Source organism: Cupressus sempervirens, chromosome 9 (assembly GCF_028749045.1).
Source record: "Cupressus sempervirens isolate cs-2001-9-10 chromosome 9, ASM2874904v1, whole genome shotgun sequence".
Taxonomy (NCBI): domain Eukaryota; kingdom Viridiplantae; phylum Streptophyta; class Pinopsida; order Cupressales; family Cupressaceae; genus Cupressus; species Cupressus sempervirens.
Genome location: NC_143126.1, coordinates 141,588,441 through 141,660,529, shown reverse-complemented (window position 1 = coordinate 141,660,529; position 72,089 = coordinate 141,588,441). Strand labels below are relative to the sequence as shown.

Sequence of the window (72,089 nt, the reverse complement as noted above, 5' to 3'; positions counted from 1 at the left end):
TCTATCATCTATTCTATCCTTCCAAGAGATTCTTCAACATCCTATGACTAAAAAATATATACCAACATCCTATGACTATATTTTCTTTGCAACATGTAATTTTTTGATTTTCAAACAACTCTTCACAAAGGGAAGTTATTATGTTTCAAACCCCTGAAATGGATATTAAGACAACCAAGAAGATCCTTAACAGATTCCACTAACTCCATTCAGTGATATCATGTAGCTAAAGTGGTTTTTCATTCTAATAAAGTACAATTTTTTTGTTCCAAACAAGAAGTAATGATATTTGACAATAACTCAATGATCTTATATACAAGTTTAACATCAACAGTGATTCCTTGCCATATAAAAAAAACTTTAAAATCACCAACACCTTATGCATCCTATAAATTCATAGAGGGTATTTTCATCATTTGACATCCATTCTAACTGATTATCAGTTGGTTTGATTGGTTACAAAGTTAATTTCAAGGTTTTCCAAAAAATTGCTAAAAATGCCAAAAAGTTGTCAGCAATTTTCATTACAAAATGCAATTTTTGCACTAACTCTTCCTAGAAATTAACCAAGTGGTTTTTGGTAACACATAGGACCTATCTAAGGTGTAATGACTCTAAAAACACTTATTGAGTCAACTTGGGTTTATAGGTGCCCTCAAGTTCCTTGACCTTACAAACAAGGATTACCTTATTACCAAAAGAAAATAACATGTTCAAAATGAGGTGTATGATCACCTCTTTACCTTGAGTCTCCATCACTAGATGAGATGACATATCTAGTTGCCACAGTCAAAGATTGTTGCCCTATGGCACTTAGTGACTCTTAGGGACGATCGGGTTCAGCGTGCCTAAGAATGTTTGAGTGCTCAATGGGATAGAAAGAGATTGAGGCTAGTCTTTACCTAGCCACCCAAAGCTAACAAAATAAATAGTTTGATCCCATGACAAAAGGTGAAAGAGATTTGGCAGTCGGTAACTTTGTACTAGCCAACACTACAAGTTTCAACATCACCCGAGATGGCATCACAAAATCAAAATGGAATAAGATCTCCAAAAAGTAAGAGAGGTTATTGTAGGTCTCTAAAACATAGTCCTATAGCACCTAGAATTAGATCCATTTCTCACACGAGCTCTGAGATATGCCCCATCAAAGATTGTTTCCCTATGGCATTTAATGACTCTTAGGGATGATTCAGTTTGGCATGCCCATGAATGTTTGAGTGCTCAATAGGATAGGAGGAGCTTGGGAATAGTTTTTACCTAGCCACTTGAAGCTAATAGAATAGAAATTTTAATCCCACAACCAACAGTGAGGAAGATTCAGCTATTGGCAACTTTGTACTAGCCAACACTATAAGTTTCAACATCACTGGAGATGGCATCACAAAATCAAAATGGAATAAGATTTCCTACAAGTGAGAGAGGTTATTGTAGGCCTCTACAACATGGTCCTATATTACCTAGAATCACATCCATACCTTCCATGCACTCTGACATATGCCCCATCAAAGATCACTACCCTGTGGCATTTAGTGAACCTTTGGGATGATTTGGTTTGGTGTGCTTGAGAATGCTTGAGCACTCAATGAGATAGGAAGAGATTTGGGCTAGTGTTTACCCAACCAATCGGAGATAAAAAAATAGATAGTTTGATCCCATGATGAAAGGTGAGAGATTTGGCAGTTGGCAACTTTGTACTAGCCAACACTATAATTTTCATCATCAGCTGAGATGGAATCACAAAATCAAAATGGAATAAGTTCTTCAAAAAGAGAGAGAGGTTATTATAGGTCTCTACAACATGATCCTATAACACCTAGAATCATATCCATACCTCACATGAGCTCTGAGATATGGCCCATCAAAGATCATTGCCTTATGGTATTTAGTCACTCTTAGGGACGTTTCTATTTAGCATGCTCGAGAAAATTCAAGAACTCAATGGGATAGGACAAGCTTGGGGCTAGGGTTTACCTAGCCACCCAAAGCTAATAGAATAGACAGCTCAATCCCATGATCAATGATGAGGGAGATCTGGTAGTTGGCAACTTTGTACTAGCCAACACTACAAGTTTTGGCATCACCCAAGATGAGATCACAAAATTAAAATAGAATAAGACCTCCAAAAAGCAAGATAGGTTATTATAGGTCTCTGCAACATAGTCATATAGCACCTAGAATTGCATCTATATCACACAAGCTTCATGATATGCCCCATCAAAGAATGATGCCTTATGGCACTTAGTGACTCCTAGGGACGATTTGGTTGGGCATGCTAAATAATGTTTGATTACCCAATGGGATGGGAGGAGCTTGGGGCTAGGGTTTACCCAACTATCTGGAGCTAACAAAATAGATAGTTTGATCCCACAAAAAATGGTGAGGGAGATTTGGTAGTTGAAAACTTTGTACTGGCAAACACTACAAGTTTCAGCATCACTCGAGATGGTATCACAAAATCAAAATAGAATAAGATCTTCAAAAAATGAGAGAGTTTATTGTAGGCCTCCACCACATGGTCCTACAGAACCCAAAATTGCATACATACCTTGCACAAGCTCTAAGATATGCCTTGTCAAAGATCATTGATCTATGGCATTTAGTGACTCTTAGCAATGTTTCAATTTGGCATGCTTGAGAGTGTATGAGAACTCAACAAGAGGGGATGAGCTTGGGGCTAGGGTTTACCTATCCACACAAAGCTAACAAAATAGATAGTTTGATCCCACAATGAATAGTGAGGGAGATTCAGTAGTTGGTAACTTTGTACTAACCAACACTACAAGCTTTAGCATCACCCGAGATGGGGTCGCAAAATAAAAATAGATTAATATCTAAAAAGTGAGAGAGTTTATTGTAGGTCTCTACAACACAATTCTATAGCACTTGGAATTGCATCTATACCTTGCACAAGCTCTAAGATATGTCCTATCAAAGATCATTGTCCTATGGAACTTAGTGACTCTTAGGGATGATTCAGTTTGGTGTGTTAGATAATGTTTGAGTGCTCAAGGGGATGGGATTATCTTGGGGCTAGGCTTTACCTAGACACTCAAACCTAAAAAAATAGACAATGTGATCCCACGACAAATGGTGAGAGAGATTCGATAGTTGGCAACTTTGTACTAGCCAATACTATAAGTTTCAGCATCACCTAAGATGGGGTCACAAAATAAAAATAGAATAAGATCTATAAAAAGTGAGAGAGGTTATTGTAGGTCTCTATACATTCCTATAGCACCGAGAATTATATCCATAACTCATAGGACTTCAGACATATGCCCTATCAAAGATCATTGCCCTATGGCATTTAGTGACTCTTAGGGACATTTCGATTTAGTGTGCTTGAGAATGTTTCAGCACTCAATGGAATGGGACAAGCTTGGTGCTAGGGTTTACCCATCAACCTAGAGCTAATGGAATAGACAATTTGATCCCACAATGAACAGTGAGAGAGATATGAGCAAGATATCTATGCTTAGGCCACTTTGTGCAAGATATGAGTAAAAGTTGTTAATTAGGAAAATTTGGGTCTTTTTGATTTTTTGGTCAAGATAGCCCAGGATTAGGTGTTTTTAGTTGTTTTTTAATAGTTTGGAACCTTTTCCAAGTCCTAGAAGTGAAATCTAGTGAACTTTGCAAAAGTTGCACTTTTTGTGCAAAATTGCAAAAGTTGTAATAGTTGCTTAAAAATGCAAATCTGATTGGAAACCTTCTAAACTTCAAAAATATGTTTCCCATGCTCATATTCCTGAGCATGGATATTTATAACTTTCCAAACTTCCATTTGCAACATTTTTGCAAAATTTGCTCAAGCAACTTTTTGAGCAACATTGCAACTTTTGAGCAATTTTTGCTCTTTACATATTTAGATCAAATGGGTCCATCTAGGACTATTCCAGCACCCTAGTTAAGATTCCTAGGACCTATTAGGTAACTAAATACCTTAGTTTCCTATGAATATTGAAATGAAATGAATAATCAATTGGTTACTAGCTACAAATATTTCAAAGACATTGAAAACAATATATAGTATTCTTTCAAGAAAAATGAGGTACCGATTCTGAAAATAAGATTGAAATGATTCCCATCAGTAGCATGGCCTAGAACTAACTTTTTAATATAGTCACCAATAGTTGGCCTCACTCCCCATGCCTTCTCATTCCTATGAAGGAAAGCATAATATACAAAGGAATATATATAGAGGAATGCAGCTACATCTATTAAATATACAAAGGAAGATATAGAAAATCTACTTAATAGAGAGATTAATCTAAGAGAAAAGGACATTTTAGAAGAAAATGGTTATCTTAGTGCCATCTAGGGTATCCCAATTACTTAGGATGAAGAGACAAAACCAACAATTATTGGGAAAGAGTGCACATGTACACAAACAAAAAAAAATTAGATAGAGAAGTAACAAGTGTTATAGAATTGTCCATGGAGCAATGTGAAGTGAAGCCTCAAATTGGCTCATAAGTAGGCAAAGAATCTGGTCATGCACTTAATTCTATCACCATAGATGTTTCAATTATAAATTCCTATTCATCAATGGTCTTGCATTTATAGGACTTGGGAGGCTAGGATACTAAAGTTGGGCATGATCCCTCAAAGTTCTCATTGAAATATATTAATGATCTTAATAGAACAACAAAAAGCTCATTGCCACCTTTAAATGGAGACTTGAGTTAAAATGGAGATTTTTAGTTCCCAAACATTTCCTAATCAAGTAGATGATTGGTGTAGGAGCACTCATTCTAGACTCATCAAAGAAGGCACCTAAGGATCCTAGATAGTTCACTTATGATAGGTTATGGTGCAGTAGTGCATGGTGGAAGCTTCTAAAAGGAAAGCCACTAGGCAATGAGACAAGCTTGGAATCCTTGAAATTTCCCAAAAAGAGGGTTTAGTATTGGGACACTTATCACAAGTTATCACAACCCAAACAAGGCAAGGAACCTAATCACTAGTTTTGCCTAAGTTCAAAATCACCAAAACAAAAGGATTCTCCAAAAGCCTAATAAGGGAACATACCCCCAAACATGAATGAAAAGAGAAAAATCACCATGTAATGGAATAAAAACACACCTTAGACCTATTAAGGTCTATATACAATAGATAAAGTGATTCTCTTGTGTCCAAAAAACATTGATATACAATTACAGCAATTTGTCATTGAAAAGGCTAGTAGCCCTTCAAACTATAAATTAAACATACTATGGAAAAACCCCACATGAATACACAATTTAAATTGAGATTCAAACACCCTTTTAGGACATATAAAACATATGTAAACCTCACAAATTGGAAGAGACTAGAAGACACTATTGTAACAACATTTGGAAAGTGTTGATAGGCCTAATTAGGCTATAGTTACACTATAGGTACCCTTTAAAATGTGTCAATCTATTAAAAAATTTATTGGAACATGTAGGTATATGTGAAACAAGTCCAAATCCAAAGTTAGAAACCTTGGATCACTCTAGAGAAAAAGTTATAGTGACTATAGTGAAATGTTGAATGGTGCATGTATGGAGCCATACACCTAGGATATGGTAGAAAAAATCATTAAGTTCTTGACCATCTATAAAACCTAAAAAATCATGAAGTAAACTAATAGGGCTTGCATTCCACCAAGGGACATTAAATGCCCATGGAAGAAAGTGCCAAAACAACCAGGCCCTATTTGAAACCCTTGGTTTAATGTTGATTTCTAAGCACCTTCACCAAAACTTGAATAACTTGCAAACTACAAAGGATAAAAAATATGAAACCAAGTGAAAATGAAAGATAACTCACCCCTCTAACTCTTGAGTTCATTGGCACATTTCCTAATGTCTGTGACAATCTATACAATACTCTGAAACATGGAATTTTGTAGGAAAAATATGTTATTTTATTGATTTATTGCCAAAATAAGTACATCATACCTATCACCCTCCTTTAAGGGCTAATATAGGTTTTCCCCAAAGGTTACAAGGTTTTTTTTAACCAACTAGCCATTTGGGGAAGAGTTTTTGAAAGTTCAACAACTTTTTAAGAAGTTGCTCAAAAGTTGTCAAGCAACTTTTTGAGCAACTATGAAAAGAAAGACAATCAAACCAAACTTCCTAAAACAAAATTATTCTAAATAACCCATTCTACCATGGAAACTACTAAAGTCTACAAAAGAAAATGTCAAAAATGCCTTAAAACTTAGAAACTCAATAATTTTTCCTTCAAATACCATGTTATAGCATGTTGACCATACAAAATGATATTAACTTCTCTCATTTTAGGGCTTGGAAAGTCTTTATATCTCCTCCTAAGTCTTTCCCCTTCATCCTTATGGTTTGCATTGGTTTCCTTCAAGTTTTAAAAGGAAAATCCAAAATTTCTTGCAAAATTAGTATTTTGTAAAGATTGCAAAATTGCAATATAGCAACTTTTGGAATTTTTCTTGCTTGCTCTTCTTAACACTTCTAACTTGTTATTTAGGCTATCCCTTAGCAATTCCATGCTATGGACCCTTCCCTAAGCTAATGACTCATCCCTTAGGTTACTCATTTCCCTATGGCAATGTATGCCTTGATTTTTAGGCCAAAATAATGACTCTTCTAAGGACATTAAATGACATCCAATACCCTAACTACCACACCTAGGTCCAATGACCCTTATTCTACTTACAAGGCTCACTTGGAGCATAACACAATGAAAATGAAAATTTGAGGGCCCTATCATTCAAGGTGCCTCTCTCTCTCTCTCTCTCTCTCTCTCTCTCTCTCTCTCTCTCTCTCTCTCTCTCTCTCTCTCTCTCTCTCTTCAATCTAATGAACCAACTAGATATGCTCTACATTTTAATGTCTTGAGTATTGCCTCGTGGTTTGACTCATGAACTTTCCAAAGAGTCTTATTATGTGGTTTTCCATCATATTTTATCAAGTAGACATTTTATGTGGCAACAAGGTTTGAATAATGAAGAATCTTCCTCTTTGTTTGCCAATCCTAAAATAACCACAAGTTAGGGTTCTTCATTGAATATCATCTAAACCATGTGCTAGTTACAACCACCGCACCAATATGGTACTCTAAACCTTCACTATCTATAACTGAGTGATCCAATTTTTGTTTGGCTTGGACACAATGATACAAATAATAATCTATCCCTTCTTCATTGTCTTCAGGTGCAATAACAACAAAAACATGGCCTGTAGTGATAGATGTATAAAATATGGTCACTAATTTAGAAAATACTTAGGTAAAAGTTATAAACTTACATATTCAAATTACAAAGATATAAATATATTACTAGGTTGCACTAGATCAGACAAGCAGTCAAAGTCAATGGACAAATCCATCTCTACCATTTCTAGTGCTTGCGGGGGACAATAGGTGTCAATTGGGTCCAAAACTCATATATCCCATTTGTCCACCCATTTAGGTGACTCACACTCATCTCAATTTTCCTCTGCACATGATGTACAATAGCATGTCTTTTTTTGTGTGTTGATACTCCATGAACCTGCATCATAGCTTCTAAAAGAGTACAAATCACTTGATCCTATTAGTGTGCAATAATCCTCCTATGGTGCAATGTTACTATTATCTAATGACCAAAATAATCTACAAACCATAGACTCACCTTCCTTACTTGGACCCATTGTAGCATTACACCACTGGACAATGGATTTTGTATCTATCTATACTGCTCCATCTTTGTACTTTAGTTCTTCATGAGCTAAGGTTATTTTGATGCATATGCCTATACCATCATGTTGTTCCTTTCCATGACCAACCTCTATGAAATTCCACATATATTGAGTTCTAGACAACTTGTCCATCCTACTCAACTAATAGAACATCTATGCATTCTTGAATTGATATGCCCAATTTTCTGACCAAATAATGTGTTGATGATATGGTATGCCCCTATTAGCCAAATCTCCATAAAATAGTTGAAAACAACCATGTAAAAACTCTATAGAACATGATCGATCATTGCTGATGTAAAAATGGTACTCCCTCAAAATCCTTCTATCATCTTCTATACTTGTAGGTGAATGCATGAATGTTATGTGAACAAATATGGAAACCTATTAAGAAGTATAATACTTTGCTTGCACCTCATTTTGTGGTTGTAGTGTGTAGCTATCTACAAATTCTATGATAGAAACAATGGTATCTAGTGGAAATATATCTTTGCACAACTTGAATTGCAAATCTAGCCATCGCGCTCTATGTGTAGACACCTAAATTTGATTACACCGCTTTGGTAATCCTAATTAATTATCTCTAGAGGCATCATTAATTAAATTCATATTTAATTAAATCCTTTGCCATCCCCTAGCTGATTAATGTATTTAATCATCTATAGTCCTAAATTGATAAATCAAATAACCCATTATTTATCAATTAATCCTATTCTCCTATCTATTTCCAAATAAGAAATTTATTAAATAAGTCTATTCGATAAATAAAGCCCTCAAATCTAATAAACCCCTAACCCTCCATTTAGCCTAATCCACCCCGTCCACCCATACTAACTAAGCTTAGCCACTAACTCACCCACCCTCATGAATGCCATCCACTTGCACATCTCTAACATCCTTAATCTAATCCTAACCCAAGCCTAATCCCCCCCTAACCTTGTCACATTCCCTAAGTGAGTTGAAAATTTTCTTAAGCCAAACCAAAGTCTCCTCCCTCAAAATATCCCAACCATAAAACTTTATCCCAACCACAAAGCCTTCAATTCTCTTACATGCTCTTAAAATCTCTTGCAAGCCATTATGAGGACCATTTAAAGCTTTGAGCCTCCTTTGTTGACTCATCCTTGCCCTTTCCTCCATCCACTCACCCTGTAACATGTGTCACCTCCCCATTGGTGCTAAACTAGCACACTCTTTGTGCTCCCTTTTGAGTGCATCTTGACACTCCCTCACCATCTTTCCATCCTTGCATCCTAGCCCTCCATCTCTCAAGCCTCTTGCCTATAAATTGAACCTCCTCCCTTCACTAAAAGGAATCCATCCTCCATGCAAAGTTATAATCCTATTTTGAGAGCTCATAAACTACCAAAATACCATTATAATGGCAAAATCACTCCATGAATCCATTATTTAAACCTTGCCTCATTCACTCCATCCATCCATCTAAGCTTGAGCTATACTTGTGAGCACAAATACCTTAAATCGGGGACAAATCTATCACATCATTGTGTTACACCATTTTGAGCTTACCATTCTTGGTTTGCCTCCATTTGTGGTGATAATAAATCGGTCCTATCATAAGTTTTTTCCATGTTTGGTTTTGTTAATGCTTTCCTTAATAGCTAGTATTCAATATTGCACTGCTAAACTAGGGTGATACACTATGTGTATGCCTTGCATACTTGTAAATAACCTTTTCACAAAAAATCTTCATAAACTCATACACTAGAATCTTTTCAATGACTAAATCACATATTTTACCCCATTTCACATTTTTTAGGGCATATGTCACTGTCTTATATTTTCTATAATCTACTATTTCATTTCCAATTGCATGCGTACTATCCATATGTTCACAAGTTGATAAAAGTTGCAAAGAACCACAAAATAAGCATGTAACATCCAAGCATGATATCTTGTAAAAATTTTGTTCATCCCCTATTTCACATTAAATATTGGATACAAATTCTCTTGAAGATCTAGGTGGCTCATTCATGTCACAATCCTAAAAAAAACTTAGAATGCAAAAATACAAATATATGCCTAAAAACATCAAAATTGTTAGAAAATCCAATATGTATCCTACAACAAGAAGTTGTGTGTGTGTGTGTGATTTATCTTCACATAAAAAGGTTTACCCATCTCAAAAAATCTTTGACTTATTCAAATTTGAGGATACATACCAATAAATATTGTAAAAAATTGTGTTTGAGTTGAGTCCAAAAAATGTTTCACATGTTGGTCACAATTTTGCCTACCAATCCTCCTCCTTACAACATCTCTTTGATTAGGGGAAACACATGTGTTATTTGTCCAAAAATATTCAATCAATGATTTCAAAGCTTCACTAATTTATTTATCCTTTCCTAGTAGTCTATCGCAAAATGTCTATAACTCATTTTTTGTTGGATCTTCCAATCTTTCATGCCTTAGCATGGCTCTCTTTAGAGTAACTCTACCACTTTTTAATGTTTTTCTTGTCTTTTGCATGAGTCGATCTTTCTTCATTTGGATACTTACTATTATCGATGTAAGTGCTCATCTTGTGATATTACTATCTTTGGTGTGTGATTTAGAACCCACTTTTTCATAAGCACTGGTTAGATTCTTTACAATTTTTTTTTTCATTTGAATCATCCATCATTCTTAGCCCAAGAATCTTCATGACAGGCCTAAATTTCAAATTTCTCATCATTTCAACAAATAATTGGCATTGACCTATAATATTTAATTCTTCAAAGAATAATCTCCACATATGATTAACTTTTCTTTGACAAGTACGCTTGCTAATCTTGTTAGGCATTGATTTAGAAATTTTTGTATCAATATCACTCAAATATTTTGGTCTTCTATGATCAATTCTATAAGGTGTTATAATCTCTTCCATTCCTTCAATATTTTGAACATCAACATAAGGTTGAGTGTTTTTCATACCTTGAACTAAAGATCATGTGCTTTGGAATTAAGATGCAAAAGAAGGAATATCACCTACTTGATATGTTGATGTTGTGCCCTCAACATGACATGATGGAGTGTGTACATCGTTAGATCTCCAAATTAGCATCTCTTCAACATGAGATGATGATATGACTCTAACATTGGAAGATGGTGTAGCTTCACACTTCAATTGTCTTCTCAAGCATAACAATCTCATTCACTCTCTTTGTCTTTCCAATTCTTCCTCTTTGTTTCTTTGAATTGGTGGTTCTTATTCCTCTTCAAAGTCAATTATTCATTATTGATTTGTAATATTCTTTGTTCATGTAGTAGTTTCATTTTATCTCTTTTAATTTCCAAATCTTTCTTCCTCTCTTCCATTGTTTGACTTTTTGGTTTCTTCCTTGGCATGATGATAATTTCTATATGTCAAATTATTGAAACATCTAAATTACTTAGAATTTTTAAATTACAAATCATTCAAATACATATACAAATTACAATTATTTCAATTAATACACAATATATGTTAAACAACTTATCAAATATCTAACCATTTTCAAATAACAATTCATTCAAACATACAAATTTCAATGAATTCATTATATATTAAACATGTCAAATTATAATCAAATTTGTCTCTATATAATAGCAAAGAATATTTAAAAAGGATTGCACTAACCTTTTCTATAGAAATAATATTCAAAAAGCCTTCAAATAGTGTATCCAATGATTGAATTTGGTGTTTTCTAGCTTTAAATAGAATGAAAGAATGTTAAAAAAGCATTGAAATAGTGTTTGCTAACTTCAAACTCATGTTTTCTGTTGGAACAATAGAATTTAAAATAGATAAAAAGTAGAATATGGATCAGTAGGGACCCAAACTTTTATTATGACCATTTTTTGGTGTTTTCACATAGTGCATATGCATTATAACGTGTACACACTTGTTAGTGAACAAATTGTATTTTGAAAAAATGTATGCAATTCTGACCCTGAACACCCAAGTGAAAGGACAAACTAACACCAACAATTGGATAGGTTTTCACAGGGTTGATAACCTTCCTCTAAATTTTACCAAGTATAGCTCCCCATATGAAATATTCAATGAATCAAATGTGAATGCTTTTAGTAGAAAGCATAAAAGGATATCAAACATCTACCCATAAATATAGTGTAGATGCAAAAATCTATACTACAGCATGAAAAGAAAGCAAAGAATAGCAGATGATGCAAAGTTCATTTGCTAGTCACTGCATTATGTGATGAAGATGAAATAGTCTCATTTATCTCCCTGAGAGAATTAAAATCAAAACCTTGCATAATATTTGGAATGTCAAGGTAATAAAGAAACAATGACAACAGACTGCAATTTTAGAGAAAACTAGAATTGAATCAAAGTCCAAATTCAATGGAAGGAAAAATACATTATCACCAAAGTATAATATGTTTAACCTTCAGCCTCCCTTCCCTAACTATAAAAGATTATAAAGCCTCCTTCACACATTACAATCTGGTCATTATTCGAAGGAAACAGAAACTTTCCTACAATATTACTTTAAACACCAAAATTTAATTTTCATTTCAAACACACAGTTCTAAAAAGGAAAAAAATTTCTCCTACTCTACCTTTCCCTGTCTCCCAACAAAATAGAATGGTTTTTGAAAGATCTTCTCCCTACCTAAAGCCTAAAGTATGCAGCTTGGAAGAAGCCTGAATGGAACAGGAAAAAGAATGGGACCCCCTGTAGCACAAAGTCTCAGAGAAATCCAATCTTCCCCCCTATCACTGTATTCACAGCCTCTGTTCTGCTGTAGCCCAAAGTCTCTCAGCCAAAAATTAGAAAATTGGAACCCCTGTTCTCTCTTCCATTCGCTTATTTTAATTTTCTCCTTCTCGTGACTTTTTAGTTTCATAAGTGATTCTTGCAACTATCCCCTCTTTGGTTACTTCTATTCCCATCTTTTCAGTGCTTACGTTCCTTTAAAATTCTTCCTCTCTTAAATACCTTGTATCTTATTTTAATTAAGGGTTACAAAATATATACATTTCTCCTTGGCAAGTGACATGTGGCTGATGACTCATCAAATCTTTTCTTTAAGATTATCAATTCTCTAAGTTAGCAATCACTTCCTAAGGTAAAGTGACTTTTGATTTATTTAGACTGATAATCTGGCCATTGTCTATTGCCACATGTTTTGTATTTTGCATTAATTTGGAAGCTCGAATTGACTTAGCCATCATGATCTTGGGTATCAAATAATGTGGATGTGTTTGAGCATTTGTATTTGAGAAAGACACAACCTCCTCTTATAGAAGATTCAAACTATCTGCACCAGCTATTATAATGATTGTGTTTGGGCTCGAGGAGGAATATTGTATGCTTTTTATTGACCATTGTGTCAAACAGTTTGCCTACATCCGTTGAGCATTTGATCAAAATGATTGCAAGGGATTTCAAACATCATTAGCTCATCCTTCTTTTGCTCATGCCACGGGTTGAGGTATCTTTCCACAGGTCTTCTATATGTCATTCACTAAAGTGACTATGAGAAGGGTGTCATCTTACAACCCTCTCTTGAGCATGCGTAGCTTTGGAGCTATTTGGACACACTTCTATCTCCATCTTAAGCAACTGATTGTGCTGACAGCTTTGGATTTATACACATGTGTAGGCATGAGTAAAGAATTACTTGGAAATGTTTCTTTAATAGTGTAATGGTGACAGATGCATCAGATTCTATAATGGAATCCTCACCCTGTACTTCACATTGAACACGTATCCTTAATATTTTTGTAGTTCATACCTGATCATCTTCAACTTGAAGTTCATCTTCATGCCCAACACTATATCCAATAATTGCCACACGTATTGAGTCTAAGACCATATGGGTTTGTCTTTCTAAAAAAGTTTAGTTGAAATTGTATGGGACTTATCACGATCACCATGAAGAGTATTATGGTCTCATAATTCTGGTTCAAGATGTGACTCTGGAATATAATGTAGACATCCATTTTAATTGTGGAGTTGTCAATGGCAAGCCAAAATGATGCAGTCCTAGCATCCTTTTCTCTTTACTCCCGCAGTGGAGAATGCATAGATCATAGTTTCGATTGAGATGATGAGTCACAGATGTCCAATATCATGAAAATATTTTGTTCTTTAGAAAGGCATCTTAATATTGCATCTTTATGCTCGTACGACTCTTTCAAGATCAGAGCTTGCACCATGCCTATTGAAGATTATGTTCTTGGCACCTGTTTACATCCATTCTTCATTCATGGTATTGGCATGATTTAAGATTCGATATGACATTGTCTAACTGAATTCTCAGTCCCTCCACTCATTGGCACTTAGCTAACCATTCTGCCCTTATATATATGTTGATACCTATCAATTCAGTAGTCTGGAGCAATCGATGAGGAAAGATTTGAATTAGGGGCCAGCATTTATGTGCTTGGTGATAGCTTTAATCATAACTCGCATTGATATAGATATTTGCCAATTATCATTACAATCAAACACCATAGTGTTCTATCAAACAATTTGCAGGTACTATTAACATTGAAAGTGGTTTGGGTTGGCTCATGTTTTCCTCCTCCTTGTTCGCTTGTCAATGTTTTTAATAGATTATGGTTGATTTGAATAGCTCGTCGACACACATCCAATGTAGCTTCAAAGTAATCATAGGTTAAAATTTCCATTTAACCATATAGCTTTCAAATTCATCATAAATCACATGCATTGCACTTTTTTCAAATCTCCATCCCAATTTTAAGTTGAAGATGTCCACAAATGGAGACTTCTCTATTTGAAGAAGTAATGCTCTATAATTTTCTTGAATTGAATTTGAACTTAGCTATCTAAGTTTTAGCCCAAATTTTATGGACCCTGGTCTTTGAACCTTTCAAACCATATATTACTTTTGAGTTAGTATGGACCAGAACTCTCTTGAAATTTTGAACTTGATCCAAAAAGAAAACTTATGTTCATGTTTAGAGTTAAATCCCCAAAATGAAGTCTGATTGCCTTTCATCTTTTCCCTTTTTATGAATGGATCATCCTTAATCAAATGTCTCCACATTTACAATTTGACAATGATGTCACCAAACACTTGAACTAAATCCTAAACTTGTGACTTCAAACAAATTGAACCAACTCTAAACCACTGAAGAGAACTCTGAAGCTCCACTATGATGATATTTTATTCTCTAGCTGAGGAATGTCTCAAAACTATGACCCCTGAACTTCTACTCTGAACTTTGAAAATTGGTTCTAAAATTGTTACTTGGAGCTAGATTTTGTAAACTTGAACCTTTGAAGCTTTTTGTTAAGTCATTTGATCTTGAATTAAATGGTCCTTATGCCTTTTCTCTAAAACATCAATCTTGAAGACATTGAATCTGAATCGTGTCTCTAAATCTGCATTTTGAGCCTATAATCTGAACTTCACTTATTTTGAACCTACAGGACGGGTCAATTGAACCATCGAACCACTTCAAACTACTTTGAACTGAGGTTCAAAGTGGTTCAAAAACATGAATTACAAATTTTAAAATTTTTACCACATCGGGTACTAATAGGGGCTCTAACTGCAGGACTAATTTTGATGCAAAAGCAGAGAACTCTAGCAATCTCTGGGAGAAGAACAATGCCTTATCCATGGGCAAGTAGAGTCAACAAGAAGAGAAGATTGAGAGCTTCTTGCAAAGAGGGAAGAGGGGAGCAGGGCAAAACCAGTGAACAAAATCGACAACCAACACCTAAACTACCAGTAGGCATGAGGCTTGTACATTATTCAACTACACTATGCACAAAAAAACTTATTTACAATTATTTACAAAGGTAGGAAGAGACCTATCATAAGAAATGGAAGAGAGAAAGGAATCATGTGAAACCATTTATCGGTTGAAAGAAATAAGAGCCTTTCTGAATCAACACAGTGTACCCCAATAGAACAACTCCAAACCATTGCTTGATGATGACTCCTTCAATGCCAAACTTTAGGCTGAAAGCACATATCAAGATGTTAACCAACCATTCTTTCCCAAACAACCACAACTCATCATAGCATTCTTTTTCATCCAAGGATTGATCTTCAACATATGACATGCTAGATTTCATTTCGAGCTCTTGCATTGGGTTACTAATATCGTGGTCAACTTGCAGGCAGAGGAACACCTCATCTAGCATATAGTTAATTCCCAAGTATATGTTCTCTTCAGCTCTCTCAAGAATCAGATTGTCATCAAGCATGCAATGCATAATATCTTTTATCTTTCCCAAAGTGCCATCACATTTTCTAGGACTACTTCCACAATCCAAATCAGAAAAACCATGCATAAATGAATGAAAAGAAAATTTATCAATGAATGTTTCATTCTCATTCTGACTTGAATCAATACCTGAGTGGTCATCAAAGGGACAATCCAGCTGGGGTGAAGATAGAAATCTACCCATGATTTCCTCTTCTTCATTGGAAAAAATGCCTTTCGGCATTCCGGATCCTTCCATGTGCTAATCATAGATTTTTTAACATGAGAGATCATCTTTATCTCCCATAAAAGTACAAGATTCAATCTCAGACTGCATGTTATTCTAAACATTCTTACAAGGGAAACTCTCCAAAGAAAGATCACTTTCATTAATTTCATTAATAGTGAAAGATTGATATTCTCGAAGCATGTTGTTGTCAAATTTTTCACACACAAGAACTTCTAAAATGAGATCACTTTCAAATCTGAAACTTTCAAAACATGGAGAAACAAAAGATTCAAGAGCACTTTTATTCAGGTTTCCCTGAGTATCAACATGATCAACAAGAATGGAAGAGTTGTGAGGATTGAAGTAAGATGGTGTTACCAAGGAATCTTCTTCTTTCACCATCAGCCTTTCTTTATCTTTGTTATCACTGCTGCCATGGTTTTTACTTTCAGCTTGAATGTCTTTATCTACCCATTTCTGGTTGTCTTCAAGATGAACTATGGCTGTAGCTTCCTCACTTTGTTGAGATATGTCTATACTTCTAGAATTTACTAGACAACCTTCTCCTTTCTCCTTCATGGTATATAGAAGATCACAGGGTACAAAGGGAGGATTGTCTTTGATTTTAACATCTTCAATATATTCAAAAGGTAGGTATAACACATTTACATTGCCCCAAACAATCTCACCATCAGCATCTTGGAATTGATTCCTTACTGCTATCACATCTTCCATATTTTTGCTATGGCACATAGGAGGGAAATCAGATTTATTACTCTCTTCTTAGGTATCAAAAGATGAGCTATCCTTATGATATGGCAAGGATTTTGCACGAGTCTCTATATTCATAGGAACAGACTGAAAAGAGATACCTTCCTCTTTTTGAATGTATTTAAAATTTTCTCCAGAGGAAAATGAAGATGGCAATCCAAAATATTTACCTCGTTCTCAAAATTTATTAGAGATGGTGTGGAGACGGGAATCATATGCGGTTGAAAGGTGTCTAGACATTCATCATTCTCCTAACTTTCAACTACTTCTTCTTTTTCACATGCATCTCCTTCTTCTTCTAGATCTTGCACTTGAGGTTTCTTCTGGATGAGAATTGCACCATAAAAAGACTTTAACTAGTCCACTTGTTTCACCAGTTCTTCATTAACCTCTCTAATAGGATCATTTTGGAATGGTGGGATGAAGATAAAGACTTTTGAGTTATCTTCATCTCTTGTTGGAACCCATCCCTAAAAGATTTCTTGATATGTAAGGAAGATTTTTCGACATTCTTCCTCAATAGAGCTGCCAACCTCCATCTTTGGGGAGGTACCTTCAGATTTCTGAGAAAAGAAAACACTGAAACTGTGATTCTTTCCCCAACGGAGTCACCAAAAATTTGTTAGTGAACAGATTGTCCTTTGAGAAAATGTATGCAATTTTGACCCTGAATGCCCAAGTGAAGGGACAAACTAACACCAACAATTGGATAGGTTATCACGGGGTTGATAACCTTCCTCTAAATTTTACTGGGTACAGCTCCCCATATGAAATATTCAATGAATCAAATGTGAATGCTTTTACCAGAAAGCATAAAAGGATATCAAACATCTACCCATAAATATAGTGTAGATGCGAAAATCTATACTATAGCATGAAAAGAAAGCAAAGAACAGTAGATGATGCAAAGTTCATTTGCTGGTCATTGCATTATGTGATAAAGATGAAACAGTGCCATTTATCTCCCTGAGAGAATTAAAATTAGAAACTTGTAGAATATTTGGAATGTCAAGGTAATAAAGAAACAATGACAACATACTACAATTTCAGAGAAAACTAGAATTGACTCAAAGTCCAAATTTAGTGGAAGGAAAAATACATTATCACCAAAGTATAATATGTTTAACCTTTAGCCTCCCTTCCCTGACTATAAAAGATTACAAAGCCTCCTTTACGCATTAGAATCTGGTCATTATTTGAAGGAAATAGAAACTTTTCCTACAATATTACTTTAAACACCAAAATTTAATTTTCATTTCAAACACACAGTTCTGAAAAGAAAGAAAAATTCTCCTACTCTACCTTTCTCTATCTCCCAAGGAAATAGAATGGTTTTTGCAAGATCTCCTCCCTGCTTGAAGCTCAAATTTTGTAGCCTGGAATAAGCCCAAATGGAATAGGAAAAAGAATGGGACCCCTTGTAGCACAAAGTCTTAGAGAAATCCAATATTCCCCCCCCCCCCCCCCCCCCCCCCCCTATCACTATATTCATAGCCTTTGTTTTGTTGTAGCCCAAAGTCTCTCAGCCAAAACTCAGAAAATTGGAACCCCTGTTCTCTCTGCCACTAGCTTATTTAAACTTTCTCCTTCCCATGACTTTTCAGTTTCATAATTGATTCTTGCAACTATCCCCTCTTTGGTTGCTTCTATTCCCATCTTTTCAGTCCTTATGTTCCTTTAAAATTCTCCCTCTCTTTACCTTGTATCTTATTTTAATTAAGGATTACAAAAGATATACACTGCTCCTTGGCAAGTGACATGTGGCTGATGACTCATCAAATATTTTCTTTAAGATTATCAATTCTCTGAGTTAACAATCACTTCCTAAGGTAAAGTTACTTTTGGTTTATTTATACTGATAATCTGCCCACTGTCTATTACCACGTGTTTTGTATTTTGCATTAATTTGGAAGCTCGAATTGACTCAGCCATCATGATCTCAGGTATCAAATACTGTGGATGTGTTTGAGCATTTGTATTTGAGAAAGACACAACCTCCTCTTATAGAAGATTCAAACTATCTGCACCAGCTATTATAATGATTGTGTTTGGGCTCGATGAGGAATATTGTATGCTTTGTATTGACCATTGTGTCAAAAATTTTGCCTACATCCTTTGAGCATTTGATCAAAATGATTGCAAGGGATTTCAAACATCATTAGCTCACCCTTCTTTTGCTCATGTCGCAGGTTGGGGTATCTTTGCATAGGTCTTCTATATGTCATTCACTAAAGTGACTGTGAGAAGGGTGTCGTCTTACAACCCTCTCTTGAGCATGCATAGATTTGGAGCTATTTGGACACACTTCTATCTCCATCTTAAGCAACTGATTGTGCTGATAGCTTTGGATTTATACACATGTGTAGGCATGAGTAAAGAATGACTTGGAAATGTTTCTTTAATAGTGTAATAGTGACAGATGCATTAGATTCTATTATGGAATCCTCACCCTGTACTTAACATTGAGCATGTATCCTTTATATTTTTCTAGTTCATACTCAATTATCTTCAACTTGAAGGTCATCTTCATGCCCAACGCTATATCCAATGATTGCCACACGTATTGAGTCTGAGACCATATGGGTTTGTCTTTCTTAGAAAGTTTAGTTGAAATTGTATGGGACTTATCACAATCACCACGAAGAGTATTATGGTCTCGTAATTATGGTTCGAGATGTGACTCTAGAATAAAATCCAAAAATCCATTTTAATTATGGAGTTTTTAATGGCAAGCCAAAATGATGCAGTCTTGGTATCCTTTACTCTTTACTCCCGCAGTGGACAATGCATAGATCATAGTTTTGATTGAGATGATGAGTCGCAGATGTCCAGTATCATGAAAATATTTTGTTCTTTGGAAAGGCATCTTAATATTGCATCTTTATGCTCGTACGACTCTTTCAAGATCAGAGCTTGCACCATGCCTATTGAGGATTATGTTCTTGGCACCTGTTTACATCCATTATTCATTCATGGTATTGGCGTGATTTAAGATTTGATATGACATTCTCTAACCAAATTCTCAGTCCCTCCACGCATTGGCACTTAGATAATCATTTTTCCCTTATATATATGTTGATACCTATCAATTTAGTAGTCTGGAGCAATTGATGAGGAATGATTTGAATTAGGGGCCAGCATTTATGTGCTTGGTGATAGCTTTAATCATAACTCACATTGATATAGATATTTGCCAATTTTCATTACAATCAAACACCATAGTGTTCTATCAAACAATCTGCATGTAATGTTAACATTGAAAGTGGTTCGGGCTGGCTCATTTTTTCCTCCTCCTTGTTTGCCTGTCAATGTTTTTAATAGATTATGGTTGATTCGAATAGCTCGCTGACACACATCCAAGGTAGCTTCAAAGTAATCATAGGTTAAAATTTCCATTTAACCATATAGCTTTCAAATTCATCATAAATCACATGCATTGCACTTTTTTCAGATCTGCATCCCAATTTTAAGTTGAAGATGTCCACAAATGGAGACTTTTCTATTTGAAGAAGTAATGCTCTATAATTTTCTTGAATTGAATTTGAACTTAGCTATCTAAGCTTTAGCCCAAATTTTATGGACCCTAGTCTTTGAACCTTTCAAACCATATATTACTTTTGAGTTAGTATGGACCAGAACTCTCTTGAACTTCTAAACTTGATCCAAAAAGAAAACATCTCTTCATGTTTAGAGTTAAATCCGCAAAATGAAGTCTAATTGCCTTTCATCTTTTCCCTTTTTATGAATGGATCATCTTAATCAAATGTCTCCACATTTACAATTTGACAATGATGTCACCAAACACCCAAACTAAATCCTGAACTTATGACTCCAAACAAATTGAACCAGCCTTGAACCACTGAAGAGAAGTTTGAAGCTCCACTATGATGATATTCTATTCTCTAGCTGAGGAATGTCTCCAAACTATGACCCCTAAACTTCTGCTCTAAACTTTTTAAATTGGTTCTGAAATTGGAACTTGGAGCTGGATTTTGTAAACTTGAACCTTTGAAGCTTTTTGTGAAGTCATTTAATCCTAAATTAAATGGTCCTTATGGCTTTTCTCTAAAACATCAATCTTGAAGACATTGAATCTGAATCGTGTCTCTAAGTCTACATTTTGAGACTAGAATCTGAACTTCACTTATTTTGAACCTGCAGGATGGGTCAATTGAACCATCAAACCACTTCGAACTACTTTGAACTGAGGTTCAAAGTGGTTCAAAAACATGAATTACAAATTTTAAATTTTTTACCACATCGGGTACTAATAGCACTATAAAGCATGTACACACTATAGTGCATATGCACTATGTAAAAAATAATCTCTCCCTATCCCACCATCCCCCATCACCTACTCTCTCACTCTCTCTCTCTCCTCTCCCATCCCCTACTCTCTCTCTCTCACTCTCTCTCCTCTTTCATCCCCTACTCTCTCTCTTAGGCTACTCTCTGTATCTATCTCCCTCTCCCACTACCTACTCTCTCTCTCTCACTCTCTCTCCCATCCCCTACTCTCACTCTCTCTCTTCTCCCATCCCCTACTCTCTCCCACTCTCTCTCCTCTCCAATCTCCTAATCTCTCTCTCTCTCTCTCTCTCTCTCTCTCTCTCTCTCTCTCTCTCTCTCTTTCTATCTATATATCTCCCTCTCCCACCACCTACTCTCTCTCACTCTCTTTCTTTCATCCCCTACTCTCTCTTGCTCTCCCTCTCCCACTGCCTACTCTCTCTCTATCACTCTCTCTCTCCCATCCCCTACTATCTCCCTCTCACTCTCTATCCTCTACCATCTCCTTCTCTCTCTCTCTCTTAGGCTACTCTCTCTATCCCCCTCTCCCACCACCTACTCTCTCTCCTATCCCTTACTATCTCTCTCGCTCTCCCACTCCCTACTCTCTCACTCTCTCTCTCCAATCCCCTACTCTCTCTCGCTCTCCCACTCCCACTGCCTACTCTCTCTATCACTCTCTCTCTCATTCTCCCACTCCCTACTGTCTCTCAATCTCTCTCTCCCATCCCCCACTCTTTCACTCTCTCATCTCTCATCCCCTACTCTTTCTCATAGACACACACTCCCATTCCCCTTCTCTCTCACTCTCCCTTTTCCACTCCCTCTCCCACCGCCTACTCTCTCTCTCCCATCCCCTACTCTCTCTCTCTCTTACACGCTCTCATCCCCCTCTCTCTCCCTCTACCACTACCTACTCTCTCTCTCATCCCCTACTCTCTCTCTCACTCTCCCTCTCCCAATCCATCTCCCACAGCCTAATCTCTCTCACTCTCTCTTTCCCATACCCTACTCTCTCTCCCTCTCCCATCACCTACACTCTCTCTCTCCCATCCCCTACTCTCTCTAGCTACTCTCTCTCTCTCTCCCCTCTCCTCTCCCATCCCTTACTCTCTCTCTCATAGAAATACACTCCCATCCCCCTAACTCTCTCTCCCTCTTCCACTCTGTCTCCCACTACCTACTCTCTCTCTCTCTCACTCTCTCTCTCTCCCATTCCCTACTCTCACTCTTACACACAAGCCCATCCCCCCTCTATCTCCCTCTCCCATAACTACTCTCTCTCTTTATCTATCTCCCTCTCCCACTTCCTCTCCCATTTCCTACTCCCTCTCTCTCACTCTCTCTCCCATCCCCTACTCTCTCTTGCTCTCCCTCTCCCACTCCCTCTCCTACCACCTACTTTCTCTCTCCCATCCTGTACTCTCTCTCACTCTCCCTCTCCCACTCCCTCTCTCATTGCTTACTCTCGCTCACTTGTTCTCCCTTTCCCACTCCCTCTCCCACTGCCTACTCTCTATCTCACTCTCTCTCTCTCATCCCCTACTCTCTCTTTCACTCTCTCTCTCTCACTCTCACTCTCTCCCTCTCTACTCTCTCTCTCCCATCTCATACTCTCTCTGCCACCCCCTACTCTCTCTCACACTCTCTCCCATCCTCTAATCTCTCTTACACACACTCCCACTCCCTTTCTCTCTCTCTCCCTCTCCCACAAACTACTCTCTCTCTTCCATCCCCTACTCTCTCTTAGGCTACTCTCTCTCTCCCCTCTCCCATCCCCTACTCTCTCTTTTTCACACACACACACTCCCATCCCCCCCCTCTCTCTCTCTCTCCCATCCCCTACTCTCTCTATCACACACACAAACTCCCATCACCCCTCTCTCTCTTTCTCCTCCCCCATCCCCTACTCTCTCACACACACACACTCCCATCCTCTCTCTCTCTCTCTCACTCTCCCTCTCCCACTCCCTCTCCCACTGCCGACTTTCTCTCTCTCCCTCTCTACTCTCTCTCTCCCATCCCCCACTCTCACTCTCTCTCTCCCTCTCTCACCCTACTCTCTATGCCACCCCCTACTCTCTCTCACACTTTTCCTCTTTTTTCCATCACCTACTCTCTCTTGCTCTCTCTCTCTCCCCTCTCTCATCCCATACTTTCTCTCTCACACACACACACACACTCCCATCCCCCCTCTCCTCTATCTCTTTCTCTCTCTCTCCCATTCCCTATCCCACCACCTACTCTCTCTCACTCTCTCTCCCCATTCCCTACTCTCTATCTCTCATTCTCCCACCCCCTACTCTCTTTCTCTCACTCACTCTCTCTCCCATCCCCTCTCTCTCTCTCTTGCTCTCCCTCTCCCACTGCCTACTCTCTCTCTCGCATCCCCTACTTTCTCTCTCCCATCCCCTACTCTCTCTATCTCTCTCTTGGATCCCCTCTCTCTTGTTCTCCCTCTCCCACTCCCTCTCTCTCTCCCCATTCCCTACTCTCTCTCCCACCCCTACTCTCTCTCTCACTCTCTCTCTACTCTCTCTCCCATCCCCTACTCTCTCACCCTCTCTCCCATACCCTACTCTCTCTCTCTCTCTCTTTGCCACCCCCTACTCTCTCTCAATCACATTCTCTCTCTCCCATCCCCTACTCTCTCTCACAAATACACACACACACACACACACTCAATCCCTCTCTCTTTTTCTCTCCTATCCCTTACTCTCTCTCTTTCTCTCCCATCCCCCACTCTCTCTTTCTCTCTCTCTATCCCTCTCTCTCTATCCCACCTTCTCTAATCCCCTACTCTCTCTCTCTCTCTTTCTCTCTCTCTCTCTCTCTCTCTCTCTCTCTCTCTCTCTCTCTCTCTCTCTCTCTCCCACCTCCTACTCTCTTCCCATCTTCTAATCTCTCTCATTTTGTACCCTCTCTACCTCTCTCCTTCCCTCTCTATTGAAATTTTGGTCTTAATATTAAGACCAAAATTTTTAAAAGATTTAAATAGTGCACATGCACTATTTAAAGCTTTGTATTTTACCAAGCCTAAGGCTTGGTTTTTCCTTATGAATCCAACCTAAAGGTTTGGAGTCTTTAAACTGATCTAAGACATGTTTTGCTGCAAACATACAAAAAATGATTGATTTTTCTTGTGTGCTCTTCTTCAAGTTTCCTCATGGTTGAGCATTGATAAAATTAGGTTAAATGACATTGTAGGTCTCTATGTTTGCTATATAACCATATAATTTATTTTTTATTTGAACCATTTCAAGCCTTTCAACTGTAATTTCTTTTGAATGTATGTCCATTTTTTGTCAAAAATGAGCATGTACTAATTGGGCTATAGATTTTAGCTCGTTCATTGAATTTCGAAACAACTTAGTTTTTTAGAAACTATACTCCATTCTACACACTTTGAAAAAATGATGTTTTGTTTTTAGATTAGTTTTCAATGATTTCTAGGGGGAGCATCAAGATATTTCACATTTTTGAAATGTGTCCAATTAAAAAAATCATAATAAAAAAATATACATTATAAAGTTGTATGACTAAAATGTGGGAACACTTCTATGAGTCATTAGATCCAAGATTTCTCAAGAATGAGGTCTTGAATGGTAGCTCATAGCTCTCTATTCATGGAGTGCAAGGGTTTGTAATGGAGGTCCTTAGTTTGACCTAGTTTTGTGCCCATGCAAGTACAGCATGAAACAAGAGATCCAAGGACCAAAATATGCATACAAATGAAAATGCAAACTAATCTAAATGATAACAATGCAAAGAAATGCAAGAAAAGAAACCTAATCCATGAAAACAAGATATAATCTATCAATGCAAAATCTAAACTAATAATGCAAGAAAGGAAATGTAATAGTAATGTAATACTAATATATGAAAACAAATATGGATCTAAGATAATATGCAAATTCAAGGATGGATCATCATGATGGAAGCCATGTATGCATGAGAGAAGAAGACAAGAAGATAGAAGTGTTGGAAATAATCAAGACTAACTAGGTTACTGAGAGGGGAGGGGTGAATCAATAACCTCAAAAACTTTAAATCAATTCAATACTTGATCCATTCATCATTCATTCATCTAATATACTATATGCATGAGAAAGATAAACATTTATAACACATGAACATAGAATTTTGGTGACCCAGAAACCTTCCAAATAGAAAGTAAAATTGGGGTGGGGATGATACCCACAAAACTTTGTTACTGCAGTATGAAGTTAGCTTGTAAGGGCTTAAATTGATCACTTCTAATGATCTACCCTATTAAGAGCAATTTGGAGTACTAGATCCACCTTGTTAGAGGATTTACAAACATACAATGAAGTATGCACTCTATTAGGAGATTTATACAAAGATTGTTAAGTCTACCTTGTTAAATCATTCACAAAACTGATTCACCTATTAGAATGAAATAGTGGATCTACTTACAACTTGATTTCTAATTAGATCCTTGAAGTACAGATCACCTCTTGTGACTAATGAATCTTTACTGCTCCTTGTAGACCTTACTGAATACTTTTCTTTGTTGTTGATTCTCTTTTATTGCATGTCCATTCCTTAAAACATCTTCATATCTTACAAATGACATAATACATTACATATATATCATTCCAATAATTACAATTGCAAGGTCGGCCAAAACACAAGTGAACAAAATATTACTGAGTCGGCCAAACAGTAGAAAACTTGAGTTCTTCAAGCTGACTCGATAACCTTCTGATACTCGACATCCACTACATTACTCAACATTGTCATGCACTCAGTAGAAGTAGAAGCTTGGTCCATACTAATCACAAAATGTAGCTTGGAACTCGATAACCATTGGAGACTCGGTAGATATACTATCACTCGATAAAAATTGAATCGTTCATTTACCTTGCTTTCACTCGATAAACACTAAACTTCCATCACTTGGTAAAAACTGGCTTCCATCACAGAAACTACTGACTTGGTAGACACTATGAAGCTTGGTAAACATTGTATGCTTGGTAGATACTACTAGGTTGCACACTCACTCAGTAGCTTCAGGAATGCTTGGTATGAACTGCTTAAGTGATAAATCTAAAAAGTAACCATTGAATGCTCAGTATACACTATAGATTGAGTGATGAACTCAGTAATTATTCAGAATTGAATAATTTTTGTCACTAATGAAAAATAAAATATAATGCCAACAATCTCCCCCTTTGGCATTAGTGACAAAAAAAACTTATGAGCCAAACATTGTGTACACTGACATACTGGATTTGATTTTTCAAAATTGATCTTTGTAAACCTGTTGTATATAGATTTCTTACATGTCTTTACATATCTCCCCCATACATATGGCATGGTATATACATAGCTTATCACTTTACATATATCAATATATTCTCTCTTATTTTTTCCATTGTCTCTTACTCCCTCTTTGACTTTTACTATCTCTTACTCACAATAATCTCCCCCTTTTTGACAATAATGCCAAAGGTAATCATACTTATACAGAGACACCAAAATGTGAGAAAAACTCAAAATGTACCTTAAGAATGAGAGCCAATGTCTTATCCTAGTTCTCTTGCAAAATTTTGCTAGTGGAGAGAGCCACTCGAACTTCTGCAAAAAGTTCAATCATATGATCTGCTACAGAAAAATTGTTATCATGGATCAATGTTTTTGAATAAGAAATGTGCTTTCACATTGTTTCCATGATAGGAAGGACCATGTTCTAGATGTCTAATAGTGTAGATGGGATCCTTGCTTCCTCTCTCAATAGTTCTACCTACATATCTGACAAGAATCTGATCTTTATGTGATGTGCAGAGCTTGAACTGGGGTCAAGCTACAACTTTTGAGTACTGACCTTCAAATCTTCATCAATTTTACTCAATTTTACCTTTATTTCTTTTGTGTACTCGGTAAAATCACATAGCTTGGTAAAAAGGGATGTTACATTTGTAAAAGAATTTAAAAGATTGCTCAAAATTGAAGATAGTTCAACCTTCTTTGTTGCAATGTGTTGAGTAATGTGCTCAACCACTTTATTATCAAATTTTTTCTCTACCATTTCTATAAGCTTCTCTTGACCAGAAGTGTCCTCATTGAACTTTTGTAAAACCTCTTCTAATTGTAACAAAATATGTTGAGATGAATCCACATCAACACCTATTGCCTCAGTAATTATATTTTTAGCATTTACAATTACAGTGAATTATTTATCTCTCTCATCTCTAAGTTGTTTCTGCCTTGCTCTTTGCTCTAAACACTGACTGACCAGTCTCATTTCATGAACTATGGCAGTATCCAGATCTATCTTAGGTATAATAATTTCCTTGTCCAAGTCTATATCCTCATCAATTGCCTTACCAATAAGCAAAATTTTTAGTGGAGTCTTTGGTTTTACTTTAGTGCTTACAATAGTTGATGAAGTTGGACTAGCAGAAAAAACTTGAATTGAGCTAACTAGAGGAAAACTAAGAGAGGTGCTAACTATATCCAAAATTCATGTGCTTATCAAAAATGAAGTATCAATAGGTAATGTACCAATTGGAATATTTACAACTAAAGTACTAACTAGAACAAAAATTGATGCAGTTGAAGCTATGGATGACAAAACTATAGAAAAAACTAGCAAACTTACTGTACAAGCTACAATAGATGACTCAAGATCTAATAAAGAGGGTTGTAGCTTGGTAGATGAAGTGATTAACACTTCCATTGAAGATACTTGCAACTAGGAGATGACAAGTGATGATTGAGCTATTGATGTGGCAATTGTGCTCACAGTCTCACTTGTAGAAGCTATCTCCATAGTAGATGTAAAAGTCTTTGGTGGAGAGTGAGGAAGGGATGCAATAACTTATATTGCAATTTTTATTGGATCTTCTTCATCCTTGTCTTCCTCTTCAGCTTCATCATCATCCTTTAGTGCATTAGGGTCCTTAACATCAAAAGTGGCACATGGAGCATTATCTCCTTCATCATTATCACCGTCATCATTATCATCTTTGATTTTTACAGGATCATTATTGGGCTTTTGTAGATGATAGATGTTCTTCCACATGTTTGTTGCACTCTTACAACATGCTCAATGTCCTTAATTAAAATCAAACATGTGTAAAATCTAATCATCATTTTACCTTCATTGTCCTTCATTGCTACCTTTATTTCTGCTTTAGTAAGACTTGGTAGAAGATCCTTCAAGGATTGCTCATATATGTCCTTGGCCATTTGGGTGGCTGACTCCCACCTTGGTTGTAATCTCACCAACAGCTCTTTGGAGATTTGAGGGGCAAGCTAATCTGGGGAGTATTTCCATTTTCCCATCTTGTTAAGTACTCGTTCCTCAATCTGCATTTTCTCTGCATCAGTCCTTGTTTCAAATTTCAATGCCTTCAAATTTGTGATGCTAACTCCCTCTTCCATTTATTTTAATCTTTCTTGGAAGGTCAGCTAGGGCTTGTTGAATATTACTTCACCTTTTTTCTTACCTTTTTCTTTCCTTTTGAAAACAACTGTGGAGGCTTTAGGTGGCTTGGTAATGATTACCTTGCCCTTCTTTTTGACTGGCTCTGCCTCCTTCTCTGATTCTTCCTCTATATCTTCTAGTTCCTACTCCTCTTCTTCATCCTCACCATTTCCTTCAGTAATCATTAGGGGCTCGGTAGTAGTTTTTAACTTGGCAACCTTTCTCTTGACTTTATTAATTGCTTGAGGAAGTTTGATTTCAAGCTCAATTCTGGCCTTTGCCTCATCATATGTTCCAAAAATTAGTTTCTTTAGATCTACTAGCTCATTCACCAGTGCTTCAATAATATCCTTGGTTTCATCAATATTCACCTCATAAGGAAGAGGTTTCACTCATGCAACTCGAGGCCTGATTACCTAAATGTATACTTTATCACAATCAACCATAAAGCATAAACCTATTATTCATCCTTTCCTTGAAATCTTCAAAATAATTATCCATGGTGCTATCAAAGTTTACATCCATTTTAGCTACAAACTCATTTATTTGATATAGAATAGGAATATCTTTTCTCCACACAATAGTTCCTTTGGATGGAAAGAATTTTTGTACATAGAAGAAAAGGCATGTCAAAAAAGAACCAAATTTGCAAGGGTTGTTCTTTGAAGTCCTCATGCTGTCCACATTCTTGTTTAGTTGTATTAACAATAATTCTGACAAATCAAATTCCAATTTTTTCTTCACAACTTTGAATGCCAAATCCATAACCTCACAGGGCACACTATTCAAATGACTTGAGCTATAAATCTTGTGAGCAATGATGTGAATCCCAAACCTTAATTCAACATTAGAAATAGTGCTAACCTTCAAACCTCTATCATCCCATTCAGCTAGGGTTTTCTTCTGAAGTTTGTCCCGACCCAGGGTTTTGGTAGTTTTTGCTTTACTTAGAATGGGGAGACCAGTAATCCTATGAATCATCTTCTTGGTGATTAATACTGGCTGCTCTAACCATAGTTGACCATTGTGCGCATGACTGAGGATGTACCTAATCCACTTAATTTGGAAACTTCTTGGCATATGCGAGATATGGGTTAATCCTTTGGTCTCTAGATGCTTATGCTCGAGTTTCAAAGAGCCATCAACACTCATTTCTCCTAGGGCATTGTCCATTTTTGGGTTTTCAATCTCTTGAATAGAACATTTGAAATGAGTACAAATATTGTTGATAAGAAGTACCTTTGGTGGAGTTTGCGATTGAGCTTCATTGGGGTTGAGTGATTCTGCAATTGCTGGAACTAGCTTGAAATTTGGCGCCTTCCACTCCACACCTTTAATTAGCATTTCTAAACTTATTTTTTCCTTGGTGCTATTGCTACTCCTAGATGCCATTGATGCTCGGTAAAAGATAAAAAAAATTTGAACAAATCCTTCACTAGAAAATCACCTAAAATTGCTTGGAATTTGCTTGAGTGCACCTGAAAATCTCTTAGCTCTAAAATCACAGTGAAGAATGAAATCAAATTCTACCTTTTTGACAAAAATTTTTTTATTAATGCTCAGTACAAAAGTAGTTGAGATGACATAGTGCTTGATAGGCTATCATTCATTCACTTGCTTAGTAGAAGATTGCAACTCAGTGATCGAACAAAACTTTTGTTACTCCCGACCTAGCTCGGTTGTGTCTATGACTAACCTTGCTCGGTATGACCTAATTTCTTGTGACCCTTTGTATCTAAAATACTGATTGGATCTTTTGCTTTCTTTCATTTGGAACTGCTCCAGATATAGCTTGATGATACAGTTCCAGATCCTCTTTTATGAATCTAATTGGAAACGGTGGAGTCACCTATTTCTTGAGTGATGTGACCATTATTTGAACTATTCTGCTTGGTAGATTTAGGAATCCATTTTTTCTCATCTATTTCTGAATGTTATCAGCTTTAGCTTTCTTTTTATCTTCAATTCTTGCTATATTCATGCAATTCTTGGCTATATGAGCGAGTTTAGTGCATGTATAACATCTTACTATTGTATCTCTTTTTCTCAAGTGATGCCTTGAGTAGTCTTTGCCAATGTGTCCATATTCTCCACAATAATGACATCTACACCAAGTATTGTAATCCCATCCAAAGATTTCCTTAACAAGTTGTTCAGCTAGATTGAATGATTTGATCTGCATTGGAATGCCTTGGGACCATGCTTCTTGCATTTGTGACATTTACCTTCAAATTTTGGTTTATCCTTGCATTCATTAGCTTTGTGACCATGTTGATTGCAATTGTATCATTTTCCATTGAATTTTGTTTTTCCATTGCTCCAACATTTTTTTGATGTATGACCTAACTTACCATAGTGATTACAAGTAAGTTTTTGATTCCTTTGAGCACATTGTTTTGAAGATTCACCTTCTTCTTTATATCCAAGTCATGCTTTACCCTTTTGTCTATGAAGATTCTCCTCATTTTTTTGGTTTAATTGATTCATATCTTCTTGAGACTTCATCATTCTCTCAATGATTTTATTTTCAGTATTTAGGTCATTTTCCAATCTTTTATTGATTTATCTTTCAGTGATTAAATCAATCCTTAGGCTTTCATTTTCAAATCTTAGATTCATGATTTCTTCATTTGTATTGGATAGTTGATTGATAAGACTTTGATTTTCATTGATCCTTTCATTTGTCTCATTTTTAGATTTTTTTCTTTGTTCCAAGATTTCACATAGCCTGATTGATTGGAGTTCTTGTTCTTTTTTATTTTTTCTTACTTCTTCCCATAGAGAGCCATTCTTTGCTAGGAGTTCCTTGATTGTCTCATTTTCTTCATTTGAGTTGCTTGATGGTAAAAGGTCTTCAATATTTTCTTCAACATACTAATGGTCATTCATTTGTCTTGCAAGTTCTTTCCTTCTCTTCGGGGATTGAGAACGATGCTACTTTGCTTCTTTGAGTTGAGCCATGGCCATTTCTAGATCTAGCTTTTCATTTTCAATTGCTTTGTCAAGTCTGAATATCTCTATTTTTCCTTTAGATCTTTTCTCAAGTTGTCAAACTTTGTCCCGAGAACCACAATCCTTTGGTACCAATTGTTGGAAATAATCAAGACTAACTAGGTTATTGAGAGGGGAGGGGTGAATCAGTAACCTCAAAAACTTTAAATCAATTCAATACTTGATCCATTCATCATTCATTCATCTAATTCACTATATGCATGAGAAAGATAAACATTTATAACACATGAACATAGAATTTTGGTGACCCAGTTACCTTCTAAATAGAAAGTAAAACTGGGGTGGCAATGATACCCACAAAACTTTGTTACTGCAGTATGAAGTTAGCTTATTAGGGCTTACATTGATCACTTCTGATGATCTGCCTTGTTAAGACCAATTTGGGCTGCTAGATCCACCTTGTTAGAGGATTTACAAACATACAATCAAGTATGCATTGTGTTAGAAGATTTATACAAAGACTGTTAAGTCTACTTTGTTAAATAATTTACAAAATTGATTCACCTAATAGGATGAAATAGTGGATCTACTTACAACTTGATTGCTAATTAGATCCTTGAAGTATAGATCACCTCTCGTGACTGATGAGTCTTTACTACTACTTGTAGATCTTGTTGAATACTCTGCTTTGCTGCTGATTTGCTTTTATTACATGTCCATTCCTTAAAACATCATATCTTGTAAATGATATAATACATTACATATATACCATTCCAATAATTATAATTGCAAGGTCAGCCAAAACACAAGTGAACAAAATATTACTAAGTTGGCCAAATAGTAGAAAACTCAAGTTCTTCAAGCTGACTTGGTAACCTTCTAATACTTGGCATCCAGTGCATTACTTGACATTTTCATGCACTCGGTAGAAGTAGAAGCTCAGTCCATACTAATCACACAATGTAGCTTGGAACTTGGTAACCATTGGAGACTTGGTAGATATAGTATCACTCGATAAAAATTGAATCCTTCATTTACCTTGCTTTCACTCGATAAACACTATACTTCCATCACACAAACTAATGACTAGGTAGACATTGTGAAGCTCGGTGAACATTGTAGCTTTAGGAATGCTCGGTATGAACTACTTAAGTGATAAATCTACAACATAACTATTGAATGATCAGTATACATTGTAGACTGAGTGATGAACTCGGTAATCATTTAGAATCGAATATGTGTTGTCACTAATGACAAATACAATATAATGCCAACAAGAAGTTCTCCACAAAAAGATTTAATGTTCAAACTTCTCCAAAAATCACTCTCCAAACTTGTAGCATTACAATAGCATAATAATGGATGTTCAAATCTACAACATAACAATAGAATAATGATGGATCTCAAAAATGAGGAGAGGGCTCTCCCTTATAAAGAAAAATGTGGAGGTGAGAGGCTTCTCACAACCAATATGGGATAATAGAGTTTTATCCATGTGAGACAAAATTTCACCAATAAGAAAAGAGGAGAAGAATTAAATTAGGGAAGGAAAAATGAATTTATTTAATTTTTATTTATTTCATTTTCTTTTTCACATGGGATTTATTTAATTAAAAGGGATCAAGTTCTTTTAATTAAATAGGAAATATTTAATTAAATTAAAAGAGAGGTTTTTCTCTTAATTAATTAAATGTGGATAAATTATTTAATTGAAAGAGAGGTTTTCTTTTAATTAAATGGGGACTAATTTTATTTAATTAAAAGGAAGATTTTATTTTAATTAAACAAGACTTAGGATAAAATGATCAACCTTAGAAAAATAAATAATCAAATTTGATCAAGGAAATTGATTTAAATTGATTTAATAAAATATTGCAAACCATTGATTCAGAAAATTGATAAATTGATAAATTGAATAGTGGGGGCCCATAGTCTAGGTGATCATTTTAGGGTGCATACATTTTCCCCTCTTTGACTAATGTGTGATCAATTTGGGAACATGTGTAGTCAAAGAAAGAAATTGAAGTGTGAGATCGATTTGGGATCACAAAACAACTCAGATGTGTGGTCAATTTGGGCACACATTAGGAAAATGAATACAAATAAATTTTGACTTTAAAAAGTGGAGGATAAAGTTGATAAAACTAAATCAAGGATTGAAGTTGATAGGTACTGCCCCCTCCTGATTGAAATTGAAATGAGATAGAGGAGAAATAACAAAATGATAAATTTGATCAGATAAAACAAAAGATAAAGTTCTTGATGTAAGATGAAAGATATAAGAATCATAGAACCAAGGTAGATCATCAAGCATGAAATATGATGCCCCAAAGTTGAATTACAAGAAAAGAAGTGGGTTAAAAGAAAATGAAATATAGAAGTTTGGAACAGATGAAAAGAAACAGAAAGAAGAAAAGAAAATTTTTCATAACAAATAGAATGCTCCAAAATCAGTCAACTATTTAAGATAGAAATTTCGATTGAGATTGTGAAAGAAGATAAGGAAATGAAGATCAAAATATGACCACAGTTGATTATAAGTCCACAAGAAAGATGAAAGGAAAACCCTCTCAAACTCATAATGTAGCCTAAAAATGTAAACTAACATGAAATCTAATAATGTAAACTACATGAAAATGCAAAGGTGTACTTGCAAAAGAGCAACTGTAACATAGGATTTTGTGTTCATCATTCATTAGAGAATGTAAAAGAACTTATTTTCATCATTGGGCCATTATTAATAGACATCAAAAAATCACAAAATCATCACTAGTCACAAGCGCAACTATGAAAATATGAATATGATTTATATCAGATCAGAATGTGGAAAGATTCTAACATAAGCATAAAAGACATAAAGGTCAAGCTAAATTCGATGTTAGCTTACCCAATTAAATATAGAAAAACCATGCTTACATCAAGGAATAGATGCCAGGATGACCATAAGAATGATTGTGCAAAAAAAAATCAAGGATGATGCCTCAAATCTCCTAAGTCTTTCAAGGGGACAAAAAGAGACACTCTAGAGTTTCAAGACCAAACCCACAAGTAGAAAACAAATAAAAATATGCCCCATGCCCCAAGTCCTCTAGCTATGCATCTCAGAGAAACTTATCAGACAAGGACACTCAATGAAAATCAATAACAGTCAGCACACAAAGAAAAGTTCATGACATAAGTCAAGCATTAAGTGTTTTTTTTTAAATTTAAGTGTGTTATCTGATACTGAGTTCTGAGGATAAGGATCAAATGCTTGCAAAAAGAGGAGATCACATCACAAAACTAGGTAAGACCAAACTGATAAGTGTTGAAAAACACTTGATGTCAGGGGTTGTATTGAAAAATACAATTGGAATAGTGTTTAAAAACACTAGTTGCAAGGTGTCCTAAAGACTAACACAGCCAAGAGACCAAAGCTAACACAGTTATGCCCCCTAGATAAAGGCAAATTCCAAACCAAGGCAACAAGGACAAGGCATGAAGGAGAAAGGCTAAGTGTTGAGGACACGCACTAAGAAACAGGGGTGCAAAGGCCTCAAGTAGAACTCATTTCTAGGTTTTCACCACTTGGATTTTTTTTATTTTAAAAATTTAGGACTTTTTATAATCTTTTTGTATTTTTGCTACCATGGCACCTGTTTCCAGGTTTTCACAAAGGTACTTTTTCTTTTTCTTTTTAATTTTTGAATTTTTGAATTTTTTTTGTATTTTTGGAATATATAATTTTATTTGGAGATACATCAAAGTTCCTATTACTAGGTTGTCACTAAGATCATTTTTTAGGACATTTTTCAATTTTTATAATTTTCACAATATATCATTTTTTTGGATTTTTGAAATATATCATGTTTTTTGGTTTTTTGAAATTTTTTTTTTTTTGTATTTTTTTAGGATCAATAAATATGTACAAAGATATACAATGCCCCTAGATAGAAACAATGCCCAAACTCTCAAGTAGGATCACATCGTGCAGTCCCAATGTCTGGCAAGGTGGAGGATAAGAGTGATTAGCAAGCTGGTGGAAGAAATGAAAGACAAGAGAGTGAAGGAGAATAAAGAGAAGAAATCCTCAAGGGAAAACTCCTCAACAATACCCAAGCTAGGGAGAAATTGTCATGTAAAGCACATTTGGACAAGAAATGAAAGGTTAGCATAAGATAATTCATAAAAGCATAATGTAAAAGTGGGAAAGACGCAATCCAAAGGATTAGACATGTCAAGAGGCTTCATAGCATTGCATTTTACTATTTTTTATTAGATAAAAACCAAAGAGATAAATGGGAAAAGGATAGTGAAAGACTAGAATGAATAGGAAAAAAAAAACATGAAAGGAATGAAAACAAGATCATCATAAGATAGCTCACAAGATAGCCAAATGTTTGTGTATAGGTCAACATTGTCAAGATCAAAGAGAGAAGATGAAATGGATGAAAGATGTAGAAGAACTATGCATGATGCCTAATTTTCAAGTTTTCATCATGGTACTTATCCAAAGCGCCACAAGGGAGTGGTTTTCACCATAGGATCAATTTATTTCTCTTTACTTTTGCTACCAAGGTGCCTGATTACTAGGTTTTCACCAAGGCACATTTTTCAAAAAAAATCATTTTCTCTTTCTTTTTTTTCAAAATTTTTTGAATTTTTTGGAAGAAATCAAGCTTTTTAGATCATTCTACTTGAAATTTTAAACCATGATATGCAAAGGAGCTGAAATGATATGCTCAAAGATGCTAATAGGGAAAAGAAGATGGAAGACAAAAATGGAGGGTATGGCTTTATGAAAAGCGAGTGACATTGGAAGATGGAAATGAAGGCAAGATCAATGTCAACACACATCTTGAAGGGTGGTGAGAGGATGGAGAAAACATGAATGAATGAATATGTGAAGGAATATGGTGAATGAATAGAAGAGGTTGTGGTTTAGGCACATGGAATGGAAGAATTCTTTCGAAAGAAGATGAAGTGGAATTCTTTGGAAGCTTGAATGTCAACTTCAATTGTTGTTCAACATTAGAATTTCTCAATAGAGACTTTGGAATCCATATAGCCATAGGCCTCTTTTCATTTCTTTTTGATGATTTAGAGATAATATCTTCAATGATGGATTTTGGAACCTGTACTTGTTTTATAATTTTTTTCTTAAATATATCTTTTGATTTTATGCCCCCATGTCAATTAGAGGAGACATGGTGGTCTTCATTTTTATATGGATTCTTGAATTGCTTCTTTTTCTTGTATTGAACATTTCGGTTACTTCTAAAAGACTTGGGACTTGTGGAAGAAGAAGGATGATATGATTGTTTTAGGTGAGTGAGTGGATGAAAAGGATTCAAGGATATGCATCTACGTTGATCTTGAGGAAAGATAAGAGGGGGAGGGATGTTAGGACCCAAGATGGATGATGAATTAAGAGAGTTAGGAGGGGAATGTAAAGGGACATAAGGACCCAAGATGGAAGGAAGATGTGAAGCATTTAGTATCGGTGGGGGAGGTCCAAGGATGGATGTGGAAGATGCAAAAGGGTAATCAATAAGTTCATCAACATCTATGTGGCAATCAAGGACATCAACATCTTTATAGTGAGCATTAGGATTTTCAATAGGATCATAAACATCTTGAATAGGAATAACTTCTTTGATAGGAGTACTTGAAGCTTGACAAGACTTAGGAAGAGTAGAAAGTGGAAGGAAACATGGAGTGGTAGAACAAGAAGATGGAAGACTTTAATCTTGACAAGGATCTTTGGATAGCATAAGTGTAGAAAATAGGCTCAATGTTGGAAGTAACAACACTATTTTTAATAACCTTAATGGAAGTATCATCTTTGGAAGGCACAACTATGTTAAGGTCATTTTGATTGTCAATAAGGTCAATAATGTTAGTAGTAGCTTGATCTTGCTTAGGAGAAGACTTAAGACATGGTGGAATGAATGGGGAAGGTCATAGAGGATCAAAAGAACAATGAAATCAACCAGAGACATCATGAAAATAATTGGATGACATGGAGGGTTCTTGATCTTGATCTTTCTTTATATTCTTTTCTTTATCATTTTTGGAGTCCTCTCGACATGAAGTCACTCCTAAGGAAAATAAAGCATGTTGGAATTGTATGGAAGATTTTGGAATAGATGATGAAGGACTAGTTGAAGTAGGCATTATAACACATGAAGGCTTAGGCTCTTTAGGTTTAGCATTATGAAAAGTATTTGCAGCCAGTGAAGGTTAGCTTGAGCTTCTTTAAGAGGTAACCTTTGAGGATAACTATAGGGAACCGCATGAAAAGTATTAGGATCTTTGTTAGATGAAGGATTGGTAGAATATTTGAGAGACTCAAAATCTTTAGGAGATGTATGGATAGTGGAGGAAGTAGAAGATGGAAGGGAAGCATCAGAAGACAAAGGCTCAACATTAACATGATCTTTCTCAAGAGTGTAATATTTATTTTTTATTATGAGGGTTCTTAGAAGAGGAACTCTTATGCCAATGATGTTTTATTTCAGTGCAAAAAAATGCTTTCTCTTACTTAAAAAATGTAGATTTATCATTTAGGTATTGTTTATAAAAATTTTCAATGTTATTTTAAAAATTTGAGTCATTTAGATTACCATCAATATCTATCCAGGACTCATCCCCTTTACGCACAAGCATAGGACTAGGAGGAATTTTAGGAATTGTAGGAATATAATAGTCATCATCATCATAATCATTGTCACTATATTCATTATAGATAGGCATATCGCAAGACTTTTAATGTTTTTCATTATGGTATATCTCAATAAGAGGAATAAGACTCTTGGTAGAAATAGAAGAAGAATGATATCATGAAGAAGAGTTACGTGAAGACCTAAATGAATGATATTTAGAAGAATCATGGTAAGACTTGGAATATGAAGAATGTGAATGATATTTAGAAGAATCATGATAAGACATAGAAGATAAAGAATGCGAATGATGTTTAGAAGAATCATGATAAGACTTAGAAGATGAAGAATTTGAATGATATTTAGAAGAATCATGATAAGTCTTAGAAGATGAAGAATCTGAACAATATTTAGAAGAATTCTGATAAGACTTAGAAGATGAAGAATCTGAATGGTATTTAGAAGAATCATGATAAGACTTGGAAGATAAGGAATACTTGGAAGAAGGATATTGTGATATGATCTTGTGTACGATCCTAGCAAGAACATTTAATATCTTCCCTTTTTCAATCAATTTTGCCACAAGGTTAGCATCCATATATCTATTGTAGTAACAACACTTTTTAAATTCAAAAAAGAGGTCAAGTTCATCTAAGCTCAAATTAGGATCCCTAACAAGATATTCAGGATCCATGGTTCTAGAAGAAGAAGAATCAAGCATGGAATAAGAGAAAGGATGAATAGAAGAAGGTAGACTATATGATAATAGGAGGAACAAAATCAAGAAGACATGAAGAAGAGAAAGAATGGAAATGGGAGATTAGAAAGACATGGACGATGAAGAAGAAAGAAGACCAAGAGTCATTTTGAAAAATTTGATACAATTTAAGTTCATTTGAGTGTTGAACAACATATAATAGCACTTGTAACCAACATGAAAGAAAAGGTACTAGTCGATAGGATAACTCTAAGAAACGTTGGTACCAAACTAGGGTAGTAAAAGAACTCACTTGTCCAAGAAAGAGATGATAAGATAAAATATTGCAATAAGTGTAAACCAACACTTCCATAAAGGTGCCCACAACTTTGGGTGAATACCCTAGCACATATGGACTAGGAGGATGATTTACCCAAATTTTAATTAATTAAAATTGAATTTTGATGAAAGTGGATAGACAAGAGATTACTAAGACTTTCCAAGTGTAATATAAAAGAATCTAAGGTATATCTTTCTCAAAAAGGACAGTCTCTAACTCACCAACTTCAAACAAGATCTCTTGTGAAATCAATTATTACTAATTCAAGAGGTCAAATCACAATAACTCAAGGTGCAAACAAGCTTCTAACAATGGAGTAAATAGCCTAATTTGAACTGGATCAACCTAGGGCAATTGTAAATAATAGGACAACAAAGAAATTTGATCGTAAAGTCTTGACTTGGGAACTCAAAATTTGTTTGTTTTAAATATCCAACTAGGTGTATCAATATATTTTTAATCATGAATCAGGCACACAAGACAACAATTAGAGATTTTAAGAAAATGTCTTCAAACAATGAGCAAGGGACAAAGCAACCTTGCACATGAACAAGAATAGTGTCGTAGTATCAATCTAATCCCTAGAACCACTACTATGTATGTTCTCAAAAAATTTTCCAATCATGCACATAGTCCTAGAAAAAAAAATTTGGTAGCACTATGGTTCTTAGTAATGTTCAACTCTGTAGCTTTTGCAACCTAGAGTGGGTGAAATCCAATCCCAACGCACTAGGGTTTTGACATATTCTAAAAATTTAATCAATTGAAGATACTACGAAGATCTGACAGCCCAAAAAAAGACTACACCCATGAGGATTTCCCCCACAAGGACATTTATATAGCAGTTGCTACTACCACATCAAAAATGGCTATTACTGCTTGAGGTACTATCCATGTGGTTGACCCAATAAAGTGAATGTTCACTATGGTTTAACCCTCTCTAATCAAAAAAGACTCACAAAGTTGTACCACATGGGGATTTGGTTTGGATTCTAGGTTTCTAAGTTTCTAATGTGCCTAAAAGGGAACAAAGCATACTCCTCTAGCCTCTTCACCTTACCCAAACATAGCAAAAAAATCTTTGACATGCTAATTTGAAATCACCTCACCAATTATTTGGAAAATCTAACAAAAAACATCACCAATCACAAAAGAGAAAAGACTAATGGATGTTGAGGACAAATCGAAGCATAATACTGAGATAATAACAAATATCCTTCCCTACCTACAAGGTGATCTGTTATCAAGAGAAGCTTCGCATTTAAAGCAAGTGAATGAAGCTCAATCTCTCAAGATCTCCCAAATAGTGTTCATAGGGCCTAATTACTATGTGAAATATAGATGTGTGAAAGAAAATCTAAATCCAATTTTAGAGCACCAAATGAAGTGTGAATCTATGAAAGCATGTAAAAGCACTCAAGCCAAAGACATGAGAGAGTTTATTTTACTTAAAAATTCAAATGTTATAGAGATCCAACAAAATACCTAGTAATCCTTGCAACATGTATTTTCTCTATTGTACTTTTCATTTATGCTTGAACACTCACTCACAATGAACAAAGCAACAAGCAAAACAAGCAAACACAAGATATGCAATATAGATTCAACTTATGCAAAACTAAGGTTAGATCTGAAAATTTAATTTTTAAAAATGATAATAATTAGCAAATAACCCAAACAAAAGCTCACATCATGCATTGATCTATTGTAAAAATTAAATACAAGCTATTTATTAAATGCCCCTTTTTAATTGATTTTTGACCTATTCATAAAGATTGGACCTATATAATATGAATTCAGATTCAAAACCCTAAATGCAAAAATGTGATCCCTATCAAAAATTAGAGAGCTTTTCAAATATGATTAAATTTTGAAAATATCTTTTCATTTGTGCCTTAGGGAGCCATTTTGTCAAAACAAACTAGTTTTTGCAAATTGAATTATTGAGCCCTAATATGATCTCTAAAATCAAAACACAAAGAACCAACTCTATTTTGAATTTAGAGAGCTTTCCAAAAATGTAGACTTTTCCAAAAAAAAATTGCTAATTTGCTCCTTAAAATACTTTCTCATTAAAAATAAAGAAAATTTATAAAAAATTGAAAATAACTTAGAAAAATCTAAAAATTGTACTGAAGCTTTTTTGATATGTCGCCAACTTGTAAAAAAAATTAGATCAAAATACCTAACCATTTGGGAGATATGATCAAATCTTTCAGATCTAGGGTTTTTTTTGTCTCCAAACAAATCTGCACAAAGGGGTTAGATCTAAAAATGTCCAAAACTAGCAAGTAAAGGTGGGTTGCCCCCACAGTAGGCGCCAAAAATGTATGCCTAAAATGTGGGCACACTTCTGTGAGTCATTATATCCAAGATTTCTCAAGAATGAGGTCTCAAATAGTGGCTCATATCTCTCTATTCATGGAGTGCAAGGGTTTGTAATGGAGGCCCTTAGTTTGACCTAGTTTTGTGCGCATGCAAGTACGCCATGAAACAAGAGATTCAAGGATCAAAATATGTATGCAAATGAAAATGCAAACTAATCTAAATGATGACAATGCAAAGCAATGCAAGAAAAGAAACCTAATCTACGAAAATAAGATCTAATATATCAATGCAAGATCTAAGCTAATATGCAAATGCAAGGATGGATCATCATGATGGAAGCTATGTATGCATGAGAGAAGAAGACAAGAAGATAGAAGTTCTCCACAAAAAGCTTTAATGTCCAAATTTCTCCAAAAATTGCTCTCCAAATCTGCAGCATAATAATAGCATAATAATGGATGTTCAAACTTGTAGTATAACAATAGAATAAGAATGGATCTCAAAAATGAGGAGAGGGCTCTCCCTTATAAAGAAAAATGTGGAGGTGAGAGGCTTCTCACAACCAATATGGGATAATAGAGTTTGATCCATGTGAGACAAAATTTCACAAATGAGAAAAGAGGAGAAGAATTAAAGGAGGGTAGGAAAAAGGAATTTATTTAATTTTCATTTATTTCATTTCCTTTTTCACGTGGGATTTATTTAATCAAAAGGGAGCAAGTTCTTTTAATTAAATAGAAAATATTTAATTAAATTAAAAGAGAAGTTTTTCTCTTAATTAATTAAATGTGGATGATTATTTAATTATAAGAGAGGTTTTCTTTTAATTAAATGGAGACTAATTTTATTTAATTAAAAGATTGATTTTCTTTTAATTAAACAAGACTTGGGATAAAATGATCAACCTTAGAAAAATAAATAATCAAATTTGATCAAGAAAATTGATTTAAATTGATTTAATAATATATTGCAAACCATTGATTTAGAAAATTGATAAATTGATAAATTGAATAATGAGGGCCCATAGTCTAGGCGACCATTTTAGGGTGCATACAAAACTTACCCAAAAATTATGGGATAAACTACATAGTGTTATGTAACTTTTGACTAGAGTGATTAAAGAATTTCAAAAAAAGTTAAAATTTTAGAGGGGCCACACTTTGTACTGTGTTATGTTTTTTCTAAATAAAAAGTACCACTTTCTGTGTTCCTCTTTTTTGAGGACCTAAAAATAAACCATTTTGAAAAAAAAGTAGTAGTTTAGAAACTAGATTCAAAGGACTACTACTTTTTTTTTTGTCATAGCTTAAAAATTTTAGCATAACTATCTTCAAATTCTTGTTGAAGTTCAGAAATTGCTAATTTCAGAAAAGAAAAAGGTGTCCACTTATACCCCCCTTTTGGCATCACAACTTGGTGCATTTACCCCCCCTCTTACCCCCCTTGAGAGCGTACCTTCAAATAACCTCCTATTCCAAACAACTAGAATGGGTAAGACATGTTATATCTAGAATAAGGGAGCCTTGCCCCCCTTACCCCCTTGAGAGCTTGCCTTCAAATGACCTCCTACTATTTTAAGGGCTAGCAAAGTTGATACCATTACAAGAGAGGGCTTATCAATTGACTAATTAATCAAGAGAGCCCCAACCCTACTATTCCAAAGGGGAGTTGACGGGAGGGGATTCTAGTTTCCCACCCCTGAATTGGAAGCTATAAATTGGAGGGAAATTGGGACTAGAACAAGTTATAGTCATTTCATAAAAATGTTTTATGTATAGATTTTCTAAGATATATTTCTCTCAAGTTTGATTAATATTTTTCCCCCTTATTGAGCTCAAATGACCACAATTTTATTCCAATTATTTTGATTACTTGTTAGTCCTACCAATACTTGGCACTCAAGGTGGGGGAAGAGAGCACTAGTAGCTAAGTGTGTTCCAATAGCCATGCACTTGACCTCCAATTGCTACTTTTTGAAAAAAATGAAAACTAAATGTCCATTGATAAGTTTAACATATTCGAGCATGTTCTAATAGCTATACACTCTAAGTACACTTAACCTCTAATTACTACTCTTAGAGGACCAAAAAAATGATAACTAAATGTCTACTAGTAAGTTTCACATATAACAACCCATCATTTTTTTTTTTTTTTTGAATTAATGATTGAACCATTTGTGCACCACTGTGTGGACATTTGTCCATAACTACTATTAGGACATTTGTTCATATATACTACCAATGAGTTTTTAAGGCATTTATAAATAGACATTAGATGACTTTGAAATGACCACTTTTAACCCTTAACTTAGCAAATCCTACATGACTATACTACATATAAAGTGCTACATGTGCTACATGTAGAGACAATTTGAAAACTCATTGAAATAAATTTAACTATAATAGGCTGCTTCCCCTAATTTGATCTTTCACAATCCTTAAATTGGGAAAGTGTGCTAATTGACATTAGAGACATTGTGATTCCTGAACCAAATTTCTTATTCGTACCCATTTGATATATGGACTTTCTTGTATATTTGTCATCTTCCTCTTTATAGGGATCCAAGCTGCCTATTTATGAGTTTGCCTATCTCCTCGTACTTTGTATTCTATGTTGTCCATTTCAGATCATATTATACAAAGATCCAACCGCACGTAAGCTGCACTTGGGACCATATTTTATGTTTTCCAAGAAATGCCTTACCATCAATCCATGCATTACCATAAAATCAAGTGATCTGTCCCCCGACAATGAAAATGTTGACTTTTCTAAGTTCTATTACCCACCCACTTTGAAAGGATCGGTAGAACGTAATGGGTAACAATACATGTGAAACAATTTTCTTGTGAAATAGTCTATAAATAATCGATTTTCACTTTGAGTAATTTAAAAAATCTTCAGTGAAATTTGTAGCATAGTTCCCTCCCATGAAACTTGAGGTGATGTTGCTGAACAATTAAATAGCAATTATTGTCTATGTTTGAATATTGAAGAAAAAAGGTTGGTAATTAAATCTTTTGTACAATTTTTTATTTTTACATAAGATTTATTGGATGGTATAAGTTTGTTGAAAGATTATAAGACAATTGGTGAAAAAGATTAAAGATTTAATTAAATGATACAAATTCGTTGATTGTGAAAACATTACAATAACACAAATCTATATAACAATGTTTTCATTATTTTAGAAAAAAAATTATTATACCACATAAGTTATAGACCAATAAAAATTATATGAAAAGTTAATGGAAAATTGTATTAAGATTAAATATGACTTTTATATAAATTCTAATTTGAAGTGGTCTTACTATTCTGAAATGGCCTTGTATAGCTTGCATGCTATAGATAGATTTAATTAAATGGCCTTGTATAGCTTGCATGCTATAGATAGATTTAATTGGTATGATTATTCTCTAAACTCTATTTTTTAAAATAATAACTAATTATTGATAGTTGATATGTAATGGTTATGACGAACTTGTTCAAATAAGAGAGATTTGTTTGTTTTTTATATTAAGATAAGAGTGTGAAAGTGCTCTTAATCAAGCTTCTAATAGGTCCCTATTTTTAATTACTTTATTATCAAAAACATACTTCTATATTTTGAAGAATGCTGTTTTTTTAAACAAAAATAAAAACGTGAAGAATATGTTGAAAACAACTAAAACTGAATAAACGTACATTTGGGTAGATTACCAGTGGAAAATTATGTCTGGATTATAATACACTTTAAGTCATCAAGCGTCACATTAAAAGTTCAGGAAGCCGTTCGAGATGAACTCTTCCAATTAAAGTACACAGCCCAACAACAAATGAAAATGATCATAGAATATAATTTCCTTCCCACCAGGTTACCATGTGAATATTATTATCAACTTTAAATGTGAATGAAATTCCTCCACTGATTCAAATGCACTTATATTTCTCTGTATTTCATTTGTCTACATAAAAGCTTATTACAAACAGCAGCCGCATAGTTTTTACACAAAAGATTTAAGAATACACTAATCTGTAATATGAACCCGAAAACCCAAAAAAAAAAAATTAGCTCGTGCAATGAACAGGGAAATAGTTTCTATGGGCTGCCACCATGCTGTGTATATATATAATCTGTATGTGCTGAGAGTGTGCGCCGAATTAAACACTCTTCTTCATTCATATCTTCACACACTGTCTCTTCTTCATTTTTACTTTCAAATATTAATTCCTGCAGTATATAAGAAAATACCCATTGCATTAATAAACATGAGTAAACATGAGAATACCCATTTGTAAAAAAAAAATGAGAATATATGTAACAAACTGTACATTGCATGCAAAACCCTAATAAAAATATTGGAAAAAATATTTATCCTTCTTACATTCTGGTTTATAGTATTTTGTCCCTGTGACTTCATCTCTGATATTTTCTCAGCATTCTCATTAACTATATTCACAGACAACATTGAATCGAATTAGATATTGACATATATTATATAAATTTTAGCATTAATTGTGTATATGTTTTAACCAATATTTTGAATGGTGCTACTCAATGATCTATTTCCAAGGAAAGTACGGTCATAAGAAACGCTGATGAAAACTGAAGAAAGGAAAATTACAAAATGGCGATTGAAATATATACAAAGCTAAAATCTAAAACCTAAAGTAAAACGATACAGAACATTGGTTGAGAAAGGATACAAAACTAAAATCTAAAACGATATGACCTAAATGTTAACTGAAAAACATACCAAGTTAAAACATAAAGATATTGATACAAAAACATAGAAAGTGGATCAAAATGTCAACTGAAAAACATACCAATTTAAAACAAAAAACTATTGATGCAAAACATAGAAAGTGAAAACCTAAAAACGAATAGAATATATAAACCTAAAATCAAATGATCAAAATGATTAACTGAAAAACATACCAAGTTAAAACATAAAACTATTGATGCAAAAACCTACAAAGTGGAAACCTAAAACCGAAAAACATACCAATTTTAAACATAAGCTATTGTCACAAAAACATAGAAAGTGAAAACCTAAAAACGAATAGAAAGTGGAAACCCAAATTCGAAATCATCAAAATGATGAACTGACAAACATAAAGCTACTCATAAAAAAAAACATGCAGAATAAAAACCTAAAAAGTAGTATATAAAATATTGTTAAAAAGACACAAAATTAAAATCTAAAACACTCAATAAATCTTTCGAAGCATTGAGAACTCTTGCTGACTAATATATATTTCTATACAACCATCAAGCAATGATAAAAGAGTACGTATAGAAATTTCAAATAATGCAGACCTGATTGAAATCCAGTGGCAGCCATTGAAGTGCTTGTCATGAGAAGTGCCAAACAAAAAACTAAAAAACATCTCCTCCATAAAACTCCAGCCATTTTCTAGTCCACAAAAAACACAGTGAGGATTTTCCCTTGAGGAAATGAAGCACTTCTGACAAAACCCTAATACAATATCATTCATATCATCTAGATAGAATTCTGCAATTATCAGAGCAGTCGTGTATAAATAGAAAACTGGAGGAAATATCAAAGCAGATTATTTAATGTGAAGTGGGTAAATTAAGGAAAGGGTCAGTGGATGGCCCCCGAGATTAGTGTACGCCTGCAATTATTAAAACAGGTTGACAAATGGACTGTAACGTGTACACACCTTATATTATTATTTTTAATTAATTGGTGTTGTTGGCTTTCACGTTGTGCCTTTAATGGCGACGTTGAAATGTGAGTTGTATGGGGAAGATGAACTCTCTGCAGACGGATAACATTGTGTAAATAGAGATCCTACAATGGTGGGCTGGCCCATTGTACCTCATGACTGCAAAAAGTCATTGCTTGAATTCTTGAATCAATTGTATAACTTGTTTGACTCGCAAAAGAAGCTAACTATCTTTTTCACATCTTCAAAACTAGGTATGTTGGTGTAGGATCCTCTTTTTTAATGATTTCTTCTAGCTAGGTTGGAGGTTTGAATGTCCACACTTTTGTGTTGCGTGCAAAAGAGGTTTTTAAGCTTCTTATTGTGGGCCTTTTTGAGATTCTTATTCTTTAGACTCTAAAAGTTCAAATAAGGTTTTGGTTAAGAAATAAGTACTTGGGAGTATTTAATTTATAGAATATGCTGATTTATGATGTGAGAGTTTTCAATTCAATTTGACTTGAATTGTAATGGGTTCAATAAAAACATTTCAATTTGGCTAGATTTGATATACAAAGTTTTAGGTTTATACTATTTATGTTTAGTTGTTCACATTTCAAATCACACTTACACTAGTTATAATAGATTCCTTATAAGAAACATCAATCATACATAATGTTAAATTAGAATTTCATTCTCAATCTAATAGATTCAACTAGATAAACAACATAAACATTTACTTCCAAAATCATATAATACAAGACAAAACAACACAAATAAAACACAAATGTTTACTTCCAAAATCACGTAGAAGTAACTCAAAACATAGAAGTAACTCAAAAAAGAGAATTACATTCAACCCTCCTAAGCTCTATTGCTTCTTTAGGAATAAAGCACAAGTAATAACCTCTAGCTTATTCAATTGGGTTGATTAAGCTTAGATAAGATAGTAAGAAGAGATGAATATATAGATGATTGATGTTGAAGATGAAGAGATGAGGATAAGAAAAATCTAGAATAGATGAGGATAATGGAAAGTTTGAGAATTTTTTAGTGTAAATGAATGTAAAGTTTGAGATTTTTAAGTGTAAATGAATGTGCTCACTTAAGTTTCTATTTTGAAATGATGAATGAAAGATAAGTTGTTGGAGTTATGATTTTCTAAAAAAAAAATAAAAAGAAAGAAAGATAATCATTTTTTTAAATTCATATTTAGAATTTTTTAAGATAATTTTTTTATTAAATAATTCTTCAAAATATTTAATTAATAAATAAAAATAGAAATAATTTAGTTAACTAATTGCCAATAGTGGCATGTTGTGATGGTTAAGTTGTTGTGTTGTTATCCTTGCCATCAAGGTTCAAATCTCATGGGGATGAGGTCCCCCATTTGTGGCCTCACTAGTTCATAGCTCCAGGTCAAAGTGTTTACCCCTCTTTATTTTTTAAAAAAAAAATTAATTAACTAATTTTTTAAAACATTTAATTAATTAATTAAAATAGAAATTATTAAATTTATTTAATTGTCAAGAACAAAGTTATAAATAGTATATTTCTAAAATAGTTAAATATTATAGTAAATGAACAAATTAAAATTTGAAATAATTAAAAATTATTATAATATTTATAAGTAGGGGACCATTGTCAAGATCAGCTATAAACCTTAGGTTATATGAGAAATTGTAAAGAAGAAGAAAAATATTTCTAAGTGTAACTAATACCCATTTAATACAGAGAACAAACAACAAATAGAGAAGTTATTCAAAATAGAAGATTATATCCAATCATTAGTTGTGGCTTGAATAAAGGACAAGTAGTAACCTCTATAGCTTATTCAATTGGGTTGATTAGACTTAGAAGATAGTAAGAAGAGGTAATTATATAGATGATTGATGTTGAAGATGAAGAAGTGAAGATAAGAAGAATCTAGAATAGAAGAGGATAATGGAAAGTTTGAGATTTTTAAGTGGATATGAATATACACACTTTACTTTCTATTTTGAAATGATAAAAGAAGATAAGTTGCTTCTAAAAATAATTTAAAAGAATGAAAGATAATCTTTCCTTTTTTAAATTTATATTTAGAATTATTTAAAGATAAATTTTTAATTATATAATTCTTTGAAATATTTAATTAATATTTGAAAATATAAATAATTAAATTTATTGAACTATCTAGAAAAAAATGGTAAATATTATATTTTTTAGATATTTAAATATTATAATAAATAAAATATTAAAATTTAGAATAATTAAATAATTAAAAATTATTAAAATATGTTATAAGTAGGAGAAGATTATGAGTAGTGCACCTATAGATCTTAGGTTATATGAGAAATTGTGAAAATAATTCGTTACAAAGTGTGGCTAATACCCACTTAAACAATACTCCTACATTACAACCACTTAAATTTTGTTAATACCATCAATATATATGTAATAGGTTCAAAAATTGTCATACTTAAGTTCAAGTAGACATGTAGATTTATTAATGAGGGACAAAAATTAGCTTCTTAAGGTCTCTATTGGCTTCTTGCCTTTGGTAAAGTTAATGGCTTCTTTTAACTTAAGAAACTTCATATGTTGTTTAATATAACTCTTTGGTTATTATTGTAATAGTGGAGATTAACATCCAATAGTTTTTAATTAAGGCTGAAATAGGTTTTTTTACAAGGGACCCAAAATCCCAATTGTTAAACAAAAAGATATAAAAATAAAAGTCCCAAAATGAAGCAGTGTTCTAGCGTGTTCTAGCCAGTGGACACACCCACAACCACAACCAGTAGAACCTAGCAAAAGCAAACACTAAAACTAGCAACACTAAAATATGAATACCCTAACTACAAAAAAAAAAACAAAAGGAGACTATAGTAAGGTGGATGAAGCTAGGCTAATTCTTCCACCTTGTCGTTTAGCTCTTGTTGAATGTTTTTTTATCTTCTCTATGACCTGTTTGATATCTTTCTAGTCAATCTACAAGTCTTTCTTCTATTTCTTCTTAGTTTTGGAGTGGGTTAGTTTGCCACGTCCAATCTCATCATCTTCATGCTTGGCATCCTCCAAGTTGAGCACAAGCTTCACCTCTTTACCCTAGTTCAATTGATTCAACCCCTTGTTCATACACTTAACTATAGTATCCAACAAATCCTAGAATTTTCTTAGTGCATCCTTAGTCACTTTTTCCATTTTCTTCGATCTTCTTCCTCATTTATTTTATTATCTCCAGATTCCTCTTTTGCTTGACCACCATCTCCTTATGCCATTGCTCTTCCTTTATGCTCTAGATCTCCTCAATTTTCCCTTCTAATGCTCTATATTTCAATTTCATCATTTTGAGGGAGTGAAAAGTCCATTTGTCCAATCTTAGAGAGTAAAGTGAAACCACTTTAGTTTTTTGCAAAATACCATGAGGTGGATTGATGGCCAAATCATTGATGTCATCCTCTGTCAACTTTATTTTTAACTCCTCCTCATCAACCACTTGCAACATAGGAATTCTCACCTCCATCTTCTCTTTTTCCTCCCCAAAGGCTTTGCCCATTTTTTCTCAAATTGTTTTATGCTGGGAGGCAAGCCTTTGATATATTTTTCTTCCATATCTCTCGATGATACATACACATCATGATAAATTGACTCATCATAATTAACAAGCCTAATGGCTTCTCTAGTTTCTTCATTATCCACATTATTATGAGGGGACAAATCTTCCTTTATATTAGTATTTTCTAGGGTACTCATTTCATCTCAAGGAACCTAAATATTGTAATCTTTTACCATGAGAGAGATTGTCTCATTTTGAACCAAACACAAAGAGCGAGGGGAACCTAAGATATTACCACCTACAAATTGTCTTTCCACATACTCAAAATTTTTAACTTCTTTTGAGCTATGTGTTTCCATATCCGTTTCCCCCCACCCTTGAATCTCTTCTTTCTCTTTTTCACACTCACTATCTTCTTCAGTTTTGGAGACAAGTTCTGCATAATTGATTGTAGCCTTCTTCCTTTTGTTAGAACTAGGGGAGACCAGCCCTAATTCCCCTTTTAAAAAATTACCTTTCCCCACTTTTTCCCTTGAACATTGCTTTTTCCCACTGTGTTCCACCATTTTCTTTAGAAATGGGTCGGCTACAAACATTTTAACATAACTAGTTATCATATTCTTCAAACCCTTGTGCATGATGGGTTTTTAGGATTATACCTCAAAGAATTTGTACTATGAGACAAATAACACAATAAATAGAAAGAAAAATGTACCCATTTTTTTTATATCTAAACTAGTTTAAAAGCACAAAGTGGTAAGTATGAGTCCTATTGTATCTCCCATCAAGAAAAATATATTCAATTACAACAATAAGAACATGCCTTCAAAGAAACTTAATAGAAGTAATAACATAAATACCACCCACCCATTTTACTAATTGGCAATCTGTATCTTTGGGGAATTTCTTAATAGTCATTTTAGATTACTCAAGATCCTGAAAGAAAAGCTTAACTTTGTCACTTAGCCCTATTGTTTTTCCATAACCACAACATTGAGCTACAATTTCCTCCCTCCCTGATTAACTTCACCATTGTTCCAATCTTTCAAGAGCATATATGTGACTTCTAGTTTCTCTATTTCCATTTTCTTTGTATAAGGAGTGATGCCCCCTTCAACCAAATTCCCCCACACTTTATTCTCCTTTCTCCACTTTTTACAGTTGTTGGGTTCCCTTTTCCTCTTTTTTTCACCCATTTTAGCAAGTTACAAAGATGAATTATCAGTAAAATTATCAATCAATGAAACTTCACCAAGAAGAAATAAAACTAAAACTACCCATAAAACATGTATCATGGAATTATTATGACACTATTCCAGCTCAAACAGTTCCTAAAATTATTACATATCATAACCCAAAGTGCTTCTATTTTGAATAGAAAAAAATGAAAGGACTTCATTTTTCTTGATGTCTTGTCATGATTAATAAGTTCCTTTGTTTCACAACTAACCTCATCCTCATGACTCCAAGATGAGATGATTCCCTTTTAAACTACCGCATTGGCAAGTAAGTCAGCTACCTTATTTGCCTCTCTAAATAAGTGGGATATGTACACTTTATTGAATTTAATCAAAAGACATTATTCTTCCTTGATAATATTGTGTATGGACCATGAAGGAACCAAGAATTTAGAAAGAAAATATAGAATATTTAGTAATCCCCTTCTTCTATCCATATTCCCTTGGCTTTAATATTACATGCCAATTTTAACCCATAACAAAGACCCATTGCTTCATCTAAGTGATTGGTTTGGATACCAAGCGGAATCAGTGATTGGTTTGGATACCAAGCGGAATCACCATTTCTTTAAGCATATTTCTCTAATCATCCTTGATAATATCACCACAACCAAAAGGACCTAGATTGCCCTTTTGAGGCTATGCCAAAGTTCATCTTTATCTAGCCCATAAGAGGATGATCCCAATTTGCATTTTTCCTTTTATCTTTAACCATGGTATCATAATCCTTTGTTCTACTTAAATTTTTGCTAGATTCAAAATCCACTTTCTCCTAGTACATAGTATTGTAATTTTCAATAATACTATACTTAATACTACGAGCAACTAAAGAGTAAGGTTGGTCTTTATCTGTGAAAACCCTATCATTCCTTTTCTTCTAATGATTCCATATAACATGAGGGAAAACCAATATCCAGAGACTATTTTCAATATTTCTCTATAGTATTTCCACATTTTCTAGAGATCCTTGATGTTATTAAGCATTATATAGCTCAGGTTCCAAATGTTAAAAATCTCCATCCAAGTATTCTAGGCAAATGGACAAGAAATAAAAATATGGTTCACTGATTCAGCTTGGGTTGCACAAAGAAGAAACCTATTAGGAAAACACATACCTCTTTTGTTAAGATTGTGCAAAGTCAATATATTTTCTTGTAAGGCAGGCCACTAAAAAGTGTTAATTTTTGGAATGAGTTTTTATTCCTAACCCCAAACTAGAGGACTTTTATTAGTGACTTGGATTTCTTTTACAACAAAAGAAATAGAGAAGACCCCTGAAGGATCTCCATCCCAAATCAAAGTGTCCTTAGAGCTAGGCTGAAGAACAAAAGAAAAGAGATTGGTTTGGATATTTTTTAATTCAATAGCAATTTCCTAGACTCTCACATGTTGTCCTCCTCTCTAGTAGTTACCCACCTTAGAACCATACATCGAAACACGTATCTCTATAATTGAGTTAGAGGTAACAAAAAATGAAAGAGGTTTATCCAGAAGCCAATAATCATTTCGAAAGTCAATAGTCTGACCATTACACACCTTCCATCTAGCTTTAAGATTGCCTATTGCTTTAGTTTGTTGGATACCCCTCCTAAAAATGGATCTTGACATACTTTCTTGATTTTCAAGAAATTTTTCCAACATAGGGAAATCTTTCAAGTATTTTGTTCTCATCATAGTTTTTTGGTCTTTCCTTTCTTCATAAATATGTTAACCTCAACTGATAATACAATAGGTAATGTTATGAATGTAGGTGAAAGAGTCAAATCAGTTGTTATATTGTCATTGATCTCAAAGTCTTAGTTGGCTAGAAATTATGCTAACTCGGTAGAGCTCCATATCATTTGATTAATGAAGAGGATTGGAAGAATATATGTTGAAGATAGTATTTATAAGTATGGTATTCAATGGGTACTTGAAAGAGTTGAACAATCATAATGTAATATTGGTTTTGATTGTTTTACAATCATATATTGTTGCGATGTATTGAAGATCACAAGATTAACCAAGTGACAAGATTAATGAAGGAATATTGTATTCATCGAGTGACTATAGTGGTGCTCGAGCGATTGAAAAAGAAAAAAGGAAACTAAGTATTGCTTGAGCAAGTCTAGTATCGACTAAGTGATACATTGCCTGAGTGACACATTATATTTACCAAGTAATAGTTAGAATAACATGTTTAGAAAATTGGAATCTAAGGCTAACTTTTGGTGAAAATATGGAAAGCTAGAGATGCTAAATGGCATGAGTCAAAGTTTGTTGCAAGGATCTATGATTGGAAAAATTCCATAAGGATTTGATGGTGGAGATTGAAGAAACATAAGGATGAGCACACAGTAAGTACATTGAATCTGAAATTGATGATTGTGATTAAGTGGTAATAGATGAAAGAATTTGGAAGGCAAGAGACAAGTATTTAAGGAGGAGATCAAGATAGTTTTTGGTTGTTTTTTATAAGTTGGTTTGATTGTTAGTTGTTCTACTTTTGAATTGATAAAAGTGTGAACTACCGAAGAAGGTGAAAGAAGAGATTTGAGCCAAGAGAACCAAGAAGAGTTAAGGAAAATGAAGGAATGAATCATCCAGTCTAGAGAATAGAGGAAAGAAAATAAAAAGACAAATTGTATCAAGACAAGAATAGAAAGAAGATCTAAACAAGCAAGGTGGTGTTATACCTAAACATATCATTTTTACATTGTTACTATCTAATCATTGTAGAAGAAAATCTTAGAAAATTAAGTGGACCTAACAAGCCTATAAAATCCTATATGGTAACATCAATTAGTGATGTTTGTAAGTCCTTTAGAGTAGGCTACTCTTTAGATAGGATCAAGGAGTGATAAGGTCTAGATGATATTTTGGTGGAATCCTCTAACAAGCTCACATTAACAACATGTATGTAACTTGTAACAAGGTTGAATCTTAACCGAGCTCACTTTAGAAGAGTGAAAATTTTTGAACTATTGGATCCAGGTGGTTTTTCCCTTAAAAGGGCATCCATGTTAAAATCATGGCATCAAATGCATGAATATTATTTGTGTTGCAAGTTGTTTTTATGTGTTTTACATATTATTGCAACTCAATGATAACTAAGTTATTTTATTGGTATTTAGTTATGCGAAGAATGGTAAGCTAACAGTCTGGAGTAAATTCATTGAAAGAGCTAAGTGATAGGTTGGATGTGTAAACTAAACATTTTCTATTGATGTTTATGAACCTTTTTTGGGACTAAAATAGTTTGAATAGACTGTTGGATAACTAGACATAACTAATTCAACACCCCCCCCCCCCCCCCCCCCCCCTCCCCCCTCTATTATCTAACATTATCCTCCAATTTTGTTTAGCCATAAGAGAAAGATTCATACTTTTAATAAATATGAGTCCTAATCCCTCACTCTATTTTGGTCTACAAGTCAAGTCCCAAGCTACAAGTGTAAGTCTTTTCTTTTCTTCGATACTAGACCAAAGAAAATATTTTTGCATTATTTGAATGGCATCTTGGTACTTTCCGAGTATTCTAAAACAAGCTAAAAGAATACACATGAAGACTTTGAAGAATTGACTTAGTCACCTACAATTTGCAAGCTTGGATAAGAAGAAAGTCTTTCCATCTAACCAATTTTCTTTAGATTATATTAGCTAGGGAAGACCAAAATGAATCAGGAGGTTTTAATCCAAGGGGAAGACCTAGATAGGATACCAATAAAGTCTCAATCTAATAGCCCAGGATAATAGCTATTCTTCCTTGTCTAATGATAGGAGTGTTAATGAAGAGTGAGGAGCTCTTTTCCCAATTAATAATATGACCCAACACTGAAGTATAGGTTTAAAGAAAATTTTTACACTCTTTTCCCTCCTTATTTGAAGCCTCTCTCATTAACTATATCATCAACAAACTATTCATGAGAGAACATTGAATCCTTTGAAGAAGGTTTCAAGCCCTTAAGTGATCTTAAAGAAACTCCAATACTCCATTGACCCCCAAGAGATTCATCCATAAGAGAAAACATAACCGATGAGATAAGATATCCCTACCTCAAACACATAGAAAGCTCTAAAAACATGAATAAAAAATATTCACTAACATTGCTGCAGAAGATGTAGAGATAATTTGATGATAAATTTGAGTAAACTAGTTGTAGCACCCAAAGGATTTTATGATTTTGAATAGAAAACCCCAATCCATAGGGTCATAGGCCTTAGATAGGTCAAGTTTAAGTAAGAATCCTTGAGTTTTAGAGCATTTTGTAGAGTGAGTGATGTCATGAACTTTGACAATAGAATCCAAGATTTGATGACCACGAACAAAGCCATTTTTCTCTGGAGAGATAAGAAAAGAAAGAAAAGCTAGCAATCTCAAAGTCAACACTTTATACACCGAATTACACAAGCTGATAGGTTTAAAATCATTCACGGAGTTGGTACCAACTTTCTTAGGATAAGAGAAATGAAAGTTGAGTTAATTTCCTTGAGAAATTGTCTAGATCCAAAAAATTCCTTAAGATTACAAAGGTAATTCCCCACCACATCCCAAAAAGCCTAAGCCCTAGTGAATTTTTCATTTCAAAAGAGAAGACTGCTCTCTTAATCGCCTCACTGGCTAGTATAGCTACCAAAGCCTTGCTTTGCTCCTCTTTCAAAATATTAGGGATAGACTTTATTATCTTATTTAGGTCAACCAAAGACAAAGAAATATATTTAGAAAGAAGGGAAGATAAATAAAAAAAACCAACAAACTCTTATAAGATCTCTTTATTTGAAGTTTTGACACCATTATTAGTAACAATTCTATAAATTCTATTAGTTTCTTTGTGCTTAGAACTCATGATATGAAAAATTTTAGTATTTATATCCTCAGAATTTAATCACATGGCTCTAGATATCTATCTCCAAAAGAGCTCATCTTTGGTAATAATGTCATGGTATTTAACCAAAGACTCCTTTTCATTATCCCTCAACCAAAGAAATTCTCCAATCTCTTGAATTATCTTTTAAATAACTTCTAACTCTAATTTGATACTAGTCTTTTGCTTAAAGATGTCTCCAAAAGCCCCCTTATTCTATAATTTAACCTTTCCTTTGGTAAAATTCAATTTTTTATCCAATCTAGAGATAGCTAAACCTTCAATCCAGATATCTCGCCACTCCTAAATCTTAACTCTTAAATCAAGATGTTCCAACCATATATTTTCAAATCTAAAAGGGGAGTTCCTTTTAATGGAAATAGGTCCAACAATCAGAGAGATAGGGAAATCATCAAAACCAACTTTAGGTAGAGAAACTAGGGAGAAATAGAACAAGTTGATCTAGTTAATAGAGAAGAGAACTCTATCCAACTAGACTTGTATCAAATCATCACTTATGGTTTGATCATGTATAATTTAACCCTTGGAGCTCAACATCCTACAGGGCTTAAGAGTCTATAAACCTCATTAGATCCATCCTACCATCAAAATGGCTCTAAGAATAAATCCCACCAACTTTCTCAAAATCCCTAAGAGCTATATTGAAATCCCCCATGACTAGCCAAGGAGCTGAGATAAAATAAAGTCTAAAGAGTGCTATTCTTTCCTAATAACCTAGTCTACCAGCATTGGAATTTGGAACACAAATATTGGAAAGGATCCAAAAAATATATTTATAACATAAAAAAATGAATACACAAAAGGTTGTTCTCAGACATAAGTAACTCACTTTGAATAAAAACTTCATTCCAAAAGAAAACAACACCTCTAGACACTCCTTAGGAACTACAACTCAACACTTTACTATATTTGAAAAACAAAGCATTTCCGCTTTTTCTCTATACATCTTAGTTTCTTGCACCAAAAGAAGATCCAGTTTATGATCCCAAACAACATTCCTCAAAATATCCTACTTAGTTAGATCATTCAATCCTCTAATATTCTATGACATGATTTTCATTTAGAACTTTTGACATAAGTCTCTTGGATGGTCAATTGTTTCCCATCTATTGTGTTAGCTTTACTTGCCAACTCTCTAGTTTCTTTATTGTTCTTCCTACCTAAATCATACATCTTGCCTCCCACATTAGGTTTGGACTTGATCTTAGTGACCATATTAAAGAAGAAACTAGCAGCTATCTTCTTCTTCCTCTCATTGACTTCTACCCATTGGCTTTATACATTGTCATCCAACTCCAAGAAATTATTGACACTAAACAAAAATGAGTTTCTAGAACTATCAAAATGGATAACATGGGGAAGCTAGAGAGATTGGACTCAAGCCCGTTTGATCTTTTCATTTCAGCCGACTCAACCATTCCCCCATGTTCCATTGCTACCAAACCTAGCAGCACTACCTGAATAGAAATTTCACCTTCCTCACACCCAATCCTCCTAAAGTCACTATCTTAGTGTTCTTCCATCAAAAAATCATCTACAAGCTTTCCTATGAGATCCATACTCTATTTAAAAGACAAAGAGACCTTTGAATCCCCTAAACCATGCTCTCCAAGATCAAGAAGTTATTGATCCACACTACTAGGTGCCAAGCAAGACACCAAGGTAACACCTGACCTTTAAGGAATCCAAAGAGGGCTCACCGAAAACCATCAAAGGAACAATGGGCTAGGAAACCTCACTACTTCCACCCTACTTCTAGGATCCAACCAAGGTGTTGATAGCTTCTTTTTTCTCTTCCATCAATTTTTCTAACCAAACAAGTTTAGAAATAGGCATTGAAGCGGGGGGGGGGGCGTTGAACTATAGAGGGTTTCAAAGGAGCCTCTTTCTTCTTTTTCTTAGGGTAATTTTTAGCCCAATTCCCTATTTTGTTACAAAAAATAGAAGAAAGGGAAGGATTCAAACTCCACTTCCTTCTTAAAGATACCTTGCTTTGAATTAATCACTCTCATTGAAGGGGGGTTTTGTATTTTACCTATGTTGACACAAACACTTTCAAAGAGGATTCTTGATTTAGTAGTCATACTCGAATCAATAGAAAGGAGATCCCCAAAACATCTTGTCAGACCTTTAAACCCTTCCAAATTCCAAAACTTCAAGGGAAGACCCAGAAATGTAACCTGCATCAAAATCAAAGAAAAGAAAGATTCATCATAGTTCCACTAGGGCAACCATTTTCAAAAGGAAAGGTCTATCTTACCAAACATTCATAGTCCACTACATAGAACATAGTCATAATTTACTTTATTAGAAAACTTAAAAGAAATATAACCCCTAGGAAGAGTTCCAATCTCCACATGGCCTTTAAGATGCCATTTCCTTTTCACGAAACTATGAATAGCTTCAATATTTAGTCTAAGAACCAAAAATTTACTTATCAAATTCAATGCCATTGAGGAAATTGAATGGTCTAGGATAGGGTTAGGGAAAAAGATACAAAACTCTCCATCTTGACAACTCACCTAAATCGAGTCCTTTGGTGGATGGATAGGGTTCGTAGCTTTGGGATTGCCAAATAAACTAGACCACTATTATGGAACTTCATCCACCCCATTTAGAACATTGGGTGCTTCACCATTTCCACAAGTAAACATCTAAGAGTCTAAAAATTCCTTCTCAAATAAAGATACCTTAATAGAACCTTCTATGACGACTGAGAAGAGACCAATACAAAGATTGAAGGAACTGAGGCACCTGAACTCCCACCTAGGTCTCTACAACCATCAAACAAAACTCTTGTAGATTGGCGATCAGTAGAGGAGCTAGCAAAAATCACATGGCTATCATTCCCTCCCGAGAGATGACCATTCGTCTTGATCATTAACTCCTATTATTTATTTTGAAATAAATGATTAGACATCATGGACCATTTGCATTTAGGGTAAAAGAGTTAATAGTTTGGTAAATTTTTTAATTTAGAATAGAATTTTGTAATTCATGGTTATTTTATTATGGAAAGGTAAAAATAAATTTATTTTTATGATGTTTGTTTAAATTGAAAAGAGGACTAAGAATTTGACAAAAAAGCACAATAATTTTCATAAATCATTTTGTTCTTTGGATAATCATGAAATGTATCATGTATCCCAACTAAGCCTACTCAATACACCACATAGGAAACCTGAACCCCATAATTAAAAAAATATAGCAGTGTTGAAGGTATCAGCTAGTTTGAAAATAATACATCACAGAAAAGTATTTTAGGAAAATATCTCAAAATCTAGATCATGAATAACATAGTCTTACAGATCATTGCTAGAATTAGAAGTGGTAAAATTAATAGGAGAGACATGACCGAGTTAATGAACAAGTCGAGATCCTTTTTGGATTAATCTCCTTGGCTAACAGCTCCAAGATTCCTTTTGTTCTTTCATTATCGACTACTCTTCAACTGTCAAATAAATTTTTATAGAGTGATATCAAATTCACCCTTTTTCTCTAATAGTGGTATATTTATAAGCTACCTCTTTCTTTTCAATCACAATCCTCCCTTCATTCAAGATCTGCAAGAACTAAATTTCTCCTTCATCTTAATGATGGTTGTAGCATGTAGTGCAACATCAATATAAATGAGTCTCCACAAAGACTCTTAAAGGTGTCTAGCCTTCCCCTAAAAAAATCATTATTCCTAATTTTTAAAATGTTCCATAACAACACTAAAGAAAATATAGACCAAAAGATGTTACAAAATTTATTGTTGCTGACATAACCCTTACATATTCCACACTTCTCTGATAAGATATAGTCAAAAAATACATGGTAAATAGATTTAAGGTTTTTGCAAACTATATAGATACAATTTTCCCCTCCCAACTTCTTAAAGAGAATTTTATGTAGGAGTAGGAGCCATAAGATGCATATTAGCTTGGGTTTAATGGGGTATTCCAATAAGTTGGTCAAAGATTTTTTCTAGACCAAAGAGTCAAAATGGAGGTTCCACTTATGATTGAGGTGGTTAAGAATATCAAAGTTATTAGTGAGCAATGATTAAATGTATTTGGACTTGACCAAAATGAATGGGGGTAGAATAAGGCCAAGTAAGTTGGTAAGACAAGTATATTTTGAACAAAATCCTTTAGTCAAGGTGAAATTGTCATAAGAACTGCTCATAATGGAGTTAGTTCTCCACTGGGAATCTGGGATGCCGAACTTCTTTTTGAGATTAGACCAAAAAATAAGGAGGTTGCATTAATAATATCTCAAAAATTCCAAATGCCTCTTTATGCCCACTTTTTAGTTGAACAATGTTGAACAAGAACAAGATATTTGTCTCCATGAACCAGGTTCTACCAGATTGATTCCTGACCATGTATAAGGTTGTTATATTCATAACTCCCAACACCACCAAAAAAATGTCTAACAAACTTCCACCTGTTCTAGATGGATTTAAAGACCTTGGAATGAAGGTGATCCAATATGCTTAAACTGACCTAGAATTTGGCTTTGTGAGGATTAGCTCTAGCAAGAGTTTTTCTAATTATCAAAATTTTCGAGACTCATTCCCTTAACAACTTTTTCTAGCCACTTGATTGCAATGATGATTCCCTAAATCTTGAGATCTTTCAATCCCAATCCACCAAATTCCTTATTTCTAGTACACCATTCCCAACATATTGCATACGTCTTCTTGTTACCTTTTCCATCAAACCACAAAAAGTCTCTTATGACCTTTTGAAGAAAACTAAATTGATTTTGATTGAATAGCCAAGCTAAACAATAATAAATTAAATGGGAGGAAAGGATTTATGGACAAATTTACAATCTTCTAGCCATAGTGGGGTAGATATTATTCCATTTAGTAACCCTCTCCTTGATCCATTCCCACATATCATTAGTATTACAATTGAAAACAAATAGAATACCTAGGTACCTAATTACATGATTAGGTCCTCCCCATCCAATATCAAATTTGCTACTTTAGTCAAGTGGGTTCTCATTCCAACCCAATGGGATGGATTTTGAAAAGGAAATCTAACTTCTTGAGGTAGAGAAGAAAAGGCCTAGTTTCTCCATGAAATGCAACATGTTTATCTCTTATAACAGAAATTAGATGGTAGTGTCATCAACAAATGGAATGTTTGAGATCCCCTCCTTGCAAGGAAACATTGTCCCCTATACGTTGGGTGAAAGAGATGATCTCTAAGTAGGTAATGGAGGAATAATTAGTAATGAAAAAAAGGAAGTGGGCAAGGGGGCATCCCTACCTGATAGATCTAGTCTCAAAGATTTCTAATCTATTCTCATTGAAAGTTTAGTTGTAGCCATTTTCCCAAAGAGAAGAGAGGAGACCATGTTACAAAAGAAGTGGAAAAAACCAAGAGCATCAAACATCATATTAATGAAGCTCTGCCCCAACTTATCATATGATTTATCATATTGAATGAGGAACATTCCAACTTTTTGTCCAAAGACTATAGCCCAATTAAGAGCTTTCCAGCATGTAATAAGATTTTCCAGAATGCATCTTACCTTGACAAATATGGTTTTCACGGGGTTAACAATCTTAGGAAGACTTTTTTCAATCCAATTGGCTAGAACCTAAGCTAAGATCTTATAAAAAACATTTAGTAATGTGATGGCTCTCCAATTTTTCATAAGGTTATTTTCACCATCTTTAGGGATGAGCTTGATAAGGCCAACATTAACATCAAATCCCAAAGTTCCAATTTAGAAATCATTCTCATAAACTTGTAAGTGTTCAGGGTGTAGTGCCTGCCCCTAGTTCGCATTTCTGTTATCATTGTCAATTTGCTTTAGGTTGATTTTGTGCATTGATTAGTTTACAGATATTGGATTTACAATATTATGATAATTTTTCATGTCTTGAATTACAAATGTATCAGTTATTATTGCTTAGTTGATTTCATTCATGTGTTGATGATCCTAGTTAGTAAATGTGGTTTCTTTTATAAAAATGTTAACATGATGTCTTTAATGATGATTATGTTGTATTGATAGAGATGCATTATTATATGTACGCATTTGATGTTAGACTTGTGATTTTTACAATACTTACCCCATACTTGCATGTGTATGGTGTGCGTGTTTATTTTATCTTTCTGTCTGATGTGTTTGATGTGGTTAAGAGAGGGAGTCGTAGTCACCTGCTAGTTGGGATCTACACGATGAACCACTCCCCGCCATTGTCTATTTAGTTTAGATATATTATATACATGTACATGCTCGTCTTTTATGCAGGATGCAGGTACCAGGCATCGACTTCCCTGAATTGCCAAGATGAGCGTGCCCTATTACAAATACTCAAATGGTGAGAATGGGAAGATAATGATCAGGTCCAATCCTAGCCATAAGCCTAAAATACTTGTCCTACAAGGAGGACTCGTAATAGACTATCAACCCTTTTGAAACTCGTGAGTATTTTGTGCGTATGTTGTTTTGTGAGTCTTTGATGAATTTCTATTAATTAAGTCTAATTAAAAGATTAAATTAATAATTTAATTTAATGGAGAATTATTATAACATTTTAATATTTAATTATATTTAATTAATTGAGAAATTAATTAACTAAAAAGAATTGAATTTGAAGATAAAAGTTATAAGATTAAATTTAGAACGTGATAATATTTATTTAATTTAATAATAATATGTTTAGAGTTTATTTTTAAATAAATGCTAAATATTATTGTTATTTAAGTTAATAAATATTTATCAAATTAAATGTGCAAAAATAAATTAAGAAGTGAAAAGATATTAATTTATGGAAAAGATTTAAGTTCGCATGAATGAGTTTAAAATATAGAAATTAATTTAAAAGATAAAAACATGTGAACTTGAATAAAGATATTTTAATAATGTGCGCATGAGATTAAAGTTATAAATTAATTTAAAGTGAAGTCAAGTGGATAGTTAAATAAAGTAATTTAATAATTCACTTAAAGTGCATGAAGGAAAAAATAAAATAATATTTTAATTAAAAGAAAATTAATTGTGCATGAAAGAATTAATTAAATAAATTAATTATAATTTTAGGGTTGTGGAGACAGAAACCCTAAAAGGTAATTAGATTCTATATTAGAGGTTTTAGGGTCATTACTGCACACACAGGTTTATGGAGGGCAACTTGAAGGGTTTGGAAAGAAAAGAATTTTACATGACTTGAAAGATTTCGCTTGCGTATGAATTTTCATCTAGCTGTCAGAGTTTAGCATCAGTGCGAGGTAGGGTTTGAAATCCCATGAATGCACTTTCAATTGGAATATATCTGTTTGCTCCGTGCTTGATTGGGTGGTTGGAATTTTGTTTGTCATCTTGATTGTTTTCCTGATTGACTGAAAATTAGTCTCTCATTATTTTTACAGAAGAAAATTTAAAGAGGATAAGAAATTCGTTCTCTAGATTAAAGAACTTATTGTATTTAATTTGAATGATTCTTGAAATTGAAAAAGGTATATATATATATTCTTGTAAGGAGAGAAAATGTTTTAAAACATATGTTATAATTTTGAAATGAATTGTTTTAAGAAATATTCTATAATTCTTAAACAAAGAGTTTTAAGATATATTGGGGAAGCATTTTAATATATATATATATATATATATATATATATATATATATATATATATATGTATGTATGGGTCGGGTGGGGGAAACCCCACACCCTCCCCTCTTTAATAATGCTTCCGTGTAGCAACCCTGCTACGACTGCTAATGCAGTGTACCCTGCTGCGGCAGCAGCATAATCGCTGCAATAGCCGCCCTTAAAAGGGATGGCACATGCGATTAAATCGTATTTTCAAAGTTTGTTTTTTTTCAAAAAAAAGTTTTAACATTATTAAATTTTAATAATAGTTTGTATTTAATGATTTATATTTATTAATTAGTATTAATATATATATTATTTAATAAATATTAAATGATATTTAATGTGTATTAAATATTAATTAGGTTTTAATTTATAAAATATTAATGAGTTACAAATTATATTAATATAAATTATGTTTAAATAAATTATTTGTATTAATTAATTGATTAAAATTATGATAATGATTAATTTAAGTCAATTAAATTATTATCATAGTAATTTATCATCATGAATTGATTTTTTTAAATATTAATTTATTTAATTAAATATAATTTAATTAGAATTAATTAATAACGAAAGTTGTTTAATTCGGTTATCATAATACTAATTTTTAATAAAATTATAAATTATTTTCTTGGAAAATAACAAGCATTATTTTTAATCATTTAAATAATTACCTATGGGGCTATTTTTAGAAAACTGTTGTAAAATCAATAAGGGTAAAATTTGATCATAAACGAGTATATTATAAGGGTGATACTGAAATTCTTATACACTTGGAAACGTACATTGAAACAAAACTAAAACTTTACTTTTTAACCAATTGTGTACTTTCAAATCAAACCCAAACTATGAAACTATACTGTTTTGCTTATATTGTTTATGCTTTGAGATTTTGGTGTCGATTAGGTGTTGACCAGTCTAGGATGTACACCAGAGGTTTTGTGAGATCTATGTTATACTATTTTGTGGTTGGATGTCATGATGTGCTTTGTGATTCAAATTGGGTTTATACCTTGTGGAACTTTTATGTGCACTTGGATGGGAGATCCATCTTATTTCAGGTTGCCTATTAAGGAACCGAGTTTGATCATTATGGGTGTTGTGGTATGGGACACAAGTGTGTTTTTATGTTCTTAGGAGAGGTTGTCTAGGTACGTGACTTGGGAGTGGCTTGCATAGGGGTCCGGGACCCAAAGTGGTCAGTGCCAGGGTAACCTAATGCAAGTTATGTAATAAGTGATAATCTAGTAATTAAAACTTTTGGGGGGAAAACACACTAAAAAGATAAGTTAGAGATTTTTGATCTACCCATGCCTTGAGTGCTTGTATAGACTAAGGATGGGAATGAGATGAGTGCCTCATCTTCTTGAGAGGGCTTTCTAGTTTCCATATGTGTGATGTTGAGGGTCTAGGGTTCAGAGTAACCAGTCCAGGGTAACTCAACGCTTGAGGGTCCGGGGTCTATTAAGATATCAGTCCAGGGTAACTCAAGTAGCCATGTGATGATACTCCCTAGTATGTAGCCTGAGTCTCCTCTGTGGATTTTGTGTATCTCTGATGGTGTACTTATTGTTGGTAGTGTATCTATTGTTGGATGTGTTTATTATGGTTATTTACTTTCATGGATGAAGATTGGTGATTCATGGATGATGTACTTTTGACATGTGGCTTTTGACTTGAGGTGATTGTCTTTTGTTGACTTTATCTTGTGATTTTGGTATTTGGTTTATACTTGGTTTATGATTGATGTTTGATTATGAGGTGTCGGTATTGGATTGAGTGTTCTTTCTCTTTGGATTATTTTATCTTCTTGAGTAGCATGTGTTACCTTTGAGGTAGTTTTGGCTATTAGGGGTACCTTGCCTAGGAATGTTTTATGTTTGATTAGCCATACGTGGATCATTCATTATCTTCCCTGCACGGTGGGAGTGGAAGCCTGACTAGGTAACCACACGGTCGAGAGGTAGTGCCTTCTTACCATTTGGGTTCCCCTCACATTGCTAGCTATTGGATGTTCGTTGCAGAAGATGTACCTTTATCATTCTTATTTCTTATCTCAGAGACTTCTTTTCAGATGATGTATATATGTTATCATGTATTCTGATGTATTGTATCTATTTTCACATACCCTACGACATGTGCAGTGGATTTTATTTAGTGGATGTACATTCATTGTATTAGTATACTTATGTATTTTCTTATGCGATTATGTATTTGTTATTTCTTTATGTTTATGAGACATTGTACTTGGAACTTAAACTAATTAATTTAAAATTATTAAATGTGACTCAACATAAAGGAACTCTTGAGGAATTGAAACTATACCTATATTTGCATATGTGTATTTGATGTGTATGTTCATATTGCTCCCGCATTAATGTTATCTTGATGTTGTTTAAACTTTTTTTTAAAATAGTTCAGTAAACTTTGTCACGTATTAGGTTTATTTCTCTTGGGTTCCCGAGCGGGGCGTTACACAAGGTAAATACAATCTAATTTTTTTTTATATAATTCAACTAGAAATCATTCAAGTCATGGGGCCTTGTCATTACTTAGTTTGTAAATGGCATTCTTGATTTCATCAATACTTACAACTCTACTTAGGTCTATAGCATCTCTTTCTAGAATCTTCTTGGGAATAATGCTCTTAACCTTCTTCCTAGCTTCATCCATCCTTGGACCATCATCTTTAGAAGTTAAAAGTTTGCTAAAAAAAACTTGTCAAAGACCCTTATGATGTCATCTTGGGAGTTCAATATCTTATCATCATTACAAATACAATCAAGTATATCCTTGGATTCTATACTCTTCATTACCTGGAAGAAAAGCTTGGAGCCTCTATCCCCTAGATTAATCTAGTTAATTTTGACCCTTATCTTTGACTTTTGAATTTTCTTGGTTTGGATCTTTCTAAGTTCATTTATGATACCAACAACTGAATCTATTTCATTGAGATTAGATGTTTTATCTTGCAACTTATTTTTGGCATCCTAAAGGAAGTTTAAAATATTAAGTTCATCTCATCTTTCATCTAAATATTTCTTCTTCCGAACTACTTTGAGCATGCTATGCTTGGATCTAGTATTTTGTATAGATCTGTTGATTGTTCCATCATGCTTGAAATTACTTTTATCGAACCAATTAATGATATTCATTGCTGTAAGAACATCTTGATTGTGCAATAAGGAAGTATTGAGAGAGAAGCCATTTTTTCTTTTTTTCACCTTGAATGGTTTATCAATTTTTAATATGTCAGTGATAAATGGATGGTGATAAAAAACTGGTGAATGGAAGGACCTTAATACCACTATCATTAAGGGGTTTAGAACAACTGAAGGAATCTCTATTGAGATATAATCTATCCAATTTTTAATATATTCTCCTAGCTCCCCTCTAAAAATTGGACCAAGTAAACTAAATACATTCATAGTTTTCTTTAAGACTAGCTAATGGGTCAAATAGACTAAATTTTCAAATCATCTTGTTCCAAAACAATTGTTCATTGCCCTTCCATTCAAACTTCATACTTCAAACTTCATCCTGAGGTCTCTCTACCATATTTAAGTCACCTTCTACTACCCATTGCAAGATCAGAGAGCCATTGCCATGACTTTATCCTATCATTGTAATCATTGGAAGCATAAGATAAAAAAATACCAAACTCAAAGTTCTCATATTTCAAGGATACCAATAGTGCTCCATTACAAGGAGAGCGTCCCCAATTCTTAATGAACTTCTTTTATCCAAGACCAATGAGTTCATATAAGTATCACCTTTACCCTTAAGATGACCATAAGAGAAATAAATGACATCTTTCCAAGTCCATTTAAGTGTAATCTCTAGAGAAAACCCCACATATTTAACTTCTTGTAGTAATAGAATGTCCAAATATCTGAGCATTCTCAAGAACCTCTTAACCACATACTTTATTAGAGGATTCCAATTCTCTAACATTACAAGAAGCACAACTTAATTTTGTGATGTCATAATGTATTTCTCAGCACATAGTATATTGGAGCCTACAAGATCTTGATATAATTGGGAAGTTTCCCCTTTGGGACTTTGAAGGGATTTGGATTCCCACCCATTAAAGGAGGTCTTCCCCTTTTTCTCTTGACACTCTCACCTTCTTTACAGATTGGGGGTTCCTTCTTTTCTTTCCTACTTCAACAACAAAAATAAAGGCATCATCTTTACCCTTAACCTAAATATCAAGGGGGCCCTCACCCACCATCATAGGGTAAGCCTGCAACTATGCAAAAGGTAGAACTTGTTCACCATGCTTAACCACATCCTTCTCAAACTCATGAGGCTACATCTCAACAACTTGAGACTTAGGCTTATATTTTCAAGACATGTGGGTGTTGGGATTACAACCAAGGAGAATCCAATAATTTTTTAATCATTATAGGCCATATTGATCTTATCAAGACTATCAACTTCTTTCTCACTAGCACTTGGATCTACAAAGGCAACCAAGGAAAAGGGTACATCAAAGATATCAAGATGAGCCTAATCACCCTCATGCAAACAAGGTGTAAGAGTGGAAAAAACAAGATCAACACCTATGGGAACAAAGACAACTTGGTTGTATGATTTCCACTTGTGAGGAGAGCTTTCTGCTTAGCATTCTTATCCCTCTTCCTAATTTTTTCTAGGAAAATTTATTGGGCATTTTAAGTCGTGTGTTGGGGCTTAGGATCAATTTTACTAAGACCAAAATTAATATTCTAAATCTAAGGCAGATCATCAAGATCTTTGAGGATCATGTTGTCAACATAGGATGAGAAGGTCCTTTAGCAAGTATATCTTTCAATTCATCTAAAGAAGCTCATATCTTGTTAGAATTATTCAACCACCATGGAGAGGGGCGGATCAATGGAAGGTTTTCTAGAAATAGCTTGAAGATTGACATCTCCAACTAGAGTAGAGTTACCTTTGGGTTTCAAATTAGGGTTATAATGACTAGGGAGAGAGGGGATTCTAGTTTAGGTCTAATATAAATCAACACTCTAGGATCTGTGCTAGGGATAAGAGCACTTGATTGATCAACTTTAATAACCCTTCCTATAGGTTCAAACACCTATGGAATATAACTTCAGAAATAAAGGGGAGGTTGCCAATAGTAAGCTATCCCAAGCTTGATAGAGTTAGAAATCCATTGTTGGTCATTTCTAGAGACCACATAACGGTTCAAAAGTTACACTTATCTACCCTTATCTACCCTCAAGAATTACTGACAACAAAAAAATCATTTTTTGACCCTAAATTTTCTGTAGCCAATCATTAAGAAAGTTTCTAAAAGGAAGCTTAGACATGTCCAAAGAAACAAAGAAGACAACACATCTTCTAAGCCTACCATTTTCTTGTCTTAGTGATACATACATTTGTTCATTGGGCATAATAACAAATCCGAGGAAAGGGAAACATGTACCTCTATCTCCTTCATTTGTTGGTTAGATTTCTCTTGTCATTTCTCTCCTAAGGAACTTTGCTCCTGCGTGGATGTGGTTTTCTCCTTGGATTCCTTGTTTAAAGGATTTTGGAGTGTCTCCACCCTTATGTGTTTTTCCATTGTCACTATTCCTTGCATATTCATTTATCTTAGACCCACCATAATGTGGGTCACCTATTGCAATGTTAATGTTCGTTGGATTTGATGGGCCAATGTTCCAGAGTCTCTGGCAAGTTTAAGGTAGATACACCAAATACACCAGACAAGTCTCTAGAAAGATTTGACGAAGATTTGACGAAGCAAATGTCATTAAATTCCTTGTCATGCAACACCAATCTACAAGTAGCTACCACGTCTGTCATGGATTGTTTTTATTAGGTTTGTTCATTTGTGAAAGTAAAATCATCTTTAACTTCTTTTATAAAAGCAAAAAAATAATGGAATTTCATGAAAAAATAATATTCTCTCCTATTTCTTAAAAAAATAATTTCCTATCATCTCACCTTTGCATATTGACTTTAGTTATTTTGTATTCCTCCATAATTGGTAATTGTAAAATTGGATGAACAATTTCTTTAAAATCAAAAAATAATCTATTATCTTTTTTTAATATATACACACATTTAATTTTAATAAAACAATGCAATCTTCCACTAATAAACCTAAATTTTGATAGAAAACCAAATTAATCAACCATATTTGAAAATAACACATTCTCTCTCTCCCTATATATATACACACACTTCCTTGAGCTCTATTCTATCGTAGACGAGAAACAAGGAAGAGATGTAAACTTAAATATTTTGTCCCACTTATTTAGAGAACTCTATACCTATATCTTATTAATGCTTGAAATTCCTCCGAGCTGCGAAATATAATATTTAAAATATTTTTTAAAAGCTTCATATTAAATAAGCCATGATTTTCCTCTGACTTCCATATTTCGACAATATATTGACATGTCAATTAAATATTTGGGCAAGCATAGAATCTCTTGAATTGTGCGTTTATCCCTCACGATTGTTTTTGACTTTTTAATATGACATCACACGATTTTTATTGATCTGATAACGAGCAATTGGTGGCGTTTAATTGTGTGCAAAGAATCTCTTTTATAATATTTTAATCTCTTTTAAATTATTTCACCTATATATTGTACAAAATGGGTTCCCTATTTGCGCCTCCCACATACCTCATAGTGAGATAGGGAATGAGAAATATTTAAGAATGAAAGCATTTGGCAACTAATCAAACTATTTATTTATAATTAGACTTTGCAAACAATTATTTATTCACAAATTTGTTTTTTCCTTGGTTAATGCAATGTTAAGACTAATTTGGTGTATTGACTTTCACAAACAATTAGATTCTCTTAAAAAAGAATTAGTTGTCCTCATCAAAAATTGGGATGATGTTATAAAAAGGTGGACAAATTCATTGTTTTGCTTTGTTCAAGGAGAACATTCATAATTGAGGGTCCTTAATGATGTATTTGTGAGCTAACTTGACAAGTGTAAATGTATTAAATGTTTCACAAGGTGAACATTCATAATTGAGGGTCCTTAATGATGTATTTGTGAGCTAACTTGACAAGTGTAAATGTATTAAATGTTTCACAAGGTGAAGGCACATGCCTTAACCACATGAACTAAAACAAAAATATGAAAAAGTCTACGTAAATCAAAAATATGAAAAAGTCTAGGTAAAACTTAACTATGAATAGGTCAATCCAAGATAGGTGATTAGCTAAGTAGGTGTATGATGACTCCCAACAACTAGTCTATATTAGGTAGTCGTGTTAAAAAATATCATAAAGAAAATAAAAACACAAAATCCAATAGGAATTGTTATCAATGAGGTTGCACCTTAAAGCCAAGTGAACACACTAAACTAATTTGTTGACACAATGAGACTATCCTCAAGTTATGGGTCACCCACCTATAGCAAGGATAGACCTCTAGAGATAGCTAGTTCTCTTAGAAATTTTAACTTATGAATGTGATGGGGAAAGGGGAAGAAATTGCATGAAATGTAAATTAGAATAAAGGGAGGGTGATTTACCAATATTAACTTTGCAAATGCAACCTTGACTTGTAACTAGTTCCAAAAAACACTCAAACTTCATAGCCTAATTTAGCGCATGTAATACAT

The 72,089-nt window shown here is 34.0% G+C and overlaps 1 protein-coding gene across 1 annotated transcript; it reads right to left on the bottom strand.

Annotated features, from left to right (window-relative positions):
• Positions 1–45,402: 45,402 nt before the first annotated feature.
• LOC149537912 (uncharacterized) lies at positions 45,403–47,074 on the bottom strand. The gene is made up of 3 exons (XM_089802273.1): positions 46,880–47,074; positions 45,945–46,009; positions 45,403–45,790 (listed from the first exon to the last, which is right to left on the bottom strand). The coding sequence occupies exons 1-3, from the start codon at positions 46,971–46,973 to the stop codon at positions 45,659–45,661; spliced, it is 291 nt and encodes a 96-aa protein (XP_089658399.1). The 5' UTR covers positions 46,974–47,074; the 3' UTR covers positions 45,403–45,658.
• Between the last annotated feature and the right edge of the window lie 25,015 nt (positions 47,075–72,089).

Coding starts and splice junctions, on each gene's coding strand:
- LOC149537912 (XM_089802273.1), bottom strand. CDS start 46,973: ATGGCTGGAGTTTTATGGAGGAGATGTTTTTTAGTTTTTTGTTTGGCA. Junction 46,010..46,879: donor TGCCACTGGATTTCAATCAG/GTCTGCATTATT, acceptor CTGTGAATATAG/TTAATGAGAATGCTGAGAAA. Junction 45,791..45,944: donor AAAATACTATAAACCAGAAT/GTAAGAAGGATA, acceptor TATATACTGCAG/GAATTAATATTTGAAAGTAA.